At 55.7% G+C, this 69990-nt stretch overlaps 1 protein-coding gene across 2 annotated transcripts; it reads left to right on the top strand.

Moving 5' to 3' along the window:
* Positions 1–2405: 2405 nt before the first annotated feature.
* HIVEP3 (HIVEP zinc finger 3) lies at positions 2406–59136 on the top strand (the record flags this gene model as incomplete). 2 transcript variants are annotated; one of them, XM_080802163.1, is made up of 6 exons in its annotated part: positions 2406–7499; positions 11422–11567; positions 44981–45156; positions 51509–51595; positions 56007–56920; positions 57932–59136. In XM_080802163.1, the coding sequence occupies 6 exons, from the start codon at positions 2424–2426 to the stop codon at positions 58742–58744; spliced, it is 7212 nt and encodes a 2403-aa protein (XP_080658289.1). In that variant the 3' UTR covers positions 58745–59136. The 2 variants fall into 2 exon arrangements, with proteins under 2 accessions (XP_080658289.1, XP_080658288.1); XM_080802162.1 differs by having other exon boundaries at positions 2424–7499; positions 57935–59136.
* Between the last annotated feature and the right edge of the window lie 10854 nt (positions 59137–69990).

Raw genomic sequence — 69990 nt, forward strand, 5'->3', positions numbered from 1 at the left:
CACCAGGTGTTCCAGACCACCCCAGAGAATAGTTCTGTCCCTGCACTGCCTCTGCTTTGTCCTACCTTAGCTTAGATAAGCTAGTCCTGGGGTAATGCTATCATCATGACCTCCTCAACCTTAGCTGTGCCCCCCATTTCTCCTGTCCAATAGCTGCAACGAGTGTAGAATATAGGTTGAAAGGCCTCTTTGGCTTTAAGCTTCTAGACACCTTCAGAAGCTCTCCAGGGATACAGCCACAACCATGCCCCTTGGGGCCAAGCCAGTGCTTTCATAACGCATGGAGCCATACACGGATGCCTACTAACTCCTCTGGAAGTCATAGAGGACATTTATTCATTGAGGCAGGGGACAGGCCCTGGCCGGGTATCAGGAGGCACAGGGGGTTCTGATCCCACCACCATTGCTGTGCAAGTTTTAGGGAAAATCATGTCATCCCTCTAGCCTCAGCCTCCTCATCTGTCGAGTGAGGGGTTTAGACTAGGCACCCAATCTCTACAATTCTATTAGGAGGCCCTGGTGTAATTTTGGTCCCCAGAGCAGAAATGAAAATTTGTACCAGACACCCAGAGACAGCACTTGGGCCTGCCTGGGGTCACAAGGTAACTATGGATTGTAAGGAGACCTTTCGTTCCAGCTTGCCTGGGACAGCACTGATTTTGTCCTGTTGTTCCTCCATAATTACTAGTCATGCCTCTTTCACACTCAAAAGTGCCCCACTTTGGATGATGCCATTTTATGTGACCACCCTACTGAGAATAATATGAGAGATGAGATTCCTTGGCCTTCCGCACACTCAGCCTGCTTCGTAAGGATGCCTTCTCTGCCCGAGTTAGAGGAGGCCTTTGAATTGCTCAAAGAAGAGCCTTTGCTGAGTTATAACCTTCTGTTGACAAAAGTCAGTCACTGCCTTTGCTGGAGGGCTGTCATTTGAAGACGTAGGTGACCTCGTGCACCCGTCACTGCCCCTGTCTGAAGTACCACAGGAAAAAGTTCTTTGCAAGCAAAACTTAGCTTCATGCAAAGAACTCAGCTATGTCTCCCTTTTTGGCTACCAGAGCCTGGTAATGGACCCCTTGCCCCTCTCCCCTTTGGCTGCTAGAAAAAGCTGGAGGAACCTGCCAGAATGACCCTCCCAGCTGTTGTTTGGCAGAGTAGCCAAGGCTGTGTTAGACTGTGGGTTTGCACGGACTGAGGCAGTGGGTTTTAGCTTTTCCATGAAACACGGGCTTGGGTTAGCAAGGGCAATAAAATCAGGAATGGTGCCCCTTGTGGATACCTTCAGAGCCCAAGGCCAGAGAAGGAATAATACTAAGCTGAGAATAATCCATTCTCAGATTATTGGGATTATATGGGAAAACTCATCCCTGAATCACACCCCAGCACCTCCTCCTCCACCAGCTGTAGGATCAGCCCACGTTTGTCCAGTGACATCCATATCCGTTATCATGTTGGACCCCACTGCAGCCCCAAGACGCAACTGAGGCAGGACTTGATGTTATCCCATTGTATAGATTGGGAAATGGAGGCTTTGGGAGCTGAACCTGCCTCAGAGCGGAGCCTAGGCCTCCCATCCCTGACTTCCCTGCCATTCCCAGAGCCTGCCCTCCCCCATCTCCCGCTCCTACCACCCCACATAGCCACAGTCCTCAGAACTGCCGGTGGCATTCAGGTCACCCAACGCCTCTGTGAATGCAGGTGAGGGAGGTTCGGGCCGTGCTCAGGTGCACGGAGGTGGGGGCTGTGACTTCTGGTCGAGTCTCTCTGGTTAATCTTCTAGGGATGTCACCGTGTCTCACAGAGTCCATGCTGCATGGGTTGTGGACACATTGCAGTAACTCTCCCTTCTCTTGTGTGTATGTGTATTTCTGTGTGTGTGCTTTCATCACTAGAAGAGCGTGACTTCCCCTCTGTGGCCACGGATCTCCAACACGGACCCCAGGGGAGAAGGGGCTGGACCGAGCTGCCTGAGGCAGCCAGCGTGGCTTCTCCAGCGCCAGGACGAGGGATGAGTGGGATGTGCCTGCAGATGTCTCTAGCCTCCGACCACTCGCATAGCACACAGGGGACTTGTGGGTGGCCACTCGCCACTGCCAACTGAAACAGTATGATGGCAACATTGACATCCTTCATGACGTTTCCACAACAGACATTCAAGCAGAAAGTGCTGGCGCATTTTCTGTCTTCAAAGTAGAGGGCCATGCCTCACCCATGTGAATAGTTTCGGCCCCAATGACCTGCTCTGAGTCCACTCGCAGCCAGTGACACTTGCAAAAAACTCCCAAAGCCCATCTTGGGTTTGGCTTCCGCAGCTCTTGACCAATGTGGCCAAAGCCAGACGCCTCCTTGGGACACTTGGATTATTCATAAATGCAGCCTACCCCAGCCCTCCCTGAATAGCATCTGAAGTCTCTGGGGAGGTCATGGATCCTGAACAAAGTGTCAAGGGCACCAAGAAGGCTGAGGGAAGTCCCCGGAAGCGGCTGACCAAAGGAGAGGCCGTGCAGGCCAGTGTTTCGTCTGGCGCCCCGTACCCAGGCAGCAGCACAGCTGTCCCCCAAGAGGGCCCTCTCCAGGAGCTCCTAGCCCCGCAGCCCTTCTCAGGCCCCCCATCAGTTCTTAGGGAAGGCTCTCAGGAGAAAACAGGCCAGCAGCAGAAGCCCCCCAAGAGGTCCTCCATCGACACCTCCATCTCCATCTCGCAGCTTCCGCAACACCCTCTGACACCAGCATTCATGTCACCTGGCAAACCAGAGCATCTCCTAGAGGGGTCCACATGGCAGCTGGTCGACCCCATGAGACCTGGACCCTCAAGCTCTTTCGTGACCCCTGGGCTTCATCCGCCAGGCCAGCTCCTCCCTTCCCACGCTTCCATCATCCCTCCTGAGGACCTGCCTGGCCTCCCCAAAGTCTTTGTGCCCCGTCCCTCCCAGGTGTCCTTGAAGCCCCCAGAAGAGGCACATAAGAAGGAGAGGAAACCCCAGAAGCCAGGCAAGTACATATGTCAGTACTGCAGCCGGCCCTGCGCCAAGCCCAGTGTGCTCCAGAAACATATCCGCTCGCACACCGGCGAGAGACCCTACCCCTGTGGCCCCTGCGGCTTCTCGTTCAAGACCAAGAGTAACCTGTATAAGCACAGGAAGTCCCATGCCCACCGCATCAAAGCTGGCCTGGCCTCAGGAGTGGGCGGCGAGATGTATCCCCCGGGACTGGAGATGGAGAGGGTCCCCGGGGAGGAGTTCGAGGAGCCCACTGAGGGGGAAAGCACAGATTCGGAAGAAGAAACGGGCAGCGCATCTGCCCACCCCACAGAGCTCTCCCCCAGGCCTAAGCACCCTCTTCTGTCCAGCGGTCTGTATAGCTCCGGGAGCCAGGGCTCCAGCCACGAGCGCTGTTCCCTGTCCCAGTCCAGCTCAGCCCCATCACTCGAGGACCCCACTCCGTTCACGGAGCCCTCATCAGAACACCCCCTGAGCCAGAAACCCGAAGACACCCACACCATAAAGCAGAAGCTGGCCCTCCGCTTGAGTGAGAGGAAGAAGGTGATGGATGAGCAGGCGTTTCTGAGCCCAGGCAGCAAAGGGAGTACAGAATCTGGGTATTTCTCCCGCTCCGAGAGCGCCGAGCAGCAGGTCAGCCCCCCAAACACCAACGCCAGGTCCTACGCCGAGATCATCTTGGGCAAGTGCGGGCGGATCGGGCAGCGGACCGCCATGCTGACGGCCACCTCCACCCAGCCCCTCCTGCCCCTGGCCACTGAAGACAAGCCCAGCCTGGTGCCTTTGTCTGTGCCTCGGACGCAGGTCATCGAGCACATCACCAAGCTCATCACCATCAACGAGGCCGTGGTGGACACCAGCGAGATCGACAGCGTGAAGCCAAGGAGGAGCTCGCTGTCCAGGCGCAGCAGCATGGAGTCACCCAAATCCAGCCTCTACCGGGAGCCCCTGTCGTCCCACGGCGAGAAAGCCACCAAGCCCGAACAATCACTGCTGAGCCTCCAGCACCCGCCCAGCACCACTCCCCCTGTGCCTCTGCTGAGAAGCCATTCAATGCCTTCTACCACCTGCACCCTCAGCACCCCCCATCACACCTTCCGAGGTAGCTACTCCTTCGACGACCATGTCGCCGACTCGGAAGCCCTGAGCCGCAGCAGTCACGTGTTTACCTCCCACCCCCGGATGCTCAAGCGCCAGCCGGCCATCGAACTACCTTTGGGAGGGGAGTACAGTTCGGAGGAGGCGGGGCCCAGTAGCAAAGACACGGCCTCCAAGCCCGCAGACGAGCCAGAAGCCAAGGAAAGCGATCTCACCAAAAAGACAAAGAAGGGTTTGAAAATGAAAGGGGTGATCTATGAATGTAACATATGTGGTGCTCGGTACAAGAAGAGGGACAACTACGAAGCCCATCGAAAGTACTACTGCTCAGAGCTTCAGATCTCAAAGCCCGTCTCTGCAGGTGGTACTCACGCGTCCCCGGAGGCGGAAAAGAGCCAGGCCGAGCACGAGCCCTGGTCCCAGATGATGCATTACAAACTGGGGACCACCTTGGAACTCACTCCACTGAGGAAGAGGAGGAAAGAGAAGAGCCTTGGGGATGAGGAAGAGCCACCTGCCTTCGAGTCGACAAAAAGTCAGTTCAGCAGCTCTGGCCCATCGGATGCTTCTCGGAACCTTCCCCTGGAGTCCACCAAGTCACCAGCAGAGCCGAGTAAGTCAGTGCCCTCCCTGGAGGGACCCACGGGCTTCCAGCCAAGGACTCCCAAGCCAGGGTCTGGTCTAGAGTCAGGGAAGGAGAGGAGAACAACATCCAAAGAAATCTCTGTCATCCAGCACACCAGCTCCTTCGAGAAGTCCGACTCTCTGGAGCAGCCCAGCGGCTTGGAAGGGGAAGACAAGCCCCCGGTCCCATTCTCCTCCCCGCCCCCTGCCCCGCACGGACGCTCAGCCCACTCCCTGCAGCCCAGGCTGGTCCGCCAGCCCAACATTCAGGTCCCCGAGATCCTGGTGACTGAGGAGCCCGACCGGCCAGACACGGAGCCTGAGCCGCCCCCTAAGGAACCCGAGAAGACGGAGGAATTCCAGTGGCCCCAGCGCAGCCAGACGCTTGCCCAGCTCCCAGCTGAGAAGCTGCCGCCCAAGAAGAAGAGGCTGCGCCTGGCAGAGATGGCCCAGTCATCGGGGGAGTCCAGCTTTGAGTCGTCCGCACCCCTGTCTCGCAGTCCCAGCCAAGAGAGCAGTGTCTCCCTGAGCGGGTCCAGCCGCTCCGCCTCCTTCGAGAGGGATGACCACGGAAAAGCCGAGGCCCCTGGGCTCTCATCCGACCCACGCCCCAAACCCTTGGGCACCCACATGCTGACTGTCCCCAGCCACCACCCACACACCCGAGAGATGCGGAGGTCAGCCTCAGAGCAGAGCCCCAACATCTCCCATCCTGCCCATATGACTGAGACACGCAGCAAATCATTTGACTACGGCAGCTTGTCCTTGACAGGCCCCTCTGTGCTGGCCCCGGCAGCCCCCGCGACCCCCGTGGTCCCGCCAGCCCTGCCAGAGAGAAGGAAATGCTTTTTGGTGAGACAGGCCTCTCTGAGCAGGCCTCCAGACACCGAGCTAGAGGCCACCCCCAAGGGGAGACAGGAGAGTGAGGAACCAAAGCCCTCATGCAGTAAACCTTCCACCAAAAGCTCACTGCTCCAGAGTTCCTCAGCGGCCTCCTCGCACAGCGGGCACGTGGGAGGCAAGAGCCAGGTACAGGACAGACCCCCGCTGGGGTCCACTCCACCCTACACAGAAGCCCTGCAGGTGTTCCACCACCCCATTGCCCAGCTGCCCCTGCATGAGAAGCCGTACCTGCCCCCGCCCGTCTCCCTTTTCTCCTTCCAGCACCTCTTACAGCATGAGCCGGGACAGTCTTCAGAGTTCTTCTCCTCCCAGGCCATGTCCAGCCTCCTCTCCGCACCATACTCTATGCCCCCTCTTCCTCCCTCCTTATTTCAAGCCCCGCCACTTCCTCTCCAGCCTACTGTTCTGCACCCGGGCCAGCTCCCCCTCCCCCAGCTCCTGCCTCACCCAGCCAGCATCCCCTTCCGGCAGCCCCCTTCGTTTCTCCCTGTGCCCTACCCAGCCTCGTCAGCACTCTCTTCTGGATTCTTCCTGCCTCTGCAATCCCAGTTCTCGCTTCCACTCCCTGGGGATGTGGAAAGCCATCTGCCCCAGATCAAAACCAGCCCGGCCCCACTGGCAACAGGAAGCACGGGCCTTTCCCCCAGCACAGAGTATGGCAGTGATGTCCAGCTGCCCCCCAGGGATCCCCCAGCCAGCTGCTCGGCACCCACATCAGCCCCTCCGCCTACCCTGCCGGCCTGTCCCGACGCCACGGTGTCCCTGGTTGTGCCCGTCCGCATTCAGACCAACATGCCGTCCTATGGGAGTGTCATGTACACCACCCTCTCCCAGCTCCTGGTCACCCAGTCCCAAGGCAGCTCAGCAACTGCGACTCTTCCCAAGTGTGAGGAGCCCCCGTGCAAAGGGACGACAGTGTGTGGGACAGACGTGTACGAGGTCAGGCCTGGCTCGGCTGGGGGAAGTGAAGAGCAGAGCAGAGGCTTCCCGACTCCATACTTGAGAGTGCCTGTGACGTTACCAGAAAGAAAAGGCACTTCCCTGTCATCAGAGACTGTCATGAGCTTGGAGGGGAGTTCTTCCACAGTCGGGGGGAGCAAACGCGTCCTTTCACCGGCTGGCAGCCTGGAACTTACCATGGAAACCCAGCAGCAAAAACGGGTGAAGGAAGAGGAGGCTTCCAAGGCGGATGAAACACTCGAGCTGGTAAAACCATGCAGCGTGGTGCTGACCAGCACAGAGGACAGCAAGAGGCCAGAGAAATCCCACCTGGGAAGCCAGGGACAGGGCAGGAGGGAGCTAGAAACAGCATCCAGCCTATCCTCAGATCCTTCTGACCCAAAGGAAATGACTCCCCCTCCGCACTCCTCATTGCCCCATGCAACAGCCCCAGCCTCAGAGGCATTGAAGGAATATACCCAGCCATCCAGTAAGCCTCACCGAAGAGGGCTGCCCCCACTGAGTGTGAAGAAAGAAGATTCCAAGGAACAACCTGACCTCCCTCCACTGGCACCTTCCAGCTCGCTGCCTCTGTCAGAAACGTCCCCCAGGCCAGCCAAGTCACAAGAAGGTACGGACTCAAAGAAGGTACTGCAGTCCCCCAGCCTCCACACGACCACTAATGTCAGTTGGTGCTATTTAAACTACATTAAGCCAAATCACATCCAGCATGCAGATAGGAGGTCCTCTGTTTACGCTGGTTGGTGCATAAGTTTGTACAACCCCAACCTTCCGGGGGTTTCCACTAAAGCTGCTTTGTCCCTCCTGAGGTCTAAGCAGAAGGTGAGCAAAGAAACATACACCATGGCCACAGCTCCGCATCCTGAGACAGGAAGGCTTGTGCCATCCAGCTCCCGCAAGCCCCGCATGACAGAGGTAAGTCAGCTTTAGAGGTTCTGCTGAGCTTTTAAAGGCACATTCCCCTCAAGTTCTATTTGCATAACTAGAGCCGGGTGAGTGGGCGGGTTTGCCCCCTGTCAGCTGTGACTGGGCATCTTATAAGGAACCATATTTATTGGGTTTCTTTGTCAGTGTGTCTCTCCCATCGCCAGACTAGATACATTCCAGTGAAATGAGCTTTAAAGTTGTCCTGTTTTCCCATTAGCCGCTATTGTCAAATCAAAGACACAGTCAGAGCCAGGGTGAAAAAGTTCTCCAAGAAACCGAGTTGGAAAACTTGGCTGGTGGGAAAGCCTGCTACATTTTCAAAACTTTATGCCACTCCACGTGTTCCTCCGTGATCCTGTTAGCCTTCTCCTGATTTTCTTATTCTCCACACCTGCTATTTCCATTCTCTGGTAGCACTCAAAATCTTCCCACTCCCCAGGTTTCTAGAATGTGACACCAGCAGCTCCTGCTTTCTCTCCCAGGATAGCCAGCAGAGCTTGGCTGCAGTGTTCCTCGTTGCCACTGGGGGCAAGATCACTCACAGCCTGACCCATCTACACCATGTGGCAGCACCCAGCTCTGACCAAGGTTGCAGGTTCTCCTCCAGTGCCTCTGGCCCGAGCCTGCTTCAGGAGCCATACAACGAACTGACCCCTGCCAGTCCAGGGAGTTTGACATTTGATAATTCCCAATTTGCCTCAGATACATGACACCCGCATACCCCGGTAGGGCCAGCCTGAGCACCCAGGCCATGCAAAGCTACACCAACTTGGTGTGTGTGGAATAAGAGTTGGTCTTGTTGATTGAGTCTCCTCGGTGTGCCAGGCGCTGTGCCGAACCCAGTCAGTGCTGTCTCTAGCCGGGAGGCAGCCAGACCACCTCCCAGCTCAGCTATGGATGAGGGACCCAAGGGTCAGAGGGTGAGAGATGTCAAGGTCACATAGCAGGTCTTTGGCACACTCAGAATTTGAACTTGGACCTCTCTGACTCCAGAGAATCAATTTTTTTTCTTTCTATTATTGGAGGAAACAAAACCAGAAAAGTGACTGCAGATTGTTAAATATTCATCAAAGTGTCTTCAGATCAGATGCTTTGATCAAATCAGGCCTAAATCCACTAAACTAAATTCATATCACAGACACACGAACAAAACTGTGTTCAGGAGCTCCTCCTATATTCGTCTCCTCCTCTTTGATCACCCAGTGAATTTCGTGCACCAAATCCGTCCTTAGCTCAGCTGGCTAGTCTTCACAGGATTGTTTCCCAGACCTAATCTCTAAATATCCTTGTCAGTTTACAGACATCCCTAGATGAGATCTCCATGTTTGCCATAAACATTGTGACTGATTTCTCTCCAGCATGTCTTCCCCCCAAGATGCTGTTGTAATTGTATTCATACTTACAACTTCTCATGCCCCTGCGGTGGGCCACGTCGTGTAGAACTTTGCTTTCATCCTCACAACCACCTTGAAAATTAGGGTACTGTATCACCACTTTATAGATTAAATGGCCAGTTCAGAGAAGTTAGGTAAGCTGAAGAGAGCTGCACAATAAATGTCAGCACCGCGATTCAAAACCAGACCTCACTCCAAAGCCCTTTCCAACGATCTGGACTTCCTCTGTTTGAATGACTATACACTAAAAGTCCGTGTAAGAGAAAGGAAGAGTTAACTTAATTGAGTTTGGCCATCTTTGCCTTAAAAGGCAGCTTTCATCAAATGAGCTGAAACCTGCAAATTTTTTTTTTAAATAAAATGCTAGATTCACTGGCGTGTTTCCTACCAGAAGTGCACCCGTATGGTGTATTCATATAGCTGCATGGCCCACCACTTCATGCCTTCCTACAATTACACACCTCTCTCTCTGGCCTCTGTTTGCATAGCTCCAGTGATGGGGAGCTCATCACCTCTTGGTAAAACCCAACCAGTCTTTGGACAGTACTTTAAGAGAGTTCTTTCCTGAGCTGTCATTTGTCTTATAGTTTCCATTCTCTGTTAGTAGCTCTGAAAAGCCCTTTGGACTACTTTAGCATTGTAAAGATCTTCCAAACTGTCCTCATGTAGGTCTAGGCCACACTATCAAATTTCAGTTGGGTCACAGGTATTTTTTCCCCCATATCTAAGCCCTGGAGAAACCCCAGCTTAGACAAAAAAGTCACTTTGCAGCCATGTCCCATTTCCCAGTTTCTCCTGCTTTTTTTTTTTTTTCCCCTTTGGGGGTCACTTTGACAACCACATATTGCAAACAGATTGAAAACAAGGACTCAGTGCCACATTTCCCACTACCTCACATACTAGCTGTGTGACTTGGGCCAGTCGCCTCTTCTGTCTGTGCCTTGGTTTCCTCATCTATAAACTAGAGATGCAAAAAATACTCAGCTCTTAGGGCTGTGGAGGTAAGTGAGTTAAAATATACAAAGTGTGTTCAGAACAGTGCTTGGCACACCAGCACTCAACAATCATTTTTACGATGTAAAGACAATCATATTATTGTCTTTAAAAGCCAATGCGGACTCCTGGTCCCCCTCTCAGTTCCAACAGTGTTTCCTAATAGAATGGCACATTGCCACCAAACCAGTCTCCTCCAGCTCTGCCCAGACATCACAGCTGGTTGCGAGAGGAAAGTCCTCCGTCCGCCTGTGGAAGTCCCCCTTGGTCATTCCACAGATGACGCAGATGGCAGGCCGAGATAGGAGTGAAAGGAGCATGTTCTGGAACTCCACGGGCATGGCTCAGTATCTGCTGCCTTCTGCTAGAGCAGCAGAACGTAGCCTCCCTCGGTTTCCACTCCTCATCTCCAGTGCTGACAAGACAGTTTGGGGGAGGGGGGTCACTGAGTCATAGACATTGGCCCTAGGATGATCTAAATCCCCTTGGAGGTGAACTAAGCCCGAAAAGAAGAGGGCTTAGAGCCACCCAAGCATGGCTCAGCGTGCAATGGAGTCTGTGTGGGATTAACACCCAAGTCCCCTGACTCCCAACCAGCTCCCTTTCTGCTCAGCCCAAGCCCCCCATATAAGGGCAAACAGCACGGCTGGCCCGGGAGCCTGTGGTTTAGACTGTCCTGGCACCAAGAGACATGGGTGCTTCTCCCATGGGCTGTAACCATGACCGTAACTGACAATGGTGTGAAGTAGGAAGAGAGTCTCACTCCGGGCACGGCTGGCCCCAGTCCCCAGCCCAGCACCGCAGCTCCCTATGCAGGGGTGTGCCCACTGCTGCTGCTCTTAGAGGGTCTAGAGGACCTGTTTCCCTCCTGAGCCAGCTCCCACCACTGAGGCCCATAGCTCTGTGGAGAGAATGGGTTCCCTTAGACTACCGGCCAGAGACTGCACACCCCCCTCCAGGTGCATGCCCATCAGTGTGCACACAAAGGCTTGGTCAGGGCCCTCAGAAGACCTGCACTCTGCTCCCCGCAATGCCCTTAACTTGCAGGGTGACCTTCATTTTCTGATTTGTAAAAGAGAATTGGAGCAACTAATCTCGGCGTGGAGCCTTCATTTATTTGCTCCCCCTCCCTCACACATCTTCTCTGAGGCAGGCCTTGTTTTGGGTGCAGGTGTGACCGAGGACACCAAGATAAAGGCCTGTCCCCAGAAGGTTCTAGACTAGTGTGAAAAGAAAAAGCAAACAGGGCTCTCGTGGGAAGGCCTTGGTCTTCCCAGGACAAAGTCCTATTGGGAGTCCCAGTTTGGACACCAACTAACCAGGTGGCCTTGGGAGAAGGGATTTCAGCTCTCTGGGGAGCCAGCTCCTTTCTGCCAACTGGAGCTTCTAGCATATCTTCGCAGGGTGGAGGGAAGAGGAGTGCGGCGCACGCAGGGCCCCCGAAGGCCCCGTTCCACAACTCCCACTCCACACAGTGCTTGTGTCATTGACTTTGTGATTTTGTCATTCCTGTGGTGGGCCAGGTTCACCTCCCTTCGCTGGTTTCCCCGGAAGGCCAGAAAGATCTAGCTAGAGTGCAGAAGGAAGAAGAGAAGCGAGGGAAGCCGGAGGAGGACGCTCCCACCTCCAAACGAGGGGAGCCAGCGAGGATCAAAATCTTCGAAGGAGGGTAAGAATCGTATCTGGTTGGCAGTGTTTGGTTCTGCTTCCTGTGGAGGCAGAGGCGGGACCATCCGTGGTGAGAGGCGGTGAGTGTCTCCCCAGGCCGCGCTGCGCCCATGGGCGCTTTCCAGCAGCCGCCACCTTCGTGGGACTCGCTGGCCGTCTCTGGTCCCCAACGCCGGGCTCTCTGGCGGGGGATGGGAGCCGGCTGTGTGCCGAGGACTGGAGCAATCTGGGTCTTCCTCCAGCCCCTTCTTTCTTCAGATGTCAACTGCGTTTCTAGTCGCTGCACTGGGGCTGACAGCGCGCCGCCTAGGTCCGTGTCCCGACTGCCATCTACCTTGTGCATGTTCCCCCAGATCACTCTGTCCTGTGCAAACAGCCACCTCGGCATGTCCACTGTCCCACAGGGGACTCAGGCTCTGCCCACATGCTGTTCGCCGGGCTGATCACAAAGGCACTGCTCACTCCAACTGTCTACACCGGTCTCCATTCAGACTGGTCGGGGCCCGGGACTCATTGGTTGGTAAATATTTGGAATATCGTCGCTGGTTTTTTTACCCTTGGTGCGTATCTTTGGAAACCCAACGATCTAAGCATCTCACAACTCACACTGTGGGGCCCTCTGGGCTTCGGAAGGGTGCCTTGTTGTGGACTTGCTTTGTGGAAGTTTTGTGCCAGCTGTGTTCTGTGTGACCACGTGTTTGCTCCCAGGGATGTGGTGTCTGTCTCAGGGTCCTGTGTCTGTGTCCCCAGTGTGATCAACGCAGCCCTCGTCCCACCCAGTCCCAAGGGACGATAGCACTACCTGCCAAGGCGGAGAGTCCTCACGAGCGTGAGCACCTACAAACGGGGGGTGTCACTGGGGACCTGCCAATCCCCAGCACCTGCGGGTGCCTAACTCTCCAAATCAAAGTGGGAGGTGCCGGATTCCTCTGTTGGTTGGGGAGAGCAGAGATGGCCAAGCTCCCCAAGGCCACCGGAGGGCATCTTCTGGTGGCAATGAGGAACAGGGGCTGTCGGGAGAGGGGGTGTTTGGAAACAAAATTGGAGGAGTTGGGTTGTCGCAACTGGGGGTCAATGGAAGGGGTCAAGGATGGCCAAAAAAAAAAAAAAAATGCAATGGTAGAGTTTTCTCTCCCTAGAGAGAAACCCGTCTAGAGTTCCAGTAGCGGCTCCATTGAGAAATAGTAGCCCAAAGGGGTGGTTTTTTTTTGTTTGTCTTGGTTTTGTGGGGGGTTGGTACAAAATGGTGGTCTTATTAAAGCATAAAGGACCTGTGGGCAGAAAGAGCAGCTGCCCCGGTTTTGTGAGGTGTGGCTGATTACATATTTGGAAGTTGGGGGAGGTAAAGAAGAAGGAGGTTTCAAAAGGATTTTTATATATTTTTTTAATTTTATTTTATTTTTTCAGTGTTCCAAGATTTCATTGTTTATGCACCACACCCAGTGTTCCATGCAATACTTGCCCACCTTAATACCCACCACCAGGCTCACCCAGCCCCCCACCCCCCTTCCCTCCAAAACCCTCAGTTTGTTTCTCAGAGTCCACAGTCTCTCATGGTTCGTCTCAAATCCAAGAGTTTTTCAAAATACTAAGCCTCTTTCCAACTGAGGGCAGACCGGCTTTGTCCCTGCTATTTGAATAGAGCGCCCTCTTGTGTCTCTGTGTCTCATATCACTGGGTACCGAAGAGGCCCCCTAAGACTTCATTCATCCTAGGACTGATGCATCTGGTCACAATGACTTGCCTTCTCGCCTCTGGCTTCAAGAACTGTCTGTGAGACGCTGAGGGGATGCTGAGGGATAGCTGCTGTGCACCAAGAGGTTTGCTTCTTCCCTGAGAAGCAGCAGCCTCCAGACTGGAGATGGGGGTCCCCAAGGTGGCTCCCTGCTGCCCTCATTTCCCTGGGAAGCCCGAGCTCAGGAAGGGCAGCTGGCAGGAACCTCTCCCCTTTCCAGTCACTTCACCTGGAGTCTCTGCCTTCATCTGAAATGTGAGAGGTTACCCCTGAGTCCCCTTCTCTTCCTACAGCCTGGGCCTTGGGACCCCCCTCCCCCCACTGTCCCATCCAGGGTGCCACTTAGTCCCACCTGCTCTGTTCCAGGATCTCCCTCCCTTTCCAGGCTCACCCTCCCTACCTCTCCCTCTTAGCTTTCTCCTGCTCAAACTAGCCGTCAAGTCTCCAGCTCTGTTTCCTCATCCGTAAGAGGGTAAAGGACATGATTTATGGGTTGAGCAGGAGGTCCTGTGTTCCCCCACGTTAAGGGTCGTGGTTCAGGATACTGACAAATGGGCATCAGAGCATGTTGTCACTGCTGGAGCCACCTCGTGTGTCCCCCTCCCTCTGGGATGACCTGGCTTGGTTCTGCGGACTGTGAGACATGGCTTCCTCATGCTCACTCGCCATGTCCAGCTGGGGCAGTTTGGGGTCACATGGTGTCACCCATCAGATTCTTTTCTCCTGCAGCCCAGCTGTCCCATCGAGGCCCCCACTGTGCCTCCCACCCCCAGCTTCTGGCGATCCCTCTCCATTCATGGTTCTCTGAGGGCTGCTCTCTGCCCCCAGGAATGTTTGGAAATTTGGGGGGCATGTTCTAGATTGCCGTGTAATGGGGGGACACCTCCAGCATTTCATGGATGGGGCCAAGGATGCGACCATCCATTCTACCAGCCATGAGACCCCTTGTCCCCTTCAATCTGCCGAGGGTGTCCCCCCACCCAGAAACTAACTGTATCCTTCAAGTACCTCCATCTGAGGCCACTTGTCTTCGACTGGTTTCTCCCTTTTTTCTTTCTTTTTCTACTTCTTTCCTTTCTTTCTTTTTTTTTTTTTTTTTTTTTTAAACACAGCAAGCATTGCTATTCCTCAAGGACCTGTTTGATAAGGGTCTGTGGTGGGCTTCTGTCCTTAGGGGTCACTCAGAGACCGGGTGATGGAGACTGAGAGAGGAAGGTGAGAAATAGTCAGCTGTGCACTGGCCCTTACAACTTCCCAGAAGCTTCTATTCCCGTGATTGGCCAGGGCGAGCCCCCTGTGGCCTCACCTGCTTCGGGGAGAATGGGGGGAGCACTCCCGTGCACATGGGGGACCCCAGAGATATTCAGTCAACAGTGCTAATGACTTCAGTGGGTCTCACATCTGTCTGCACCTTGTTTTTCCTCCACAGCGTTGTTGAAATGTATCCTTGTTGATTGACGTAGATTGAATTTGTAGCCAAAAGTCGAAAAGCCAGACACAAAGAGGGAATGTCATGAGTCCCATGCTCATGAGTCTTTTTATCACTAGTCAAACTACTCGCTGGTCTCCCTACCCTTTGTCTTTGACCTCCAACCTAGCAATCGATCAATTCATCAGTCCATCCAGGAGGACCGATTTATTCAATGCTTTCTGGGTGCCTGTGCCCGAAGATACCAAGAGCCAAGGGGGTAAACCATGGTTCTGTGCTCCAGGTGCTGGGAGACTGGTTCGGGTGGCAACAAGGGCTGGGTGCTGATGTGTGGACTGCTAATGTCGAGATGCTCCCAGCATGCGGGAACCTCTGGGGCTGGACAGCCAGAAAGGGCTTCCTGGACAGAGTGGAGATAGGCCTGGGAAGGTGGAGGAGATGGGGACGGGTGGAGAGGGAAGGTAGCTGGGTCAGCAGTCTGGGTGTAATGGTGACTCGTGTACCTGGTCAGTTGGACTGATTTCTTTTGACCTTGAGTTTTCTCCCTTGTCAGCATCATCTCTCTCTTCTTCAAACCTTGTCACTGCATGAGCAACACCGAATCTGGGTCTCCAGATAGACCCTCACTCCTGAACTGTATACCCTTGCTTCTGATGCCTCCTGGGCCCCTCAACTTCAGCATGTGCTAACCAGACCACCAAGAGAATCTTCTGCATCCGGATCTCAGATGATGTACCCACACATTGACACTCAAAACCTTAGTATCATCTTGGGCACCTTTTCCCCTGACCGCCCCCCCCCAGACTTCTAGTTAGTCCCCAAATTCTGGTGTCCACATGAAGTGGTTCATAACTCAGCTGTGGTCTCTGGCCCCCCCTCTCTCCAGACTCCCATGTAGGTGCCATTGAGTGTCTGATCAGAGTTCTGCCTATGTCACACTTGGGCCCCGGGGCCTTCTATGGCTGCCTTATCTACAGAGTGGACCCCCAGTCTGACCTGCCCCTGTTGTAGTTCCCCCTCTGGGCCTGCTGAGTTCTGCCCACTGCCAAGTCCTATCCAGCCTCCAGACTACTCAACCCTCTCTTTTAACTAACCTCCCAGGTCCCACCATGGATAAAACTCCGTGGTTCTTTGTGTTACTTCTAGAATAACCATGGCACTGAAATTCATTCCAGGACCCCTCTTCACTTGGGTCCTAGGGCCTTGCTTTGTACACACTATGCATTGGTTCCTATTTGTTGCCTTGATTTCCTGGCACACAGCCCCCTCCCTTCGCTCTGCATCACTTCCACACCCGAACAAAGCTTGCTTTTTCCAGACGGCCTCTGGGAGTGCCCATCAGGAATGTGTTGGCTCTCTCATCCAGCACCTATGCATTTGCCTGGGTTGTTTTAGAAGGCCTCCTTTGTTAGGGAATGTTGTTTTCACTCATACAAAGTTATATTGTTCATTGAGGGTAATGCTTATATTGTCCTAACTCAAGTTCACTCGTTGCAAGGAAAGCTGGGAGCTTAGCCCCAAGGGCTGGTGTGAAAGAAGGAGAGACTGGGATCAGTAAGGACTACCCAGCTGCTGAAGGTGGTCATCCGAGCTTTGAGGGATGGGGAGCTTGGTGCTTCGGTCCAAAGGGAACGATGAATCAGACATAAGAGCCAGAAAGGCCAGGCCCGGCAAGGGTGGGGATGTTCCGAAAGGTGACCACGGCCAGGGAGTAAGGGATTGGGGAGGGACTGGTGTTTAGAGGGCCAGCCCAGCCTCAACTGAAACCCAGGGCAGAGAAGGGAAGCCCCGTTGTGGGTGGGCCAGGGAGGGTGGGTAAGGTGACTCAGGGACACGGGGCTGCCCCGGGGTTGCCCCTGAGCCCTTCAGGCCTTTAGCAGGACTCCATCGCAGACCCTGCCGACTGCATCACCCAGCAGCCCGGCTGAAAGAAGAGCAGCTGGGCCCCCCGTCAGAGGGTGCTGGGTCCCATCTCTTCCCGCCTTCCCTGATATTCCCCAATGTGTCACTGCAGCCATCGCCTCTCTCCTGGCCCATTCAGTTCGGTGTATCCAAACTTGAAGTTTCCTACCTTAAAAGCACACCTTTGATTGAACGGCCTGTATCGCCAGATTTTTCTGATGCCCAGAAGGAGTGAACCATGCTTGCTCCCCTCCGTGTCTTTCCTCCCGTTCTCTCTCAGCCCATTCCAGGTGCGCCTTTGGGCTCATCACCGCCTCAGAACTACTCTCCTGAGGGTCAACCGCACCCTCTACCCCGAGGAATTCTGTGGTCCGTTCTCACTTCTGTTCTTCCCCGACCTGCCAGCAGCATTTGGCACCATTGATCCCTCCTTCTTCCCCCTTCCTTGAAACCCTTCATCCATTGGTTTCCACGGCGCCATATTTCTCGATCTTCTTCCTTTGCCAGTGGCACTTTCTCATCATCTTTGGTGATTTCCCATCATCTCCTGATTTCTAAATATTAGGGTTCCTCGGGCTCAGTCTCCGTTATCCTCCTTTCTACTGTCTAAAAATCCCAAGGTGACTCGCTATGCTGTCTGCAGGCTGATGACTCCCAGACACGTACGTCCAGTCGGACTTCTCCCCAGGGTTTCGTGTCGGGTCTCCAGCCACCTGTGTAACGTCCACTGGCGTGTTCAGTGGACACATCCTCAGAGCAACACACACAAATGCTAAGAACCACAGTGACTCATCAGGTTCTTGGGACAGTCATTAAAGAATTTATTTTAAAAGTTGACTTAATTCAATATTGCCCCATTGGAGGGAGATAGATTTTTAAGAGATGTGCTGTTCTAGCTCATGTCTTTTCATTTCTCCTAGCTGAATTTATTTTATTCAAGCCTAAGAGCTCATGCAGTATTATGGTGCACCTATATTTCCATATTTTTAAAGTGTATGTGTGTGTTTGTGTGTGTTTATACAATAGTCGCTTGAAGAGAATAGTTTTCATTTTTTTTAATTTAAAGGTAATTTTCAGAATTTTCAATAATTTTCAGTAATTTTTCGGAAACCCATTTCTTCTTGGACTTTGAGACCTACTAGTGTATCATTATTTTTCATCCCGAATTTCCAAATTTCTGCTTTGCCTAGCCCCTCCTCCCTGGGAACTCCTGATGAAGGACGATGTTGGATTTTGTCTTTAGTAATATTTGTTTTCTCTGTAATATGTTTTGAGGAGCACATTGATAAAATTACTAATCACGTAGTGGTAAGTTGGAGCTCTGGGGATCGATGTAAGTGATAAACTCATCAGGTCCACCACTCTGAAAATCCATACCAGAACAAAAAAGAAAAAGCCCCTGCTCAGGAGCTGGTAACGTACAGGGTGTGCCGTGTCACACGGGCGGAGAAACGGGGTGCCTCACCACACACTCGCTCAATGTCCTTTTGAACGTCTTGTAAGTGGCCAGAGGGGAAAGAAGCATCCTTTGCAAGAGAGAAACAAAGCCGCTTGTTCACACACTGCACAGGCAGCTTTATTTTTCCAGGTGTTCAGGCCCCAGACTTCTGTGTCTCATGTCCATTCGCAGATTTTGTCAGCTCAACCCTTGAAACCATGCCCAGAAACTGCCTGTTTGTTTCTCACCTCCTGGGGCAAACCACTGCCATCTCTCACAGTGTCTTCCTATAATCTCCTGCATGCCCCCCTTTCCCACCACAGTGTATTCTCAACCTGGCCACCACGGGGATCCTGTTTCGTATCAACAGACCCTGTCACTGCTGTCCTGTACCCTCCACAGCCCTCAAGAGACCTTTGTGTGTGGACTTCAGCTCCTCCCCGGCCACAGGCTGCCACTCTACCCGTGTCCCCTATGCTCCGGCCAGTGGCCTCTTCTTTGTCAAACAAGCTTCTGCCTCAGGGCCTTTGCACTTACTATTCCCTATTCCTGGAGCACTTTCTCCAGGAGTCCCATGGTTCTCTCACTTCTTTTAGTTATTCTTCAGTAAAGCATTCTCAGACTACCTACTTTCCTGTGCCCTTTCCTGACATTTCTTATTCCCCTTCCCTGTTTTATTTTTTTTTCCACGTATCTACTAGATTGCTTCTATTTCCTCCACCAGAATGTAAGCTCTGCATGAAAGCAGGAATTGTCTTTTGGTCATTGTGGTATCCCTGATGCTGAGCAAAGTGTCTGGCACATAGGCAGTGCTAAAGAGTGTTTATTAAATGACCATCCCTCCAGCATGGTCAGGAGACTGTAGGTGAGGGACAAGTCCCTGGACTCAGCAGCTCTTAGAACCTGTGAGCAGGATCGAGGCTCTGGGTCTCACAAAGGAACAAGGACAAGAGCCAGGACTGAACCAGGCTGGACACTTGGAGTCAGGCTTGATCTGGGGAGGGTAAAGTCAGATGGTCTCAGTGATGGGGCTGGCATCTGGGGTTGGCAGCCAAGGTCATTTGCATGTTGACATTTCCTGCAAGTGTTCGTGGTCAAAATGAAACATGTGATGCTGAGAAGGGCTGGCTTGTGGGCTGCCAGCTCCCAGACTGAACCAACCCCTTATGTCCTAGGGGCCAGAGAGAAGTGGTCCCAGGCGCCCTGCTCTGGAAGGAAGGTGACCTGGACTTTGGGAGGGGATAGGGGTGGGGCATGGAAAGGCAGGATGCAGCAGAGTCCACATGCAGTATCCTGTGGCTGAGATGGGGATGTAACTATCGGACTTCCGGTGAATTGAGTGTGGAGGGTGAGAAAGGGAAACTTGGAATCAAGAATGACCGCCCCACTTCAGGCTCAGGTGACAGTGGGTGGGTGACAGTGTCATTTACTGAGCTGCACAGGGAGGGGAGAAAAGAGCCAGAAGGAGGTTTGTGGAAGGGGAAATCCCAACTTGGTGGACATGTTGACTTTGAGATGCTGGGTCGTGACAGGTGAGCCTGGCATTCAGAGGTCAGGTCCGAGCTGGAAATACACCCTGGGATATGTGTTTGTCAATGCTACTTAGGGGATGGGTCTGGAAAGGGTCACCTGGGGAGACAGAATGAGAGAAAAGAAAAGGATATTAGGACCCAGCCCGGGATCCACCAGCAGTTAGAGGCTGGTAGAGACAAAGCTGCAAAGAGTTTGAGAAGGAAAAGCCAGAGGAGTAGGAGGACACCCAGCAGAGTGAGAAGTCCTAGAAGTCAAGGGCAGAGGGCGTTCAGGGAGGGAATGGTCATCTGTGCTGAGTGCTGCTCAGAGGCCCAGGAAGGCGGGGACAGGCAATGTCCATGAGATGTGACCACGAGGGGGTCACTGGTGGCCTGGATGGGAGCTGTTTGGGTCAAGGCAGAATCCCAATGGCATGCGCTGAGATGAGGAGTGGAGGCATCCAAGAGGCTGGCTGTGGAGGGAAGCAGAGAAATGAAGGGAGTGGGGACTGGAGAGAGTGGAAAGTGGAGCACATGGGTGTTTAAACTGAAGGACCCTGGGGCTGCTAGACATGACGTCTAGCAAGGCACAAAGTACAGGAGCAGGACTCTAGAGAAGGTTCGAGGGGCGGGGGCCAAAGCAGAGTTAAGAAGAGAGCACTTCTTCTGGAGCGGCAAGAGGAAAGATGCTGGCTGCCAGGAGAGCAGGTTGATGGTTTGGACTGGGAAGCCGGGAGGGTTCTCTCAGACCCAGTCCAGGTTCTGGGTCTTGGCCAATGATAGATTTGCAAATGGCTATTTTGAAAACTAGGGCAGGACATTTCTGTTCCCAGGAAACCACTTAGATTCTTGGGAAGGTTATCCCTTTGGGAAGGTTATCCGCTCAAATAAGAATACAGGCATACCTCGTTTTACCGGGTTTCGCTCTACTGGGCCTTGCAGATCAGTGCCTTTTTTTTTTTTTTTAAAGATTTTATTTATTTATTTGGCAGACAGAGATCACAAGTAGGCAGAGAGAGGAGGAAGTAGGCTCCCTGCTGAGTGGAGAGCCCGATGCGGGGCTCGATCCCAGGACCTGGGATCATGACCCGAGCTGAAGGCAGAGGCCTTAACCCACTGAGCCACCCAGGCGCCCCCAGATCAGTGCCTTTTGATCAAAGAGAGGTTCGAGACTTTAGTGGAGGAAGTACCCACAGGTGTGGTGGGAGGCGCAGGGGAACCAGACTTCCAGGTGGAACCTGGATCGTTGCCATCTCATGATCAAACCCGAACGGATGAGGAAGTTGCTGCGTTGGGTGAACGGAGAAAGTGGCTCCTTGAGATCAAAATCTCCTGCCGGTGAAGATGCTGTGCAGATTGAGGAAATGATAACAACAGATTTAGGACACTCCATACACCGCAGGGATAAAGCAGCGGTAGAGTCTGAGGGGATCAATTCCAGTTTGGAAAGAAGCTCTCCGGTGGGCAAAATGCTATCCAACGGCGTCACTCGTGCTTCAGGGAGATCATTCATGAAAGGCAGAGTCAACTGATGCAGCAGATTTCATTCTTGTCTTATTTTAAGAAGTTGCCTCAGCCACCCCAGGACCCACCACCCTGATGAGTCAGCAGCCACCAGCAATGGGGCCAGACCCTCCACTGGCGAAAAGATCATGACTCACTGAAAGCTCAGATGAAGGTTAGCATTTCTTTAGCAATAAAATATTTTTAAATTAAGGCATGTGCACCATTTAGACATAATGCTGTTATACACTTATTAGCCTACGTATAGCACCAGATAAACGTGACTCTTGTGTTCACTGGGAAACAAACAAACAACAAAAAAAGGTCCATCCGTCTTGCTTTATTTCGAGGTCTGGAAGTGAACCCGTGGTATTTCCGAGGTGGGCCCGGATCAGATGTCAGTCTAGTGAGGTCGGCTCTCAGTACTGGCCTGACATCCTTCTCCTGAGGACGAAGGACTTCCCAGGGAACGCTCAAGTCCAGGCATGGGAGAGAGCAGATTATGTCACTACGAAACCCAAGTCCCGGACAGCAAAAAAAGACAGCGTGAAAGCAAAATGGAAATGAGGAAAGACGTATTGATCATGGGGCAGACTGAGTGTCTGCGTGGGCTGGGACCAGAGTCCCTGGAGCCCTGAGCACGGTCGGAGAAGACCTAAATGCATCCTATTAAAATTTAAAGGAGAATCCATTTCTCAAGCAGACGCTGCCCCCTGGGTTCCAGTAGGGAATCTAAGGAGGCATGGGGCTCAGCCCGGGTGTAGGGGCTACAGTGCAGGAAGTGGGGTGCTCACCCCAACCCACTGTGGCCCCTGAGTGCTGAGGACTCCATCCGCTTGGGTCTGGACGGTGTGTGTCTGAGTCCTGGACTCTTGCGTCTGGGGGAATCCAGCCCAGCGCCTAGGAGGAGGCCAGCTTCTTCCTCTCTCCTGCGGGAGCAGTGGCCTCTCAGGGATACAGTGACCTGCGCACACTCTCTTTCATTTTTTCTGGTTTTAATTTTATCAAAGTTGCACAGGCATAGAGTTTAAAGAATGAATTATTTTCATAAATTGCATTATGGAAAAGAGCAGTACCCTTCCTCTTTGTTCACCCTTCTGTCTCTAACAAACGGGCCCAAGTTGCTACCACAGTAGCATTTCGGCATTAACTAGCAAACCAAGAGCCTCTCCACATGCCCCCCAATGCCCCCCGTTTCCCCAGCCTCTCACAAGAGTGCCACACACATAATTCACAACCAAGTCATGTAATGACCCATGGCTCCTTTTTCCTTCCTGCACGACTTCTCTGTTTTCTCTTTGGATAAAAGTGGGTGCGTGTGTTCCCTTATTTTTCCATATATTTATTACTAATTCAGCCCTTAAATTCTCACCTCACTGAAACCCCTTCCAGACATTCGGCTGCACAGGCTACTGTGAAAACTCCACGGTACCCACGCGGGCCCTTCCCGTGTCACCCAGCGGCTCCCTCTGCCCCGTACCAGCTGCCACCCCGGGGTCCCCCTTCACGCCCCGCGCCCAGAGAGTCTCTTCCTCCTGTATCAGATCTCCTCTCTCCGCAAACTTACTTTTCCCTTTTCCTCCTCTGCTTCCTCATTTTCACAGAGACCATCCTTCAGCAGGGTCTTCTAGAGAAAGGGTCTCTGATGAGTGGGGTTTTTTGGCACTTGATGGGACTCAGGGTGTTGGAAAGTCTTTATTCTGTTTCTAGGTTGCTCAACGGGTAGAATTTCAGGTTGGAAATAACGTTCCTTCCGAGTTCTAAAGGCGTCGCTGCCCTGTCCTCGAGCCTCTGGTTGCTGGCAAGAGTTCCATATCCCTTCTGGTCCCTGTGCCTTCCCTTCACACTCAGAGCCGGGAAGTGTCGCAGGTGTGGCTCCCAGCATGGGGCCGTCCTCTGAGGTGGTGACTCTTCAGTCTGACAACTCAAGGACTTGGGCTTAACAAAATGGTCCTGTGCTGTTTCCTCGATGACTCCTCCCTTCTCTCTGGATGGGCTGGGATTCAGGGCTGGGACCTCCTGGCTTGTTTCTCCGATTTTCATACTTCTCTGTCAGATTTCCCGTCTTTTCGTATTTTTGCACTACTCTCTGGGTACTTCTCTCCATTTTGCCTTCCAGCCATTTTGTTCCTCTCTGCCGTTGCATCTTTAATTATCAGAAGTTCCTTTTATTCCCTGGAGGTCTCTTTTAAATAGTATCCTTATAGATCCCCATACCTTCTTTTATCTCTCAGAGGCTGTTAATGTTCGTCGTTTTGGGTTTTAGCTTTCTTTTCTACCTGGTTTCTGTCCCCTTCAGGTTCCCTTTGGTCCATATGTTTGTCCCTTTTCTCAGGTGTCCGGTGACCTCTGGCGTCTTTGCTTGTGTAAGAAGGAGGCTCACAGGTGGGCGGCAGCTCTGGGTCTGAGGGGGGCTCATCGACGGCACACATCCTGGTCGCTGCCCATCCAGGCCCTATTGCACAGTGACAGCGCCTTTGGGGCTTTCTGCTTGGAAAGAACCACCATGAAGATTCCAATTTCCTGAATGAAGGTGTAGAGTTTCTATTTTGTGGACCACAAAATGGAAAAAGGTGGGAGGTAGAGAGGAGAGGCGCCCTTTATCCCCTCATTTATTCGTGGTGCCCTTGCCTGTCCTCAGCTGGCCTGATGCCCTCCTCAAAGGCCTCCCATTTCATCCTTTGTAGAGAAACTTCCAGACTTTCTCTGGGTTGGAGGAGAGGTGGTCTCCTGGCTACTGAAGTTGAGAAAGGGATAGGGATCTAAAAGCAATCATCCTGAGGGGCACTTGGCTGGCTCACATGGTGGAACTTGTGACTCTCGATCTCAGGATGTTAAGTTCCAGCCCCACATTGGGTGTAGAGATTACCTTTAAAATTTTAAAAATAAGGGTGCTTGGGTGGCTCAGTCAGTTAAGAATCTGGCCTCAGCTCAGATCATGTTCTTGGGTTCTCTGCTCAGTGGAGGGTCTTCTCCCTCTCCCTCTGCCTCTCACCCCTGCTTGTGCATTCACTCTCTCTCTCTCTCTCTCAAATAAATAAAATCTTTTTAAAAATTAAAAATAAATAAAAAATAAAAGCAGTTACCCTGGGGTGCCTGGCTCTTGATCTCAGGTTTGTGAGTGTCAGTCCTATGTTTGGGATAGAGTTCACTTAAGAATCAATCAGTCATTCATCAGCTTCTGTCACCCTTCATCCTTGTCCCTGCTCTAAAAATAAAACAAATAAGTAAATAAAATCAGCCTCCTTCTCTTGGTTCCCCCCACTCTCGTCTCTAGAGTCCTTGAGAGCGTCTGTGGTATAAGGTGGGATGGTTCCCATATTTCCCTACTGTCAATGCAGGATCCCATTTCCTTGAGGCTGCAAAAGGTCTTTTCCACCCATTCATTTCTTCCCAGCTTCTGTGAGCTTATTGCCAGTGTCCTGCCTTTCTCTTCTCTGTAGGTTTATGATACCAAAGGAAAAGAATAAAAGAGAAAGGGGGGGGGAAAGAGAGGGGGGTAGAGCAAGGGTGGAGAGAGGTAGGGAGGCAGAAAAGCAGAGAGAAGAAGGACCGCTTTCCCCATCATCTTTAATAACAGACTACTAGTAGGGTTGTTTTTAAATTTGTTTTAGCCACGAAAGTCATTCTTCTGAAGAACCCCAGGGAAAGCCACCCTGTCAGGCTCCCCCATAGGCCCTGGGAGCCCCATGGCGCCTCCCTAAACTTCTAGGAGTCAGAGGAGCACAGGGCAAAGTGCCAGTTCCAGAAAGTCCAGAAGGTCTTTGGGCTCTGGACTGAGACGGAATCAGATTCCAGCCCCACCTCCAGCAATTACTGGCCAGTCCCTAAAAATAGGGTCTGAAGTATCTACTTCACAGGCTGCTTGTGAGAAAGGAATGGCGAGATGGTGCGGGCCACGCACTGCTGGCCTGGCATACAGGAAGTGCCCACAAAGGCTCCACTTCCTTCCTTGCTTCCTTCCTTCTTCTTTGTTCTTTCCTTCCTCCTGTCTTCCTCTCTTTCTTCCCACCTTCCCACCCCCAGCGTGACTCTATTCTTCTCCGGGCTAAGGTGTTCTTTTTGCCTGGTCAGGGAAGCTGTCGAGGGCTCTAAGTCAGGGTGTCTCTGTGGGCCCGGCCGCATGAGGACCACACGTGACAAGGGGAGAGTTGGAGGTCAGCTCCAGGTCCGTGACTGGTAGATCCTGGGACAGTGAAAATGACACCTGGGCTGTGGGGCAGAGGGAGTGTATGACACTGGCGTGGAGCAGGCTGGATTTTATTAGCTGCAAATCACAGGAAACGCTGGCCTTTTCCACCTTGGGTGTTGTTGGAAACGAGGCCCCGACAGGGAAGGAGGTAGCATGGTGGGAGCCCAGCCATGGCAAGTTTGAGTAAGTGTGTCCCCTCTCTGGATCTCAGCTCCCTCCTTGGTAATTGGAGGATGTGAGAGAGGGCTCGAGTCTTGGAGTCTGGGCTGGTGTCTGAGTGTGGACGGATGCCGCTGACTCTGAGATCCCGGACGGTGCCCTGTGCTCTCTATGAACCCCGGTTCTTATCCATAGAACGAGTGTTTGCTGCTCGGCCTGGGTGAATGATCTCTGGCGATCATGATGTGACACGTGGGAACTTTCCAGCGCTTGTCAGAGCATGAGCTCATTCGGCTCCGTACTGGATCCTGGGAAGAGCTGTTGCTCAGATACAGTCTTCAGGGAAAAGCCTGGGCGGGGGAGCTCTGCAGGCTATTGTGAGCTCTTGTCCCTCCCTCAGGAGAAGCTGGCCTTTTCTAGCTGTCAGAGAATCGAAGCCAAGCTCATCCGCAGGGTGCCCCTTCTTGGGCAGGAGCCTCTGGCCAAATGCCCCAGCCTGAGATGAGACATCTGTCGGGGAGAATTTCTTTTGGAGCCCAGAGCCGGGTGCTGGGGATCGCTTGCCTGAGCACATATAGGTAAAGGGACAAGGAAGGCAATTGGGAGGCTCAGTCTCTAGGGTTCTCTGGCCCCACCGCTTAGAAAAATGAGAAGGGAGCTGCTCTTTCTTCATGGTGCGGGGTCTCTTGAAGGCAGGGTCCCAGTTACGTGTCTCCCCCTCCTTGCCATCCCCAGAGTGGAGGTCCAGCCCCAGGAGACACCGATGCCTCCCACCATACCTTGCTGCCATGCGTCTGCCCGCCTCACTCTCTGGGGCTCCTGGGGTGTCTTTCTCCACTCTGGAGGTGGAGAGCCCTCTCAGGGCTGTCATAGGCATCCGATACAATCAGACACATGAAACCCCCCACCCCAGCCCATTGCCAAGCAGAGGGAGTGGGGGGCATCCTTCACTCCCTGCATGCCGCGCTGAGCACCCGTCTCGTTCTGGCAGTAGACCACAGTGACGAGAGCATGACTTTGACACCAGCCAGACCTGGGTTCAAATCCTGGCTCTGTCACTGATTAGAAAGGCATCCCCTCTCCCGTGGCTCCGCCCTCTCAGCTGGAAAGTGAGAATCCTAATGGTCCTGATTTATCAAAGTTGTTGAGAATAAAAGGAAACAATGCTTGTAAGTACCTGGCACAGCGCCTGGCACGCAGAAAGTTGACCTCTTATTCTGTCATGAATTATCAATATTTACTTATATGATTGCCTCTTGAAGTAAAGGGTCAATTCCTGGTGTCTCCTGCCTTTTACAAGCACTTTGCGGTAAAGAGGACAGAAGCCAAATGGCCCGCTTGGGAATCCTGGATCTATCAAGGTCCTCTTCTGATGTGAAGCAAGGTAGCTCACGCCTCTGTGCCTCAGTTTCCCCGTCTGTAAGGTGGAAATGGTAACACTAATTCCATCTCAAAGGATTTACGTGGATTAACTAAGATACTCCCTGTGAAGAATGTCCAGTGCTCAGTGCATAATAAGTACTCAGTGAAAGTCTATTATTACTAGTATTACAAAAAGGTCCCCAGAAATCATTTCACCCAAATTCCTCACTTTGCCAATGAGGAAGCTATGGCCCAGGGCGTGTTAATAACAGAAACCCTCTTGCGGACCCCCATTCAAAACATCGCAATGGGAGGAAAGGAGGAAGGATGGTGTGGTACGTGTGTAGGAGGGCAGGAGGGACGCGTGTCATCTTGGTGACAGCAGGGAGACAGCTCTGGTGTGCTACTGAGTTGGAAAACCTCTCAATGCCTTCAGCTTCCATGAAGAGAGATGATCGACCCCAGAGGGTGCCTTTGGTTCTAGAGATAACACAGTGCAGCCGGTTGGGAGGGCCATGACCCCCACAGGTGGAGGAGGGCACTTCCCTCCAGGGGCTGGGCCATGGCTGGAGAGACAGAGCCTGACCTGGCAGGGGTGGCCTGGCATGGCCTTGGATGGAGGAAATATGAATGAAAGAATTCAGGGAGGATGGGATATGGCAACTTGCCCTCCACTGATTCAGGGAGAAAGGGGTTTTATTTTTTTTGTTTTTGTTTTTTCATTTTACTTTTAACTTTTTCGTATGTTTGTCATAGTTTCAAAATAAAAATGTAAAATGAGAAAAGAGAACCAGTTTGGCTCAGAAGAAAGGAGACTGAGGAAGCCGGGAATCAAGGAAAGAGTTGAAAGGGAATGCAGGCTTTCAGGGGCTGTCCGGCAGATTCCCGGACAAGCCAAGGGCATCAGACCAAAGCACAAGGGGGACCTGAACTCCAGGCAGAAGTTTGGGTCCATGCTATGGACAGGTGTCTTCTGTCACCATGGGTGGCCTGCAGACCAAAGAGGGACAGCCCAGCTGGCAGGAGGGTGGAGGGCGGTGTGTCCTGGGGCACAGCAGCCAGCAGAAGACAGATCGGGCCAGAGCGGGGCAGCTGGGTGGGGGGGCATGCCAGGCAGGCAGGCTCCCAGGAACATGGTGGCAACAGACGGAGCAGGACACAGGAGCCAAAACGAGCCTGAGGCAGCCAGGGAGAAGCCAGGCTGTGAGCGAGGCCTTATGACCCGTTGGCAAGTACAACTGGCAGACTGGGGCCAGGCAGGGCTTCCGGGGACAGGAGCCAGGAACAGGGAGGGCATCTCCCCAGGGACAGTGGCAAGGAGTGGAGGCAGCTGGCAGGGTCCAGAGGACCGGGGCGGGGAGGTGGGGGAGGGTTGTTCACAGGCTGTGCTGTTCAGCATGCCAAGGGGTCAGGTAGGAAAGTATGTTTGTGTGATGGGGGCCAGGTTGGATGCAGGCTGATTCAGGGGGAAGGAGAGCCATCCTCCCCCCACCCCGTGGCAAAGAGGAGGAGGCCGGTTCCTGTAGACTTTCAAAACGTCAGCAGATCCAGCAGCTGGGGCACCTCTGATCCGTCTCTCGGAAGTTTCTGGGACTGCTTAGCTTGTGAGCTCAGAAACAGATTCTGGGAACCGTGATTTTCCTGAAGGTTGTAACCCACCGGCGGTGGCACTCTGTGGACTCTGGGTTTCCACCACCGCAGTGAGTGGGGAGCCCTTGCAATGAGGAAGGCAGCTGGGGCCTCGCCTCCCTCCTCTATAATCAACCGTGAGGAGGGAGGAGCCCCTTGGGGCAAGCAGGAGATCCTGGCTGGAATGGGTCTGGAACCAGGGAACCCAGTGTCCCCTAGGGAGCCAGCTGCAAGAGGGGCGGTGACCCAGGAGTTCCCCCCCACCAACCCCGGGGAATGGAAGGAGACAGCCTAGGTGGGACTCAGGCCCAGCTGCAGCCCCTGCCCAGGCCCCAGCAGATGTCTCGGGGTCTGGCTGCAGTAGGAAGAACAGAGCAGTTCCCCGCGGGTGTCCCCACATTGCTCTAGGCTCCCTCCCTCCCCCTTTTTAGGGACCTTCACTGCCCCCCCCCCTACTCTTCTAAAGGGCTTCTGAAGGTCGGCCCTCACCTAGGGCTGGGAGAGGCTGCTGTGACTGTAGGAAGGCTCTCTCTGGGGTCCGGCAGAACAAGGCATGAAGGCTGCTCAAGTCCTCATCAAAGGGGGTGCCCTTGCTCTCAGACAGGACAGCACACTGAAAGCAGCCAGGCTCCCCCAGGCTCCCTGGCACCCCTGGCCCTGGCAGGGGGCGGAGCCTTTCTCTCTAGGACAGGGATGAGATGGGGATCAAGTGCTGGTCTCTGCAGGGAGGCCCAAGGAGGCAGTTGGGGTCCCCACAGGCTCTGTACACAGGCCTGGCTGTCCACCGTGGGGACCCAGGCTGCTCTCCACACCCCAGCTACTGGCTGGACCTAGAGGACATGGTCGCTGTCCTCCTGAAGAATCACGGTGCGGGCGCACCACGCTCAGAACACCGCTTCTAACCTTCCAGGAATTCCTCCCAGGCCATGTCCCCTCCCTGGACTCCTGGGCACTTGGCTCCTGCCAGCTTTGGCCTACCTCATAGCTAGTTCTTCGTGTTCACAGCTCTCTGGGCGAGAGCCTCCCTTGGGCTGTGATGCAAACCATCATGGGGATTTTCGGCCACTTCCGGACAAATGCTCTTTATTTCATCGGCCGTGTTTTATTTTAATGTGTGTTAGAGAGACGACCCACCGTTCCACGACTGTGAGTCCGTAGGGTGAAGCTGTGGCCGGGTAGGCCCTGTAGGCGGTGCTCGGGAGGCCTATCTCTCTGCTTAGAGGCTGGAGAGCCCCAGCTGCGGGGGCCTTAGGACCAGCCCCCAGGAACGTCAAGGTGGGCGTTTACCACACTCACCGTCAAGGTCACTTCCACTGCGTCAGGGCATGGCAGTAAATCGGAGGGAGGCAGCAGGGACTGGAGGGTGGGCCCTCTGCTCTGGGTCCACTTCTACGAGTGCCAGGGAAAATCACTGCGTCTGGAGGGGCTGCACGATTTGGGGCAAGCTGTGAGCCCATCTGTGCCTCGAGATCTGGAGGGTGACAGGCTGTGTCCTGGGCTGAGGTGATCTGGAGGGTGACATGACAGTCTGTGTCCTGGGCTGAGGTGAGGATTAAATACACAGACAATGAGATTAAATAAGGAAACACCCCCGCCCCTCCCCCAAGCTTGGAAGCAGCCTGTTGCCTGGTGGAACAGAGCCTGCTGGGGGGGAGGGGGCAGGGCAGGACAAAGGCAGGATTGGGGAGTCTGGGACCTCAGCCTGGAGCCGGCCCAGCTGGGTTTGAGTCCCCGCTCCGTCCCCTGCTGGCGTGTAACCTCTCTGTGCCTCCCCTTGTCCCCAGCAAAGTGGGAAGAGTCCTAGTGGCGCACTGAGTATCCGCTTGCAGGCCCCTGTCGCTGCATGCCAGCACCTCCAGGATGGCTCGGTACAGGCCGCCATCGAACAGGAGGACAGGGCTGGGCTCTGGAAGCACCTCTGAGGGCTGGCCGAAGTTGACAAAGGCATGGGGGGAGGCGGGGGAGGGAGAACTGTTCCAGATGAAGCAACGGGCAGAGGCCTATGCCTAAGGCTGCAGCAACAGGGGGCCCGGGAGGCCGGAGGGAGGCCGGAAGTGGCAGTGAGCGGGGCTGGTGACCAGAAAGGACAGGATGGGTGGGGAGGGGCCTGGGATCCTGTCACAGGTGTCAGCCATGGGTGGGGAAGATCCTCTGTCCCTTTTCATTCATCACATTTTTGCAGGGGAGAGTGGGGATGAACAAATGGGAATTACTGTAAGTTGTAAACACATCACGTATTCTGAGCTATTTTTAAATCCCCAAAGCTTGGTATTTCTGTGCCTCTACCACACAGTTGGCCCTAAAGCCTGGCTCAGAGTCTTTGCTGGCGCCCCAGTTCCCTCCCAAGCACCACGTCCTCAGTCCCTTCTCCTGGGCCCAGCCGCTGTGCTGCCCATGCTACTCTGCCTCTGTGTCTTTGCTCATGCTGTTCCCTCTGCTTGGAGGGCCCTCTCCCTGTCTTCATCTCCAAATCTTCACAGCTGAGCTGTCCTCCGAGCCCAGGTCAAATACCCCCATTCCAGTCGCCTCCCTGACCTTCCCCAACCCTGCCACTCCCTGCCAGACCCCATCTCTCCTTCCAAACCCCAGGATGTGTTCTCTTACTTTAGCTTGACATTTTTACTTTTGGTTTTCTTCAGACAGACAGATGTTGCCCCTGGTAGACAGCCTTGAAGCCCACAGGCAGGGGCAATCCATTCCATAAAACCCATGTGTGGTTTAAACATGTTAAGTTGAAAAATGTAGGGCCGCCTGGGTGGCTCAGTGGGTTAAGCCTCTGCCTTCAGCTCAGGTCATGATCTCAGGGTCCTGGGATTGAGCCCCGCATTGGGCTCTCTGCTCAACGGGAAGCCTGCTTCCCCCTCTCTGCCTGCCTACCTCTCTGCCTACTTGTGATCTCTCTCTCTGTCAAATAAATAAATACTATATTTAAAAAAAATAAAAGAAAGAAAAATGTAGGCAGTGAGCACAATAAAAATGATCTTTGGGGGGACCCTGTGCCACTTAGGAGCTGTGTGGCTGAGAACACGTCCCTGTGCCTCTCTGAACTCAGTCTCTCCATTTCTGGGACAGGGACAACTACCTGGACTTTCACAGGCCCTTGGGAAACCCGGAGGCTGCTTCAGCCTCTGCCTGCACTCCCAGCGAGTACCCCGTGGGTCTGCAGGAGATGTTAGCGGGGTCTGTTCTCTCTCAGCCGCTTCCAGCTGACTCTGCATCCCCTCTGGGCTTAGTTCAGGCCACAGGGTCACTCGGAAAGGCCCTGCGGGCTGTAAATAGCAGTCGTAAGTGACACTTGGTCCAGGCCGGGCCAGGGCTGCTGGACAGGTGCCCAGGGCTTTCTGGAGACACTGTGTGTTGACTCAGTTCTCTACTGGGCACCGGGCCTAGTGCAGGAAAGTGTGTGGGGAGCGCCGGGTCGCCTGTAATGAGGACACGCCTGGTCACATCAGCCCTGCCGTGGGTCCTGGCTCTGCTGTTGATGTCTGTGCAAGCGACCTTGGGGAAGCCACAGGCCCTCATACACCTGGGGTCAACTTACTTAAAACCTTTCTGAGGGATCTGTTCTCAGAGTGTAGCTAGACCCTCTTGAGGGCTCCTCTTCTGCCTCTGGAACTCTTCTTGGTCAGCACCCGGCCTGCTGAGAAGGTTCCTTGCTCTTCTGCACCCAGGACTGAGCATTCTCCAGCCCTGCGGGGAGCCTCGTTCTCCCACAGCCAGGTGGCACTTTGGCCCCATGCGCCTTCTCCCCGGCAGCCCTCCCTCTGCACGCTTTCGGGTCGGGGGGACCCCAGGTGGCTGACTTCAGCTCTGGGGAACACCTGCTGAGGTGCGGCACACGGTCCCCTGGGCTGAGCCCTGTCCCAACCCCAGTCACCCTCCCGGAGCCCACCCTTCACCATCACCACTTGCAGTAACGACAGCCCAAGTTTGCTGAGGGCCTGTTGTGCCACAGTACAGAATGGAGCACTAAGCTCTCCAAAACTGTCATTCCTGACCCTCGTCACCACCTGCTAAGTCACAGTTACCTATGTAGACACATACACACATGTGTCCAATCTGCAGATGAGAGGCTCAGAGGAGCAAAGGGACTTCTCAACTTAGGTCCTGAGGAGCAGAGCCGGGATTCAAAGCCAGCCCTACCGGCTCCAAATCTGTGTTCTTTCCTCCACACCCCATGCACTAGGGTGCCTGACTCTCGGCCACCTGCATGGCAAGCTCCTGGGGAGACCCTGCGGCTACCCTCACATGTGCCCAGGGTCAGGCCCTGAGTGGACCCCGCCTCAAATGCTTGTGCATGGAGATGCTACTGATGGTGATGCTTCCCCTGGGGCCCATGGTAAGGGCTGGACATCTCCCCCCTTTCCCTCTCTCCTTCCATGCTCTGGAGAACAGTCACCCGATCAGCAGCATCTTCTCCAGCCCTGAGAGCTAGAAGGGTGTGGGGGCCAGAGAGGAGCTTTGGGGATTGGGTGCCCTTCCTCTGCTGCCCACTGGCTGTGTGACCTTGGGCAAGTTACGTTACCTCTCTGATCCTCCACTGCCTTATCTGAAAAGAGGCATGACATTACGCACCTCGCTGATTTCTAGTAAGGGATAGAGGAGCCCCGCAATGACAGTTGTTCAGTCGTTACTATTGTTGCTGTTGTTGTCTCTCCGGAGCAGGAAATGGCTCAATAGTTGTGTTGAGTCCAGTAGCCACAGGCAAAGCTGTCCTCAGCAGCCCCATCAGACTGGAGACTTTCCACTTCACCTTGACCGTAAAGGTGATCTAAGGCTCCCATAGGCAAAGAGGTGCTGCTTCCTACCCCACCGGAAGATAAGTGTCTTCTGAAGCTGTGATCTTTTGAGGGTGAGACTGGGGGTCCCACACTCAGGGTACCTGGCTCCCGGAGAGGAAGGCTGTCAGGCATCTAAGGGCAAGGGATCGAGGCAACTGCCTTGTCTGAGGGACGGTGCTCAGCCAAGTGAGGAACTTTTCCAGGGAGTTAAGAAACTTCTCCATTCCCTTCATTTGCACTCGAGGGTTTCAAAAGAACCAGGTCCCTAGGAGCCTCCACCTCGTTTCATGTGCCGTGGGTCTGCTCTCTCCCGTCCAGCCCCTGGCCACAGTCAGCTTCACCGTGCTGGGGACACACGAAGTGTTCTCTGCTGACTGCCCCACGCACCTTGTCACCTCTGACAATTTCAATTTCATAGAAATGGCATTTCCAGAGGCCGGCTGAGCTGGGGCAGCAGTGCTCGGTGGGATCTTCATGGATGAGCTCTGATCGCCACGGTTCCCACCCTGCCTACCTCTCTGCAGAGTGTCTGTTCTATCTGTCTTGCTAAGAACTGTCCAGAGCGTTGAACTTTTTAACTGAAGGCCAGATGCCATGTGGTCATCAGGCAGGAGGTCGGACTGTCCTTGACCAGGCCATGCCTGCTTCCAGCTGCACTGTGACCCCTCCTTCCCACGCTCCCCTGGCCAGGGCACTAACTGGGCCACCGTGATGGCCTTGGGGTGAAGAGGATGGGCTGGAGAAAGACTCTGTGTCCCCAGTCAAAGCCAGCAAGGTCCCTCCAGCTGGTGGAGTCCTGGTTTGCGGCTTTCAAATGCAAATAACCAAATCCCTTTATTCTTAAACTTGGAATTCCCTTGAAAGCTGTTGCCCACTTTGTGCCCGTATTATCCTGATCGGGTTTCTAACGCTTTGGTTGACTTCACTGAGGCTTCTTCCTCCCCTGCATTTTCTTTCTCCGCACCTCGATCCTTCCGTCCTCCCGATTTCCATTTCGCAAGTAGTCTCACGTGGGTGGACAGCCGGAGTCTAAGACTGGTCGAGGTCCCTGTGGCATGGATCATGTTCATCATAGGGGAAACTGAAGCTGCTTCGGCCGCGTGATCACCATCAAAGTTTGGATGCTGGAATGCTTCACGTCCCAAGTCAGCAGCTCCGTCTTGTTCCTCACCACCATCACCTTGGCTGTGGTCGTGACCGGCTTCCCAGGGCACGGGCATCCCCGTCAGCATGTGTGGGATTGCTTTGCAGACCTGGCCACGGCGAGGGAGGAGGAGATGGCGGAACCTCCATCGTGACTGCCTGCTATTCCATCAGCCGTCCCATGGGTGGCCACAGATGGGTGGCATCACAGCACTGAACCATTGGCCTCCTTTCTGATCGGAAGGGAAGGGGACATCTCCAAGCTTCTCAGTCGATGGACAACTGGGCCATTTGGTTTTCCTTACATTGTTGAAGAATAAATTTAACTGTCATGAGGGCTATCATGGCCAAGTGCTAGAGGGAGAGAGCAAGTACTGACAGAGCCCTCTGTATGTGCTGGGTGCTGTTCTATGCACGTGACTTGGATTAACGAAGTTAACCTCGCAAGGACCCTGTGAGTGTGTACTATTACTTTTCAGCAATTTTTAAAAGGAAATGTATCATACATATAAAAAGCAATCCAAGTCCTAAGTATATAGTCCATGAGCTGAATATGCCCACGTCACTATGCTCTGTTAGTCCCAGCTCAAGAAATAGGACATCATTGCCATTTTACCGATGAAGAAACTGAGGTACAGAGAGGTTATGTAACCTGCCCAAGGTCACACAGCTAATGAGGGGCAGAGCCTGGCTTCAACCTTGGCAGTTCTGGCTCCTAGGCCTGATTCTCTTTACTGCTGCCGTTCTCTGCCCCTGGGAAAGCTGTTACTAGGGGGAGAGGACCAGGCTGAGAACTTGCATTGAGGGCGAGATAGGAATATACATCGCAGCCTTTTCTCACCTGATTTGCATCTCAGTGCATATATGTGTCTGCTCTGGAAACACTGACACTTCACAGATCACGAGCAAGGTGGCACAGTGGTCTTAGCCATTGACTCACAAGCATTAATCAGTCACTTAGTGTATACACGCAGTTCAGCCGCTGCTGCTAGAAGACGGCCTTGGTCAGCGACCCTTCTAGCCGCAGCCCCCGCGTGTGCTTCCAGAACACAGCCCTCACTGAACAGCCCTCCCCAGCCCCCGCCGCCTGCGAGACACAGGCCCAGCCTTTGTGTTGGCATCTGAGACTTTTCAAGCCAGCCTCAACACGACCCTCCCGCCTCAGTTCCTACCACGGGTCCTACAGAATTGTGCCGTGGCTTCCACAGTAGAATTCCTGGGAAAAGTGCCTATCACAGAGCGAGCACTCAACAGACAACAGCCCTCTCCCGTGATAAAAGCTGACCGCTCGAACCCTGGCTGACTTTCTTGTCGCTGCTTTTTCATCAAGAGTAAGGCAGGCATTCAGTCTCCAGGATCTGGTCCTGTCCCCATTCTGGGCTGGCTTCCTGTCTGGGGAACAAGGAAAGGAGGTGGGAAGAACTGAGACTAGAGTCCGGCTTCAGCTGGGCTGGTTCAGCCCCACCCAAGGGCCCTGGGGGTAGCAGCCCTTCCTTCTGACGAAGGACAACACGGAGGGGCCTGGGGCAGTCTGCGGAGGCCTCCAGCATCCATCCTGAGTGGCGTAGCCTGGGGCGATGGAAATGACAGGCCTGCAGGAGAGCAGTCTTGGGTGAACTGGCCCCCTTCGGAGACTGTCACATAGAAGAGGGGCACTAGCCGGAGCTCGGGCTGCAGGTGGGAGCACAGGCTGACCTCTTTAGCTTTAGTAGGAGAAGAGCTGCCCAGAAACCGTGAGACCCCCCAGGTACCCAGGCGTATGCAGCCCTGGGAGAGGGCGGAATGGGATCCTCCTGACCATGACCGCATCAGAGGCTGCACAAGGCCCCTCCTCCACCCTGAAGTCGGAGGTTTTAAGGTCCTTCCAAGCATGGATGTTCTATAAGAGTAATTTTCAATGTTTTGAAACCCACAGAGCTTTTTGCTACAAGGTTCAGTTTGCCTAGATGCCTCCTCTGAAAAACAGCTCAGTGTGGAGGGGGAGGCCTCTGGGAGTCCTGAGCACTGTATGAAAGTCATTGTTCTAGAACCCTGCAGGCCAGGGCCTGCCGAAAGCTGAAGCAGCTCCGTATCTGCGCACATCTAGGGAGTGAGCACCTCTTTGGCAGTTTCACTTCTCCGAACATGAGAGGCCCAGCTTCTGGCTTCCTGCCACTCTCTCCCTAATCTCCCTGTCTGGTCGGAAACAGGGCCTTTGGCCGCATTCTTTTGACCCCAGCTGGCATGGGCCCAGGCGCGGTGCCGGCTTGGTGGCTCTGGGTGTCTGCCCTTGGTCGTTCACTCCACAACATCTCCACGAATCGTACCAATGTCTTTAGAATCAAAGACGCCTCCTGGTCTTAGCTCTGGCCTGGTCAGTCCCCAGAACTGCTGCTGTTGCCCAGAAAGCTGATGCTGTCTGCTGATGTGCCCCCAAGAATGGAAACTCATTACAGTCAAACCAAGGAAATGGCCCAGAGGCACAAAGGCAAGCCTGTGAAATAGACAAGGACTTGCTCCAGTAGTGGAAGTCCTTCTGCAAGATGGAAACGAAGGCTCTTTGACCCGCTTCTCTCCTGCCTCTGTTATGCCAGCCGACCTCCAACCTGTGTCCTCTGTCCTCCCGCCTCTGCCCTGGCTCGGGCTCCCCACAGTTACCAAAGGAAAAGCATCTCTTCTGAGAAAACCACCTAAGACACACCCTGATCATCCAAAGCATTTTGTACATGATCGGAGTTACTGTTCCTCTTTGTTTCATGATCTTGAAGTATCTGTTCTTCACTCTGGAGACCAAGGTCCAAGTTTTATTTAGCTTTGTATTCCTGGCCCTGGTCCAGCCTCAGGCTCAGACCGGGCCTTGGTCACTACCGTTGAGTAAATACACAGAACACTGGCTTAAAATAGACAGCCCGCAGGTGGGCTCTGAGCCTGCGCTCCGGTTACAGACCGGCTATGGAATTCCTGGCCCAGCAGGCCTGTCCCTGGACCGTGCCTTAAGGGCCGCCTCAGCCCCAGATGTTGTGATGGAATGTCATCTCTGCAGAACCCCGAAGAAGGAGAGTCCAGGATGCCCCGAGAACCCGGTGGGCACGTCCCCCCGTGGCCCAGAGCTTGGCCTCCCTGGTTTACTTCTCATGGAGGGATGTGTTCCCTACCTCTTAGCAGCTGAGTATTTGTAACAGATACGCAGCTCAGTGGGCTGGACCACCGGCCCCTTGTTCCTCTTCCCGCATCCCTTCCTTTTGGGCTGCACCACGAGTGCAGCGTGTCTCTGCGGACACACTGATGGGCCCGCTGTGGCGGGACCTTTGGGGACACAGTGACCTCTGGGAACCGACTCTAACCTCACTTCGGGGAACACAGGCTCCCTGCAAAAGTGGGACTCAGAGCGGCAACGGGCACACCTTGCATCACCTCTTCCTCTTGCTTGGCATGATTATATGCAAATTCGGAGGATTGGTGAGGGTTTAATTATAAAATATTAATAATCTATGGAAAAGTCAGTAACAGAGCTGCAGAACAGCCTCAGAGAGCTTGGATTAGGAAGGTAACTTGAAGCCACAGAGTTCACACCCTCATTTAGAAGAAAAATGCAGCTTGGTGGAGAGAAAAGTCGTGGACTTGAAGGTCAGACAGGCCCCCCCCCTAGCTTCGTGACCTTGGGGAAATTACTTAGAACCAGAAGTTTAGCTCTGCGCCGAATCTGCCTCTTCTTCTATTTTATGTGCCTTGAATTGTCTTTTGAAACAGGTGATTTCAAGTGTTAGTCAGCATTGCATAGCAGTTAAGCACCTGAACTTTGTAACGTGTGACCTGGGATCAGATTCTCGCTCTGTTAACTTACTGGCTGTGTGGCCTTGAGCAGGTTACTTAACCTCTCTGTGACTCCAGTTTATCCTGTGTAAATGAGAATGATTAGAGCCCCTGTCTTAATGGGCTGCTATGCAGTTTAAATGAAGTAATGCATATGAAGCATCTAGAATAGTGTTGGGTACCCAGGAAAAGCTATATACGAGTAGACGCATATTATTAAAAATCTGTATTTGTGGTTTTCTTGAAAACCTGGAAGATCTGACAGCATCCTGCAACCCTTGGCTGGAAAGGTGTAACCCCTGTCCCTTTAGAGAGGGACTGTGTCCTGCCTTCCAGCCCACCTCAGCCCTTCCCCCCATGCCTCCTCTGCCCACTCAGTCATGTTGCCAGCCTCCCACCTTGTGCCCTGAGCCTCCCTTTGGTCAGGAATAAATATATTTATGTTTATTGGAATAAATATGAAATACTTAATGGATAACTATGTCCATCTTATAGCGCCATCATAGGAGTAAGCAGGCTTCACGGTGCTGGACGCGGCGTGGGTATGCAGCACCCTTGAACTTCCACCTGCTCCAGGCTCCCTCTGGCCTCTGGGCGAACAGTGCTAGTGACAGGGAGCTCACTCCCGCACAGAGCAGCTTCCTTGCTGAGTCTTCGTCATCAGCAGAGCCAAGCATGGCTCCCCTGTCACCGTGACAGACTCCGGGGTCTGGAGCGGAGGGTGCGCCGTGTACACTGAGCTCGGGGGAGCTTGGCGCAAGCTGCAGGCTTCAGAAAAGCCGCTGAAAAGTCTAGAGCCACAAGCGTTCCCAGTCAGACGGCTCAACATCCCTGGCAGCAGGATTGGAAGAGAAGGCAGGTCGTGCTGTGTCCTCTGTCCTCTGGGGTCAGACCTGGGGTCCAGGCTCTGCCTCACCACTCTGTAGTTGCCTTGTAGCTGTGGCAACACACTTGACCTGTCTGGTTCTGTTTCCTTCTCTATCAGAGGACTATAATAAGACTCCCTGGATCGGGGATTGCTTGAGATTCTCGCTCTTTCCTTTGAGTCCGTGAGTCTGACTGCTGCAGCGTAAGAGCAAAACCAGACCTGGCAGAGTCTGGCACCTCCACGCCCCTCCTGGCAGTCTTGCTCTTTGCTCAACCCAAGGCAGCAGAACCAAGAAGCTGCATCCAGGAGGCAGGGGTCTGGGACCCCCCTCTGGTGCTACCGCCACGGTCCAACCAGCCGTGCTCTGCACAGCTCCTTTGCTGTGTGGCCAGCCTGACTATGGGCCTCTGGTCTCGAGATCCCTCTAACCAAAGCATTCTGGACTCCACAGAAATAGCTATCCGTCTAGGACAAAACTTAACATTTCCGACACTGGCTAACACCTCTGGCTTGTCAGGGGAGCAGAAGACAGGCAGGTGGTAGGGCTCAGAGAAATGACTCCCTATCCCGGGAGCCGTGAGTCTGCTGCAACCACGCTTGTCGGCAGGGACTGTCTGTGGCCTCCAAATTGGTGGAGGGGCAGGGGGGTGTCACTTCCCCCTCTTAGTCAAGGGCAGCCTTGGGGCAATGGGGAGGAGCCAGCAGACCTGGGAGGCAGAACTGTTCCCCTCAGGGCCCCACCACGGTTTTCTGGTTTCCTGCCCTGGCTTTCTGCAAGGCATTTTTCTGTAGCTGTCAACACCTGTGGGTCCCACCCAGAGCTGGCGGCCCTTTCAGGAAGGGCTGGGTAGAGAATGATGCTGTTCTTCTTTGTCTGCCGTGTCGCGGGCCCCTGGGAATCCTGGAGAAGGAAAGTGCTAAGGAAACATCAACATCATCGAAAAGTATTTGTGCAGCACGTCTGTGCGGGGCTGGGGAGCTGGGGGGAGAGCTCACTGACTGGCTGACTCGGCCACGTCACTGAAACTCCTGGGGCCTTGGTTCCCTTTTCCGTAAAATGAGGACAATGGTAAAAGGCTGATGCGAGGACCGGTTGAGGTCAGGCATGTGACAGGGCTTGGCGTATCTTAGGGCAATGAAGATTGACTGTGTCCAAGGAGTAGGACTGATTGATGCAAGGTCACCCAACAAATTTGAACAGCAGCGGGAACTCGGACCCAGGTCTCGTACTGACCTGTGAGCAGAATAGTTCTTACCAGGGACTGGAGAGAGTTCGGCCTGTCCATCGTGGCTAGGAGGTACTGACTAGGAGGGACTGGCTAGGTGCCATGCCTGTGGAGAGGCCACTGCATTGTGTTGAGCCTACGTTCTAGCCTCATAGAGAGAGGATGTCATGGCTGAGAGTCTGATTAGAGCAGTCCCGGAAAGAAGGCCTTGGTCTGGCTTTCTTATGGGCAGCTGAGGAGTGCTGAGCCCTTGCTGGGGGTCGGGTGCTGTGCTTAGTCCTGGGGATGTACCAACAGCTGGGATAATAGGGACTACACACGTTGAGAAGGCCATCCCAGTGCACGCAGCTTGACCGTGCCGTGAAGGAGGAGCGGGGGGGACCCCCAGGCTCAGAGGTTTAAGAGAGGGCTCCGGAGGAAGGGAGCTTTTGGCAAAGCCCTGAAGGAGCCGAGGAGCTGGGCAGGTGTAGGGGGGTGGTGCTGGGGAGGGCAGAAGGCTGGAGGAAAGGGCCTTTGTGGCTCCCAGTGAGGTTTGGCATGGTTGGTGGGAAGGTGCAGGGGTCAGGGCTCTGGAGAGGTAGCCGGCCTGGTGGCATGCCCGTGCAGGGACAGGGCCTTATCCTGACGGAGGTGGAGGAGCATCTCCCCAGGCTGGGAGGAGCATGACAGAGCATGTCAGGGCCCACTCCCTCCACTGCTCTCGTGTGGAAGAGAGGAAGACTTGGCCACCGGCTTCACTAGCCATACACGTGTGTGTTCTGCTTGTGGAGACCGGTGCCCAGGAGGAGAGGGTGCTGGAGAGGGGATGTGGAAACGTGCTTCTGGGTGTGCAGGGCGGGAGGGGCCTGACCACCACCAGGAGAGAGACTGAGGGGACACCTGGATGCACAGCAGGGAGTCAGACGTGGAGAGCACAGGGAATCCATTGGCGTTCAGGTGGAAAGTCAGGCGTGTGCAGAGGGCGTAACCTGGGAAGGGTGAGGGGAGAAGAGTGAGGGCTGGAGCCTGGGGAGTGGCAGCAAGGGAAAGGGGTAAGGGAGGAGCCTGCAGCTAAGCATCGCCAAGCCAGGCAGGAGCCTCTAGAAAGCGGGCAAAAGGGCAGACAGGAAAAGGCAGCTGTCCTTTGGATTTAGCAACATGTGACCTTGGCAAGGACAGCTGGCCAGGGAAGCAGAATCATGGCGACTCAGGAGTGGGCATGGGGAGGAGGCAGGGAGAGCAGACCTGGGCTGCCCTTCCCTGGTTTGGGCTGAGAAAGGGAGCAGAGGGAGCAGTAATGGAGTAGGTTGGGGTCCAGCAAGGCTTTGAGGTTGGTTGGTGGGTTTGTTGGTTGACTGGTGAGCGTGTGGTTCATGATGGCAGAATGTGCCAGAAGGCAGAGGCTGTGGAGCTGTTGGGGAAGAAGAGGCTGGTCCTGAGCTGGTGGGGAGGATCCGGCCCACACTGGATGGCGGCCCCATGCCTGACCTTGGGCTGGGCCCTTTGGGAACCACAGAGTGTTGAGCTGTACGAATCCCAGTCTCAGCCTTCAAGGAGTAGAGAAGTCATAGGCTCTGGGCCATTCAGCCAGGACCACGCTCTTCAAGTCCTGGGGCCCCTCCTCCTCCTGGGGCCCTTCCTCCTAGGGAACCATCCTTCTCCAGGACATTGGAGCAGGTGGCTGCTGCCGCTTCAGTCCCGTTCTCTTGGCTTCCAAACCTCCTGAGCTCCCAGGAAGTTGCTGCTTGGGGGGTAGGTGTGTTGGGGCTGTGTTTCTGCCCCCCAACATTGGGGAGCCTCCTAGACCCTCACACTACCCTCTTCTCTTTTTCAATCCTCTCCTGAGCCGTCGTCTTCCTCCCTACAAATCCGCACATCCCGTCGTGAGTCCCGAGGATTTCCAGCCATGCCCTGGGCATCTCTTCACGTCTTCCTCATGGGCATCTCACTCTCAGCAAAGGCTTGGGGTCCTGCATCACTCCTCTCCATGCCCACGGGTGGTATCACTTGAGCCAGCCACATTGAATACTTTGATCTTGGTTTCTGCCTCATTGTGACCCTTACCCCATCCGATGGCCCTCTGTCCTAAAACACGCGCTTCTTGTGGGAACTCGAAGTCTCTTCCCCCTCCAGACCATTCCTCTTGGTGCCAGGGAATCATCTTTTCTCTGAGCCTTTATCTTTGATCAAGTCTAAACTTCTTAGCGTGGCGTTCAGGGCTGATGGGGATGGAGATCCTGTCCGTCCTGCCCATCCCACCTTATCTGCTCTCCCCACCAAGTCCATCAGGCCTTTTAACCCCTCTTGCCTTTGTTTCTGGTCCCTGCCTAGAGTTCCCCCTTCCTGCCTCCATCTCTCACAGTCCTCTCTGGGCCCTCCAAGCCCCCTTGTGCTCCCCAACAGGTTATATACACCTTCCATGGCCAAGGCACCCAAATCAAGGCACAACCCTCGAAAGTTCAAACAGAGTTTTTTCTATGTGTATGTGTGTGCACACCTGTGCCTTTCTTCACACATGCAAGCGTGAGCCAGGGAAGACCACTTGTGGTCTAAGCTTGCTGTGGGGAAGAACTAGGGGGTCTGAGAGCAGCCACAGGTCACAGACTCTAGTACTGACACTGAGTTGGCTCGAGCATAGGGCAGGGTCCAGATACAGGAGGATCAGAGTGGCGGTGGGCCTAGCTCATAATGCCCAGCACAGCAGTTGGGGGGAGGGCAGGGGAGCACCGAGGGACGCCTTTGACATTGGATGTTGGAGGGGAGGGGGTGTCATGGACCCGTCAGGCTGGGCCGAGTGGAGGTTAGGATCCAGTTGGCAGAGCCTCCAGTGCCAAGAAGAAACCAATCCATTCTCACTTCTTTCTTCTCCGGCTGGGAAAAGGGAGCCCACTCCGTCTTAGACTGCGTTCCGGGGGGCCATAGAGGGACTCAGGACTTAAAATCAGGGTGTGGTTTGGGTCCCTGGTGGCCCTGAGGCATCCTGCTGCGTGAGGGTGAACCATTGTCTCCGGGGCTTGCCCATAGAGGGTTCTTCATAAGAGTGATAAGAATCATCTCTCCCTGTCACACCCACGGCCCTCCCCTCCTCCCCTTGAACATAAGATGTCACTTTGCCCTGGATCAGGTGAAAGTCGGCCCCTCCGCGGAGAACAGGGTGCCCACCACCAGCTGGTCAGGGCCTCTAAGGAGGGAAGGTGGTTTCAGACAACAGGAGAGGCACTGGTTGGCCAAAAGGAGCTGACAAATACCAGGGCCCTCAGGGACTCGTGGAGAGCAGTGCGTGTGTGAGAGTGTGTGTGTGAGTGTGTGGAGGCGGTAGGTGTGAGTGTGTATGTGCGTATGGCTATGTGTGTGTGTGTGATCACTCCGTCACCGCCTGCTGGCTCCCTCCCATAGAGTCCCCTCTTTCAGGTCATCCTGTGACATCCTCTTAGCCAGAAGCTGATGGTCCCTAGAGAGCAGGACTGAGTCCCAGCTGCTGTCCCCACTGCCTCGCCTTCTCCTAGCCACCTCCCTGCCCCCTGTGCCTGCCCCGAGTTTGAGAGCCAAGACCACTGGGCCAGGACCTATTGTGTAGCCTGAGTGTGGGGCACAGGCAGGCCCCTTGCTGGGTGCTAGGGGGCATGCTCAGGAGGCCGAGAGGCTGCACCTCCCCTAAGGCGCCCATGCCGTCAGACCCCCCCTGCCCCCCGGCCTCATGCATCGGAAGGCTCTTGTCCTGGAATCACACCAGGAACCAGCCTCCCAGTCCCAACAGAGCCTTTCCTGCCTCAGTGGGGAGATGGGCGCCGCTGTAGCATCAGTGACAGCGAGGCATTCTGATGAGGATTGTAGCGTGTGAGCCTCGTGGGCTTCCTTCTTGGTGGAAATAAGACCATTCTGGTTCAGGTCCAAGAGCCCTGGTGGCTCTGAGGCCTGGCAGGCAGGCTGGCTGCCCCAGGAGCTGCCCTAGGAAAGCTTTGGGCCCTGATGCGGTGACCCCGGAGGGTCCCTGGGAGCAAGGTGATTGGAATCTGGGTCCTGAGAGCTTTACAGCTCATGAGGAGATGTGGTCGGGGAGAGTGCGCAGGACTCTTGGTTTCTGACTCTCCAAATAGGGACGCGACAGCGGTCCCGCATACCTCCTGTCACCCCGGTGTCCTGGCGGCTTCCGAATGGGCTGTTTTAGCACTTGTTGCCCCTCCTGGGAGATGGGCAGGCTTTGGAGCAGGCAGGTTCAGATCCTAGGTCCATACCTTTCTGGCTGCGGGACTTTGAGCATTAGGCTCTTAAGAGCTCATGCTCATGGTTGTGATTTAATTTGTGTAAAGTGTGGGCCCAGAGGGAGCCCTCGGCAAATGGTAGCCGCTGGAGCCGCTGGAGTGTGGTTGTCACCTTCCCTCACCCGCGTTGTGACTCTGATGGCCCAGAGGGGCCGTCCTTTGCAGGCAGAGCCTGGGGCCAAGGCTGGCTCTGGGGCAGAGGCGCTCCGTGAACCTGTGGCTTCCCTTCCCGGCAGGAAACACAGGACCTGCTGCCTCTGGAGGGAAGAGAGGGGGCAGCTGTATGCGGCCGAGGCACGGCAGGTGCAAGGGGTCCATGGTGGATCCCCAGGGCGACTCCCTGCCCCCTGCCCCCACACGGTTCTCTCTGGTCTATGTCCTTCTCGCCCAGTATCCGTGAAGGGCTGGAGGTACCTAGGAAGCGTGTGCGTCTTCTGAGGTGGGAACCAGCCTCTTCTCCTCCTTTTTTTTTTCTCCTTTACCATGACGCCTGTTGCTCATAGGTACAAATCAAACGAAGAGTATGTATATGTGCGAGGCCGCGGCCGAGGGAAATATGTTTGTGAGGAGTGTGGAATTCGCTGCAAGAAGCCCAGCATGCTGAAGAAACACATCCGCACCCACACTGACGTCCGGCCCTATGTGTGCAAGCACTGTCACTTTGCTTTTAAAACCAAAGGTAAGAGACAGTCAGCTGGAGCACTGCCCCGGCCCACTGTAGGGAGCTCCCCTCTGGGAGCCCTAGCTCAGAGCTCAGAGGCCCGGACCTGCTCTGCCTGGGGCCTGGGCCCCTCCCTGTCCCCCCACTGCCCGGGCTCCCCAGCGGCCAGCTGTGCAGCCCGCTCCAGACGGGGCCGTGGCAGCTCCCCCCCCAACCCCGCACCCCCCAGATGCCCCAGCCTGTCCTCTTGAATCCCACACAGCCCCTCCGCCTGCCTGCTTCCGTGGCCGCCAGGTGGCGCTCTTGCACACGGTTCCTGGTTTTGATTTTCTCTCCTCACCACCACCCACCCCACCCCCCCACCCCCCCCACCCCCCCACCCCGCCCCGTCCTGCTGCATGTCTCCTTCGCCCTCGATCCACCGAGCCTGTCTCCTTCGCCCTCGATCCACCGAGCAGGCGAGCTCTAGCATCCACACTTGTCACCACCACTTTTGCGTTCGGAACTCCATTCCACTCCGAGCCACATAGAACACTCACATGGTCACTTCTCATGGCAGAGCTCGCCCCTGCCTCCACCCCCCTCACCCCTCAGACCATGTTCACGCCCACCCACCCGGCCCCTCTGCAGCTCTCAGCCCAGGCCCACTCGCCTCCCCCCTGCCCTGGCTGGTGGCCCCGACCTGTGGCCCCAGCCACACCCCAAGGCAGGCTCAGCACGGGCTCTAGCTGTCGCCTGAGAAAGGAAGAAGTGTCCCGCTGCAGCTGCCCGGACCCTGGGGTGAACAAGTGGGGCCTAGTCCCTGGGACTTGGACCAGGCTCCTACCTGCGCCGTTCCCGCAGGCCAGGCAGGGAAGACGCGGTGGCTTGCGCATCGCTTCCTGGTAGCTGAGCAGAGGGACAGAGGGGAAGCCGAGGAAGGGCTGGGGCTCTCAACCCCCCTGATGGCTTCAGCCTCTTGTGCTTTGCAGATTCTTGGGTCAGGATTTGGGCATGAGGGCCCTGCCTCCTCCTTTGAGCAAGTGGGGGGGCCCCTATGCTGGCCCCCACTGGAGCCGTGTGGCGTTTCCGCAGACAGAACCCAAGAGCAGATTCAGCTGTGCCCTGGTCGATCTTTCTTCTGTTGGTCAAGCTGCTCCCAGCCAGAGAGGCCAGACCAAGCCCTGCAGAGTTCACCAGCCTTCCTCCCTTCCTCTTCCTCTTGCTGGCCCCCTTGGCTCTCTCTGGACTGGGTCCGGGGGCAGCTTACCACATCCCCGGGCTCCTGGCCCCTCTCTGCCCGAGCTCCATCTCTGCTCGCCTAACCCCATTCACCGACCCCTGCCCTCCTCTATCCTCTGGCTGTCCTTCTCAGGGGGCCTCAAACTTTCCCACCTACATTTTGGGTGGCATGGAGGCACCCTCTCTCCCACTTTCTTTCTCCAATCTTCTTCTCCCTTGGCGTCTCATAAACAATGTTCCAAAGGGTCCCCAGAGAGGACAGGTAGACCTGGTACCTGGCCACCCACTTCACGGGTGCGTCTAGCCCCAGAGTCCTGCTATGTCCAAGGCAGCACAACCCAGCGTGCCTTGGCCCTGGATGTAAGCTCTGTCCCCGCTGTGTCCCCTACAGCCCCACTCCCTCTGGCCTTAGGCAGCCAGTGGAACTTTATGGAGGAAGAGAGATAGAAATAGTTGACTGATAATTTGGTAACAGAATAAAAAGCCACTTGTCCAAAACACCCTTGAAGAAAGTCAGTCCCCGCAAACCAAGTGACTGCTAACACTAGAGCTGTACTACGAACCCAGGACCCCCACCTCAGGGCATCACCCCCATCATCTTCCTCTCAGTGAGCAGATCCTCCTTCTCTGGAAGGAGTGGCAAACTCGGGCGGCCTATCGGGTGGCCTCCAGAGTGGGTCGCCGCGGCTGCCCCTGTTTCCAGGCTGTTCAGGGACCAGCCCGTTCTGCTCTCAGAGTGAGGACCCCAGTCCTGAGAGTACATCCCAGCGCAGGGTTACCCAGAGTTCACCTGGGCCCAGCACTGAGAGGACCATCTTGGGGAGCCTTCCCCCTGCCATGTGAGACTAGAAAAACCCATCTAGGTTCCCACCCAGAGCACTCTCTCCAAAGACGGTCCCTTCCAGCTTCCCCTGCCTTTTTGGAGAGAAAAGGTTTGGTCCCTGGCACGAACATCTCTTTTCCAGAGCTCTTTTCACTAGAGGCCATGCCAAGCCTGTCCGCAGTCCCTTCCTGGGTCCCTCTGGACTGGCATGGAGCCCCGGAGGGGCCGGAGGGCATAACCTGAGCAGAGGGGCAGCAGACACTCCGCACGCCCCGGGCTGTGGAGTCCTGGGTGTGCAGGCTCGCCCACACTGCCTGCAGGCCAGGCCCAGGAGGGTCAGTTCCCAGCCAGTGATCAGGGAGCGTTCTGAGCTCTCTTCAAATGCTCATAGAGGCTTCTGGAAGACCACACCTTCAGAGCCAAAGCAGGAAGCGGATCTGAAATGGCGGCATCTCTAACTGTGACTGCAGAGAGGGGCCGGTCGGGGGTGGGTGGTGGGCGGCTGCAGCAGAGGAAGCTTGCTCTTGGCTGTCTCTGCGCACAGGGACTGAGGGAAGCCGCGGGACGCTGAGGCTCCTGGTTTTCCAGGGCCCCGTGTCTTCCCGGAGGGGTGGGCCTTCAGCCATCACTCAGGAACCTCCGGCACCTCCTCTAAGGCTCTCGGCTTCCTTCAGGCTGCCGTACCCTCCCTCCCCTCTCACCCTTGGGCTCTGGCTGGGCCCAGTGGTCCTTGGGACGCCCCCCACCACCACCTGGCTGCGCCCAGGCCCAGGGAGCCCTTCCTGTCTGTCTCTGTCTGCCTGTCTGTGTCTCTGTCTCCGTGTCAGACATTGCGGCGGCAGCTTGGACTCCTGGGTGGGAGCAGAGGCGTCTCAGGGGGTCATGTGGGAAAGGCTGCCACGATGTCCCTGTGGAGGTGTGGGCATCCCCTTTCCTCTTCTCAGATGGTTCCCAGACGCCAGCGGGGTGGCAGTGCCATGTACAGGCCCTTGCGCCGGTCGCCGCAGGGGACAGCGATGACAGCTGTGGGCAGGCGTCAGTCTGTCAGGCCCTCAGGGGCCGAAGGAGGGCGAGGGGTCAAAGCTGAATGAGGCAGAGCCCTTGGCCGGTGCCCTCGGCGGGGGTCCCACCTCTCTTCCAGACATGCATCATTTTCCATCCACTTGCCTTTCCTCCTTCATTCCAGGACTGGGGGGTCTTTGGGTGGGGGCTGGGACGACTGTGAGAAGCTGTGGACTCGGCCTGGCAAGCTGAGGCTCTGCCCCTCGACAGAGAAGGGGTGTCCGAGCCGAGAAAAGATGCCTGCCGCCATGGGGTACACCTCCCTGCATTCACAGAAGAGCCCCAGGGAGGGGAGGTCAGGGAGGGCACCAGGTGACACTCAGGGCTGCTCAGTCAGCCTCGTCTCCTGTCACCCACACCACATGGTCTGTCCCGGCAGGGTCCCCTCAGACTCCCCGACTCCTCCCTGCAGCCTCCAGGGGCCACCGGCACCTTCTCCTGGGAGCCCCCGAGCCCAGACCAGAGGGTGAAGCCATTCGCCCCCTGTCCCCCACGACCAGCATGGCCTGTGGCAGAATCCCTGGCACCCAGTCTGGAGGGGTGGTCACGCGGGCAGGGGTGGGTTCTTGGCTCGGGAGGGAAGGGGGTCCCATGAGGTGAGCATCAGCTCCTCCCAGCACCCCCGAGAGGTAGGTGTGACTTCAGAGTTGCCGCAACGGGGAACTCAGAAGGTTAAGAAGCCTGCCCGGGAGCACGCAGCTAGCCAGCAGGGGGGCCCAAACTCAGACCCTGGCTGGCAAGCTCCTGGGCCAGCCTGAGTCGATTCTGCTAGCGTGCGGCGAGCGAGACCCCTGGAGCCCCGGAACCTGCTTCTAGACGGGGTTAGCTCTACTAACCCACCTGCTGGGAGGTCACGGTGCTGGTCCGTGGGAGCCCTCCCGGGGCGTCCCAGCAGCTGAGACAGTCAGTAATCATGTCCAACAGCGTCACTGCCCCGAGTTAGAGCAGAAACAAGAAGCCACCCTCCCCCGCCCGGGGCCGGTGGTGCTTGGGTTACGAGGTCTGGGAGGTTCCTTCCAACCCTTCGCTTCTGTGGTGAGGAGAGCATTGCCCCCGTGTGGTGACTGTGCACCCGTTGTGTGCTCGGTACCTACCTTGGCTGAAAAGAGACCTAAACCTTCCTGATGGAACATGCATGATGAATAGTGTCCTAGCCAGGATGGCAGTGTGCACAGTCCTCTGTGGTCTGGGGACAGTGGGCCAGTCCCAGAACCTCAGGAGACTACGGATATCTTGGGCCCCTGGAAGACCCCAGCTGCCTTCACTAGCCCTCGACATCCTACTCAGGGCTTACTTGCTCATGACAGGGAGGGCAGAGGCCCCCAGTGTTAGATAGGGACCTCTGGAGACCCTCTGGCCCCAGTGTGCCTCTTGAAGTTATGACTCTGCTTTCCCTTTGGCCAGGAGTAAAAGATCCAGGTTTCTGTCTGGTTATAGGAGGAGACTCTGAGTGGGGGAAGGGTACAGTCACAGACTAGGAGTAAGGGAAGAAAGAGGAAAGAAGTTCCCTTCCATTCCCACTGCCCTTGACCTGTGTACCCTAGGGAATCCCGGGTTGAGGTTCCCATTGCCTTCTCAGCAAAACCCTACAGATTCCTTAAAATTCTCGGAATGATTAAGAAGCACCCTTTGGCTCACCCACGGACTCTCTTCTATTTCGCCTACACACCCATCCATCCATCTGTCCTCCTATCCACCCATTTCTGCCATCTCCTAGTTTGTCTTCCTAACCATATAGCTTTCCATTTACTCTCTCATTCTGTCTGTCCCTCCCGTTCTCACATCTGTCATCCCACCAATCCATCCTTCCATCCACCTGCCCAGTCGTTTTTCCTCCTGTCTGCCCCTCCTGCACACAGCCTCTCACCCTTGCAAGCCAACCAGCCACTTTCCCATTCACCCCTGCCTCTCTCTCCTCTCCAGTTCTCCAGCCTCCCACCTGTTTATTAGCCCATTTTCCAACTACCCTTCCATTTATTTTTTTTTTATCTAACCATCCACTCCCTATCTGTCTCTCCATTTGCTCATCTGATCATCCAGTGTCCTGTCCGTCTGTCCACATTCTTCCCCTTCTTCCTTCACCCCATTTTTCGTCTTACCCACTAACCCATCTATCTGTCCATCCATCCATCCACCCACCGGTCTCTCTGCATCTGTTCGAGTGTCCATTCTGTTCTCTTCCAACCATCTATTCAAACTTGCCAATTAATAAGCTCAGTGAGACAGAGCACCTGACTCGGGTCACTAACGATTGTTACGTGAACGATCATGGGCGAATGTAGCAATCTGCCAACTATGGTGAGACCCTCACCATTTAGAGGTGGCTGCTGAGCTCAAAGGAGCATCCTGAGGCTTCTGGCCTGCATCCTTCTGGGGCAGACTGGGGTGCTCTGCCTCTCCTTCCCCGGTGCTCCTGCCCACAGAGGTTTATGGTCTGTGACATGTTGTGCACACCTGGGGGAGAACAGAGGTATCACTAACTTTTCCCCTCTCCCACAGAATTGCTGCCCCTGCCCACAGCTGCGGGGCTGGATGGACCGCTTAGGGCAGAGGCAGGGGTGGAGTGGGCAGAAGCTTTGCCCAGCCCTCCCTGCCTTTGTCTGCATGGCGCAGTGGCCTGAGAGAAAGAGAGGCCCAGGCCATGACTTCTCTAAGGAAGGCTTTGTGCCTCAAGGTCCCTGTCCAGCAGACTTCCCTATACCTTCTGCTCTTTCTCCATTTCTAACAGTAATTTTGTCCTGGTTCTTCTCCCAAACCCTGTGGGCTGCCCCACTCATGGCCTCAGTTGGAAGGACATCCTTAGTACCCACCCAGCACATCGGTTAACAGGGCCCCTCCAGGCATTCCAGCATCTGAGAAGGCCAGAAATCCTGCTCCATGAGAGTCACTAGGTTCTGGGCCCAGAATTAAACCCAAAGCAGGAAAAACCTATTCCACATGAGTTGTCTTTTTAATTTCTGTTTGTTTGTTAACCAGCATCTCACTTCCTCATTACACCCTCTGCCGTCTCCCAGCCCGCTCCCCTGCCTCCCTCCCCCAGCTCCTGAGCACTGTCCTGAACTATGGCTGTGGGACACATCCCAGCCTGAGCACCCGGGCGCAGGGATGTCCTGGCTCCCCTGCCCAGCCCCTGCAGCCGGCGGGGCCCTGACGGGTCTTCGAAGCCACAGCCTGCCCGCCAGGCACTGCATCAGTGAGCCCCCGGCCTTCGCTCTCCCCCTGCCCTGCGGCCAAGAGCCTGAGTCCATTCTCATTTCTTTCCAGGGAATCTGACTAAGCACATGAAGTCGAAGGCCCACAGCAAAAAGTGCCAAGAGACAGGGGTGCTTGAGGAGCTGGAAGCCGAAGAAGGTACCGGACTGCCAACTCCCTCCTCCCCACTGTGCCCTCCTCACCGTCTCCCCTCCTTCCTCTGCCTGCTCCTCCCCTTCCTTCTGTCCTCTCCCTGCTGTCTCCTCTCCCGCTTGCTTTTGGGCCCTCCCCACCAGCCAGGGTTCCCATCTACTGGGAGATAAAGGTCAAATTCAGAGGGACTACCCCCTTCTCTCCATACACTTCAAGTCCACGTGCTGCGTCACACTGAGCATGCATTGTGGTCTAGCAAGGAGGCAGCGTGCCTGATGCCTTGCAGGCAGGTGCTCAGCCAACGTGTGATGCATACACTAGCACATGAGTAATTGTAGTCAACATTGACTGAGCACCTACTATGTGTCTGGCGGGTTGTAAACCCGTGCTGGGGATTATCTCATAAATCCTCATGGTAATGCAGAGGGTGGGGGTACCTATGCTCCACATCCACCCCCCACCTCCACATTCTGGGCCTGAGCCTGACACCTGGGTCTTTTAGAACTTGGGAAGCTATCGAGAGAGCCCAAGCAAGACCTGACAGCACCTTGTCACCTCCCCATCAAATCCCACAGCCCCAGATCCGCACCCTGGCCAAAGTCCTCCATCAGCAAGAGGCACTTTAGAACCTACTTCTGAAAAAAACCCAACAGAGGAGGGCATGGGGGTCAAAGGCCCTGGCCAGCCACGGCATCCAGGGAGGAGGCCAGAAGGACTTTGGCGGGTGGACAGCAGTGTCTCCCCCTCCCCACCCTGACAAAGGGAGTCAGGGAGGCCATGGGCATTCCCCTGTACACAGCAACCCTTTAACCAGATTTCCTAAAATCAGTATCAGGATTTGGAGTGTGACAAAGAGGGTGTGTGTGTGTGTGTGTGTGTGTGCGTGTGTGCGTGCACATGCACGCGTGTCTTTGTTTTTCTGATTTCAAGATCCATTTACAGTCTTTCAGAAGAGGTAAAGCATGTTTCCTTTTAGGTGTACTACATCACCTTTACTGCACTAAACACGGTGAACTTGGGGCTGTTCCCACCAAAATGAGAATGGGGGGGTCACCGTGCTTATCTAGAATGTACATTAGGCCGTTTACACCTGTTGTCTCACTGACTCCTCATAGCGAGTGGTAGGAATTTGTGTGACCCCGTTTTCAGTTGAGGAAATTAAAGCTCAGATAGGTAGAGGCAGCTGCTCAAGGTGACACAAAAATGCTGGCTGTACACCACCTCAGTGCCTGCTGGGCTGGACCTGGGGGAGCCAGAGCCTGAACTCAGAGCCCGCCCAGGGAGAGTCAAGAAGTTGCGACTGGGACGCACCGAGGGTCCACTGAGGGACCCAGGGCTGGTCCCTGCCCCTCTCCCAATCTCAGTTTCCCAATGAGGCAAAAAAGGATAACCATACCCACCTCGTTTGAGGATAAAATCAGCACATTTATTCTAGAAGTAATTACTGAACACCGGCTCTATCCCAGGCCCTATTCAAGCTGCTGGAGATCCCACAGTGAATAAAACTATATGTTTTACTCTGAAAGCTTACATTCTCCAAGGGAGCAGGGCAGCGAGCAAATGCAGAATAGGACAGGGTCAATGAGTAGGAAGCAAAGATGCGCGTGAGGGGCTGGGAGATGTGGGAAGGGTTCGCTCTGGCGTGAGGGGAGTGGTCAGGAAGTCGGCGGGGGGTTGGGGGGGGGGGTCTGGGGAAGGGCTCTCCCCCAAAGGGAACAGAAGGTACAGAGCTCCTGAGGACCCGAGCGGGGGGGCGGGGGATGAACTCAGAGAACAGGGCCATGAAGGTCAAGGGGTGGGCTGGGCTGTGCGGTGGAGTAATGTCCCCGCTCTGTGTGCAGAGGACGGTCAAGACAGGGTGCGGCTGGAGGCAGCTGTCAGGCCGAGCCCGCATTGGCTTGGACTGGACGGAGGTGGGGAGAAGTGGTAGGGTTCTGGAAACATTCCGCAGGTGGAGCCGACAGGTTTTGCTACCACGAGGGGGGATGGTGGTGGCATGAGAGAAAAGGAGCCAGGAATGAGTCCGAGGTTTATGGCTTAAGAAACGGGAAGGACGGAGTCTCCGCTTCCCACGATGATGAGGAAGGTTCTGGGAGGAGCCTCTCTGCAGGATGCCAAGTGGTGCTTGGGAACACAGCTTCCCTGTGGCCAGGTTCCACGCCCCCCCCCACCAAGCCCCGCCCCCAACAGTGAGGAGGTTGGGCACCAGCGCCACCGTGTGGCCAGACTCCCTGGCCACCCTCGCAGGCTTCATTCTGCATTTCCTCCTTGATCCCTGGCCTGAAGCCGGCTGGGTTTTGTGGATGGAGGCTTGCTGGTGATGCCAGCAGTGGACTGGCAGCTCCGTGAGGGCCACTGGGGATGGACCCCCCGGGCAAGGGCATCTTACACAGTCCTTCAGGAGCCCAGATGCAAGGGGTCTGGTGAACCCCATTCTAGACAGGGGACCCTTGGCTTCCATCATTCCTGCCCTAGGTGCCTAGGGCAGGCCACTCTGGGCCTCCACTTCCTCATTCATAAAGATATCTCTGCTGGATATCAGGGGACACTGGTCTTGACTCTCCCTCACAAGTAGAACTACCCTTCTGACCATCAACTGTGAGATGCTTGCAAGGCTGACCATCTGCTTGGCATTTTGGGGTACTTGAGGTATTTGCTAAATTGTATTGGGTACTTACTATATGTCAGACCCTCAGGATCCTCCTACCAGCTTCATCAGGTGACTTTTACTGCTCTTTCCCCCATTTTACAGATGAGGAAACTGAACACGGAGAAAGTCAATTGCACACCACACAACTAGGAAGGGTAAAGCTGGGATCCAAACCCAGACCATTTCCTGCTTCTCGGTGCATAAATATCATTTTATACTGGCAGAGTAATAATGCAAGGGTTGTAAACCTTAGTCCTGACTCAGCCAGTGCTCCCTGGCTGATCTTGGGGAGGAAGCCCTTGCCCCCTCTGGGCCTGGATTTCCCCATATGTAAATGAGGGGTGAGGCGAGGTGAACTGCTGGGTCTGAAATTAGGTCTGAGGCAGGGCCTGGGGCACTGCAACTCTGTGTTTTGCATACCCCCCCCCCCACCACATCCCTCCTGCCTTCCCCTTTGCTCCTGGTGGCCCAGAGACCCTGCCCTTGGTCCCTTGACCCGCCCTTCATCTACCAACCCCAGTTCCACCCCATGGTTTTTGACCCACCAGCATCCACTTCAGGCCTCCTACCGCTGCATGCTGAGCTGTTCACAAGCAGGAACACCAGGCTTTCCAGTTGCAGGGCCGCTGGGGCATGGTGGAGTTTGGAAGCCCGGCCATGGTCAAGTCAGCTTATGTGTCCAGCTCTCTTGGTTGGTGGTGGAATGGGTGCTGACAATGAGCCCAGAGGGGGGCCGGCATGACCCAAACCCTCAGGAGCCTGACAGGTGGGCCAGATGTCAGCAGAGCTCTCCCCAGAGTCCTGACTGGTGCCCATCTCAGGGATGCCCACACTTGACTGGTGTCATGTTAGAAGTGACCTGGCTGGTTGGGGCTGCCCCACCAGCAGCCAGACCTGAAGGTATTCCAGAAGTCTGTTCCCTCCTCACTGGGAGCAGCCGGAGTTCTCCAAGGGCAATGCGTCCTCTGGACAAGAGCGGCTGGGACGGGACCCTGCTGTGCGGTCTGAGGCCAGCTTAGCCACTCCTCCCCCTCCCAGAGGCCAGGACCTGCCACCTGCCCGATGCTACTGGGCCAGCCAGCAGCAGCCTGGCCGGGGTGGCAGGTGTGTGTTTAGACTGACCATGGCCAGTGCTGCTGGACCAGCTTGCCTGGCTGCTGGGTCCCAGAATACTAGATTTCTTCATGAATGTATTGAGTGGCCATAATTATTTGAGCCATTTCTCTGTGCCCCGTGTGGTTATTCCTCCTGGCCAAGCCTGTGAAGGAGGTGAGAGTGTCACATTCGTTTGACAAAAGGGGAGATGACAGTACAGCAAGGTGACTGCACAGGCTCAGAGGGGATCCTATCCTGAAATCCTAGTGAAGAGACAAACCAACAGAAAGGCTTGTCTCGTTGGCTATGGTTCAGTCCCAGCCCTGGGACTTACCTTACTTGAGCAAGCTACTTAATCTTACTTACCTTGGTTCCCTCAACTGTAACATGAAGATAAGAACAGTGGGACCTCTTGGAGCATTTGAGAATTAGATGAATTAACACACGTGAAGGTCTTAGAAGGAACCTGGCCCAGGGTAGTTACAAGTTAACTGTTGTTCGCTGGGATTCTTTATGTAGTGTTCCTATAGGTGTTGTGGCCCCCATTCTCTCCACAAGCTTGGACCATGGCCACAGCTATCAGGCCCGGTTTGCAAACAAGGACAGGGGCATAGAGGGCAGTGGCACGTGGGGCCGGCTGTGACCCTGGGGCCTCCTGTGTCCACCCCTCAGGAACCAGTGATGACCCGTTCCAGGACTCAGAAGGGCGAGAGGGTTCAGAGGCCGTGGCAGAGCACCAGTTTTCAGACCTGGAGGACTCAGACTCGGACTCAGACCTGGACGAAGACGAGGATGAGGATGAAGAGGAGAGCCAGGACGAGCCATCAGGACCAGCCTCGGAGGCACCCCCGCCTGGCCGGCTGGCCCCGCTGCCAGCAGACTCCTCCCCCAGTCCGGGCCCTCAGCCCCCAGATGCCACCTCGGGCAGCCAGGCCACGCGGGGCAGCTCAGGGTTGGAAGCGGAGCTCTTGGCAGCTGGCAGTGGCTCCACGTCCTGCCTCAGCACCCCATGCCTCCCCCGGCTGGGACCGGCCCCTCCAGGCCCAGTGGAGAAGGACACAGGCTCAGCCCTGAGCTCCAAGGCTGCGTCCCCAAGAAGGCCGTGGTCCCCAAGCAAAGACTCAGGCAGCCGCCCACCACTGACCCACAAACACTCACTAACCAAAAGCGACTCGTCTCCCCAGCGACACTCACCGACCCGAGAGCCACAGGCCTCCACCCCAAGCCCGCCTGGCCCCCAGACGGGCCCTCTCCCTTGTGGGTCTCCAAGGCTCGAGCAATCTCCTCTCACCCCCCGCCCCCTGGGAAGGGAACTGCCCTCTCGAGCGCATCCGCCCCCCGAACGCAAGGGGGCCCCGGACCCGGGCCCCCCCAGACACTCACCCACCAGGAGACGGTCCCCGGGCCAGGCCGAGTCACCGCCACGGTCGGCGCTGCCAGGGAAGTGGGCCTTGGCTGGGCCGGGCAGCCCCTCAGGAGGCGAACGCGGCCCAGGCTCGGGGCTGGCCCCGCGGGCTCTCTACCGGCCCGTGCCTCTACCTCACAAGCTTCTTGGCAGAAGCCCCGAGACCTACGCCTCCACGTGGGTGAGTTCTTGCCCCTAAGTGTCTGGGCTGCTCATCCCTGATGGGTGGGGGGATAGGGGGGCACAGTGTACTCCTCCTTGAGGCATCAGACCCGTAGCTAGGTGCGGCCGGCTGGGTGATTGCTAACAGAGCAGAAGTTTGTGGGGTGCCTCCTATGACAGGCACCCCACGGGGACCCCCAGAGCCAGCCAGGGTAGCCTTGGAAGCAGCAGGGCATGGACACGGGGAGTGGTCTTGAATGCAGGCAGAAAGGCTTGTGCCATTCCCCTCCCAGTCCCCCAACCCCACCTCCCCAGCAGCCCTTGTCACCAGCAGCCTCAGGGACACCACAACCAATGCCATTCTTGCCAAACCATCACTGTCCATCAGCACCCTCCCTGTCCCCGCCCCCAGCGCCATCTCCACCATTACTAAGCTAACAAGCGCCGGCCACCGCTGGGTCAGCTCCATCCGCATTCCCACGTCGGCAGCCCAGCACCCTCCCGTCACCTCCAACTCCATCCCTGTCAGCTTACCTTTACCTCCCAGTGCCTCTTCTGTCGCCCTATTGTCATAACCCAATGCCACCCTCCCCTACCAGCAGCATCGACACCATTGCTCAGAGGCTTAGGCTCCTGGAGGAGCACGGGCTGGGAATCTTCCCTTTTGGTGTCACATTATCATTGCTGATGGTGGGAGAGTGTAAAGAACCTGGAGTGGGAGCTCATTTCCAAGGGTAGAGTTGGGTCAAGACCACGCCAGGAGCAGGAGAGGCAGCAGGATCGAGACAGAGGGTCAGGTGTGCTGGCCCGAGGCATGAAGACCGTGGGGACTCGTGTGCTCATGATCACCTCAGGGCTGGGGACAGGGCGGCACCACGGGCCGGGGGTCGGAGCTCAGCTTCTGCCCTAGCTCAGCCAAGACTCCTCTGTCATCTCGGGCGAGCCCCCTGCCCCTCATCTTTAGGCGGCGGGGGTCTCCATGTGCCAGCACCTAGCCCTTGCCTTACCCTGTCTTCTTTTCTGACCCCAGCAGAAGACCGCATCCCGGAGCCCCTCCTGCTCACCAGGCCCTGCTCATCCTCCCTCTTCCCGACCCTTCTCAGCCCCCCATGACTTCCATGGCCACATCCCAGCCCGGACAGAGGAGAACATCTTCAGCCATCTCCCTCTGCACTCCCAGCACTTGACCCGTGCCCCGTGCCCCCTGATTCCCATCGGCGGGATCCAGATGGTGCAGGCCCGGCCGGGGGCCCACCCCACCCTGCTGCCGGGGCCCAATGCCGTCTGGGTCAGTGGCTTCTCAGGAGGTGGCAGTGACCTGACAGGGGCCCGGGAGGCCCAGGAGCGAGGCCGCTGGAGTCCCACCGAGAGCTCGTCAGCCTCCGTGTCCCCTGTGGCTAAGGTATCCAAATTCACACTCTCGTCGGAGCTGGAGGGCAGGGACTACCCCAAGGAGAGGGAGAGGACGAGTGGGGGCCTGGGCAGACCTCCTGACTGGGAGCCCCGAGTGGCTGAGGTGCCCGCAGAGCCTGTGCCCACCCACAGCCCCCACACCCCGCCCGAGGCCTCGCCCCGGCTACCCCAAGGCCGCAGGCCAGAGTCCTGGAGCCCCCGCTTGGAGTCACCACGCACACTGGCCAACCCCGTGGCCTCCGCAGCCTCACCCCTGGACCGCAGCAGTTCCGTGGGCTGCCTGGCAGAGGCCTCCACTCGCTTCCCAGCCCGGAGGAGGAACCTCTCTGGGGAACCCAGGACCAGTCAGGGCTCCCCCGAGCCCTCAGGAAGTGGGGGGCCTGAGGCACTTCCCCACCAGCCCAAGGACAGGGGCCCCCCGAGCACTTAGCCTCTCGCCGACTGCTTCAGCATCTGGCTTCCGGTGTTCAGCAACAGACATTTCCAGCCAACTTCCTCGAATCATCTTGCTCTCACGGGCTCCTTCTCCCATCTGTCCGTCTGTCCAAACAGCTTCTGCTCAGCACCCAACTGTTCTATCTTCCCACGTATGCAGTTTCCTGTGCCTTTTTCTGTACCTTTTGTTGCTTGAAAAGAAACAAACAAAACACACGCACACATAAAAAACAAAAACAAAAACCAACCCACGAGGAGTTTGAGGCTGTGAATATTCTGTGCTTTTTTTGAGCAAGGGTGTAGGTGTGGCCTCAGCCTGGGCCACTGTGGTCTGCAGCCACCCCCCAGGGCTGTCAAGAGGTGGCCACGTGCTGAGGGAGAGGGGATGCACTGAAGGAGAAAGGAAAAAAAGAACAAAAAAACTTTAAAAATATATAATTAAATGTAAAAGCAAGCACTCCTATGTACAGATGTTCATGGTTCCTATTTATTCCCACTTCATTCCACTCCAGCTACCGGCCACCCTCACTGCCAGCAGAAGGTCAGTGGCCCAAGGCAGGGGGACCCCACTCAGCCTCTCAGAAAACTCCAGTTTTCTTTTTCCCGAGGAAAAGAAAATGTTACCTTTCTTAGGATTTCAACACACATGAGAGGAGCAGACAGAAGGTAGGAGCTTTTTGGTTCCGCCAAGGCTCCCTGATACCCAGGTGGCCTGAATTGTGGACCCTTCCTGGCATCCTGACAAATTCCCCCAGGCCCCACCCTCAAACCCTCCCCTCTATCCCCACCCCTAGCCCCTAAGCTGCGAAAGGAGCCCCGACTGTTCATGTCCTGGTTCCTGGGGACCCAAATGGGGCCTTGCTTCAGGCCCCCAGCTACAGACTGCCTCCCTTGTTCTAGAAACTACCCACAAGGCCAAAGTGACAGGGCCCAGACCCTAGGGGTCAAGATCCAAGGTGTATTATTGCCTTGCCTTACCGAGGTCAGGGCTTGGGTTTCGTTGCATGTTTGGTCCCTAGGGCTCAAAGGGCCCTATTTCTTCCATGGCTGAGCTTTTCTAGTACTCAGAACTGGAAGTGTAAGTGTATAGGGACTCGTTTCTGGACTTCTTTTTAAAAGCAGGACTGGGTTCCTCCTCTCATCCCCACCCCACACACTGTCAAGCCTCCACTACCCCCCAGGAAGCACCCAAAACCATGACTGCTGGGAACTGCCCAGGCCTGTTTGTTGGCTTAAATCTCTTTGAAAAATCACACACACACACACACACACACACACACACACACACACACACACACAGGATGGTATTTGGTATCTCTCCCAGCCTCCTCAGATTCTCTTGACCTAGAAGAATTGTCCTAAATCAACTGAATTCTTCTCCAAAGCAATCAGTACTAGGCAGCGTCTCCTCCCTCAGCCTTGTCTCCTCCCTCAAGAAACTGCTCTGTATTTCCTGGGGGCAAAAACCTGCTTTGTAAGAGAAATAATATGACCAGAAATGAGAATCCCAAGGTGAAATAGAGAACTCATGTTTACCCTGCCCTGGGAGAGGCGGGTTCTCTCCCAACCTTCCAGAATTTCTTTTCTTTCATTTCTACAGAGGGGGAGAAACCACAGGGACGATGGCCCCGGCCCACCGGGGCTAGGTGCTGAAACCACCTTACAGAGCAGCCGAGTCCCTGGCCGGTCCCCAGGCCTCAGCCAGGCTGTGCGAACGAACCCTGTGCCTGGGGCTTCCTGAGCGGCTGCAGTTGTACAGACAAGACATGGGTTGAGGCTGTAATTCCCTTCTCTGCCAGTTCAGGGCCTTTCCCTGCCTGGCCTCTGCTGAGTAGACAGGCCAGCCCCAAGTTCCGGACAACGGGGAAGGGCCTCCCTGGGGGTCTGCTGGGCTCCGGGGCGCGAGGGGTGAGGTCAGCTGGCCACGCTCAGCTGCCTGCCCCAGGGTCCGGGGCTCCTGCCACACTGGGAGAAGACCAGCAAGCCCAGCCTTGACTCTACCGGCCCTGTTTTGGCCTCACAGGAAATGGAAGCTGCCCGGCCCTGGTTACAGCCCAGGCTTCCCTCACTTTCCCTCACCCTCACCTCTCAGCCCTACCAGTGGACACTTCTAGCCTTGGGGCCCGGGAGCTAGATAAAGGGCATCACTTCAGCCCAGGTTTGAAACCTTCCTGGGCAAGATCTTCCAGCCCAGACCTACAAAGTAGCAGACAGGGGTTTTTGCTAGCCGAGCCGAACCCCTGACCTTGGGGGTAGTCAGGCCTCTCCCCCCAGGCACACACCCCTGCTCTCCTGGGTGTCATTCCCCTCTTCTTGGACAGCCTGGCCACTGAGATTTCCTCCCTGGGAGATCCAGTCATGGTCAATGTGGTCAAGGGGGGAGAGTCCTCGCAGACACTCAGGCCCACAGGCCCATAAGCAGAGGGGACAGGGAACGGGAGTCACCGGAGATCCATTTCTCAATAACAGGGACACAATGCACAAACAGAATCTGGCTGAAGGGCTGTTGCCCCACACCGATCTCCAGAGGGACGGAATCAGTGCCACCAGCCTGGGACAGACGTCGCTGGGCAAGGGCTAACCCCTCCTGCCATCTTCTGCCCCTGCTCTCCCAAGCGCAGAGGCCCCAGCACACACACACCTCCATAGTTCAGAAAAGGACGCTCACTCCATGCCCTCCCCGAGGGTACCCCGGCCTACTCCCAACCCCTCCCACATTTGCAGTTTTCGTGTCATGCTCCTGTTCCTGTTAAGCGGGGGCAGCACCAAGAGTAGTGCTGATTGGCTGCCACAGACACCTGTTGGTGCTCTGTGGCAATGTGTTGTGTGGCCACGCCTCGCATTAGGCTCACTCTGGTCCTTGGCTCTTGGCCGTGTGGCTGGAACCAAGCTGCTGAGGTCTCCGAGCCAGCCCTCGCCCTCTGTTAGGAATTCCAAGACACTCGGCCCCCAGGCCTACCCTCCAGGATGCCCCCGCACCCTCAGCAAGCTCAGGGCCATGCTGGGTACTAACTGCGTTCTTCTCCGAGGCACCACGCCCAGGCCCACCCACGGCCCCCCTGCCCATGGCTTGTACTCTGGCCCAGCCACAGATCCCCTCCAGGACGCTGACAGCAGCAAGCTGCCTACTCTCCCTTTCCATCACCTCCAGCTTCAAGGCCCAGGAGTCCCTCTGCCTCCCTCTGGGGGGAAAAAGTCTGAAAGAATTAGCTTCCAGATCCCTGGTGCCCCGTTCCATTCTCCACCCTGCCCTTCTGAATAGGAACCAGCAATACATCTGAGCTGAACGGCTCTCCAGTCCTTTCTCCAGGAAAAAAAATCCTCCTTAAAGCAGAAACCCTGCCTCGGAGACAGATCTGCAGCCCTGAGCAGGGGGGAGAAAGTTCCCGAAAGCCAGTCCCGCAAATTCTGCTTCCGTGGTGTGGCTCCGGTCTGCTTTCCATTAGAAAACCGCTTCGGCACTTCTGATCACTTTACTAAACCTAGCGTTTAAACAGAAGAAGGAGAAGAAGAAGAGGAAAAGAAACCGAAAAAAGAAACGTGTAGGCAAATGTAAGATACATGTGCTCTGTAAGATAAATATTTGCCTTTTTTTTTTTCTAAAAGGTGTATGTATTCTGTATGTGAAATTGTCTGTAGAGAGTTTCTATGTTCTTAAATGGCAATACATTCCAAAAATTGTCCTGTAGATATGTACAGCAGCCACACGGGGATGGGGTAGTTTTGCCTGTAATTTTATTTAAACTCCAGTTTCTACACCTGCAACTTGCAATGTCGGTTATGGTATCTATCAGTGCAAAAGAGAAAAAAAAAAAAAACTCAACAAAAAAACCCATGCAGGTCTAAAGCACAGAGTCTGATGTACAAAAGGAAAAAAATGCTCAGTATTGATGTGTGTGACCTTTGTTGTAAATTACATCTGTACTGTGAATGAGAGGTTTTTACAAGTATAATAATTGCCTTTATTACAGCTCCGGCTGAGTGTTCAGCCTGAGGATATTTTTTAAAAAAAAAAACACACAGCACGTTGGAATAAATTTGAAAATCCCAACATAGCCCTGCTCGCCTGGCTCCTGGTTTCTCATGAGGGTTGAAGAAGGTCAGAGTTGGAGGGACGCTTGCTGTCTTGAGCGCTGCTTTACAGGACAGCGATCAGGCCCAGAGGAGGAGGTGAGCAGGCCCCAGACACACAGCCTGGGCCTTGTGGGGCCCCTGGCTTAGAGGCCTGGCGAGCACCGGATACATCACCATTGTGATCTGGGGGTCTTTGTTTCCTGGGGTTGCCCTGGCTAAAAACAACAGGAATCTATTCCCTCAGAGTTTTGGGGACCGAAAGTCTGAAGTCTGGGTGTTGGCAGACTTGGGTGGGCTCCTTCTGGGGGCTCTGAGGGAGGGTCCAATCCACACCTCTCCTGGCTTCTGTGGCCTTGCGCTGAGACTTGGCGGGCGCTGGTGTGTAGCCCTGCCTGCCTCCTGACTTCTCCGTAGGTTCCCTTCCCCTCCCCTTCTCTTCTAAAGACAATGGTCATGGGATTTGGGGCCTACCCTAAACCAAAATGATCTCATCTCCAGATCCCTAACTGAATATATCTACAAAAACCGTTTTTCCAAATTAAGGTCACACTCGCAGGTTCTGGGGACCAGAGCATGGGTTCCACTTTGGAAGGCCATCATCCAACTCCCTGCAGAGTAAGACGGGGAGTCAGACCGTGACCCAGCCCCTTACTGCCTGTGTGACCTTGCGCAAATCACACAACCTCTCCAGGCCTCCGTTGCCCAGCTGTAACGTGGAGGGTGGTGGTGGGGAGTCAGTGAGATGGTCTATACAGGGAGGCTAATGCAGCCTTGAACAGAGAAAGCCTCCAAAAATCTTCTCTGAGCAGCTCTGACATGGGGGCCTGGGGATGCCAGGGAGAAAAGGCCAGCATAGACCCCCCACCTTTTGAATTCTGTAATGATTTGTTGAGTACCAGTGAGGGGCCGATGGCTGGATACAATAGTGAGCAAAACAGTCCCACCCTCAAAGAGCTTACATTCTAACACGTCATTGCATGTATATTACCTCCTGATGATGTCATTAATGACCCAATGGCAGTGGCTGTAATTGCTGTGGTGGGAAAGAACAAAAGCTGTGGTCCAGACTGGGTCTGAGTCGTCCTAAAGCCCTTTCTTGGGAAACACCTAAGGGGCAGAGAAGGAAAGGGAAGCCTTGAGAAGGAGCAGCTGGGAAGTTCAGCCCTGAAAACCTAAGAAGTTCTGTTTCAGCTATGCGGGGATCGCCGCTGACTTCAGGAAAGTCAGGCCTAGCACGGTGCCTGGTGCAGAGGGGGCCTTTCCCAGGTACTGCTGGGTGTCAAATAAAGGGTGGGAAGCGGGGACAACAGATCCAGATGCCTTCCCAGGGGAGAGTGGGGCAGCAGTTGGAAGGAACATGCAGCCCAGGGAAGAAAGACTTGCTGTGCTGCTGGCGGGGGGGATTTGGATGAGAACAGAAGTGACCGTGAGCTGTCTTCGCTCGTTATTTCAGAGGCAAGCCAGGTGTGGCAGAGGATGGTTGGCCTCCGGTGAGGCTGCTGGGGTGCAGGGAGAGAGGAGGCCGCCACCGAGGGACAGGCCGGGGGAACGAGTGACCGGGGGACTGGGGGAACGACTGGTGACTGCAGGGCCTGGGGGGGCACTGGGGCTCTGAGCGAAGGAGTGAGTAGCAGTCAGGAGAAAGGCTGCCTCCCGCAGAGCCAAGCACCCCCAAAACTCCGGGGCTGACTTGGCAGAAGCCTATTTCCCCCCTTGGCCACACTTTCAATGTGGGTCAGCAGGACAGCCCCACGGATCCCAGACACTTAGAGACCCAGACTGATGGAGGCTGCATCTCTGTGCTCCCGTAACCTCAGAAGCAGATGAAAAGAGCGCTGTGCTCCCTTGGCCTGACAGATAAATGCTTCCAGCTGGAAATAAACCTCCCTCCGCTCACATTTCAGCGGCCAACGCAAATCACATAGCCAGGCCTCAGGGAAGAGACCCAGAGTCCCTCCAAGCAGCCCTCACGATAATCATGCAATGCTAGGACTTCCTGAAATCAGAAGTGCCCAGGAAAGGGGCAGAGGTCTGAGGTGGCAGGGGGCGGGGCAGGCCTGATGACATCAGCCTCAGAGGTGTTGGATTTTTCCAGGCGATGAAAGAAACAAAGGTCTGGAGGGGGCCCAGAGAGGGAAGATGGCCTCTGGCATTAGAATTGTGGGGTGCGCAAGGGTGACGAGACACCAAGGGAGTGGCTTCCTCGCCACCCCTGGGTCTCAGTCCAGGCCAGAGGGAAAAGTCCCCAACAGCCCCACAGAAAAAAGAGATTTTGTAGATGCCACGCCCCGTGCCTAGCATTTTACAAACCTTACAACAACCCAGGAAGGTGAGAGCTACGGCCCCCATCTTTAGAGGAGAAAGGACCGCCGCCAGTCACACGTGCGTAGCTGGTCGGGGGCAGCGTGAAGACGGACCTGACGCCAGGGCAGCTCCTCATGGAAGCCCGTGTTCCTTCCTTCTCTCCGACCGGAACTCTGGCCCTCAGGCAGCTCCCCTCCTCTGCCCCGGGAAGCAATGGGACAAGGCAGGCCCAGACTGGGGCCTCTCCCCAGCAGCTGCCTGCTTTCTCTGCAACGCCATCTGGTAGTCAAGTGGCTTCGTCGTGACGAGGCCACAGGCCCAAGGATCAACCAAGGTGCCAAGGTTTGGCTTCCCGGACTCGAGAGTGTGAAGACTGCACGTGAACTCTGCGGGACTCACCACCTGCCCTCGACCACCTGCCTCAGGGCCCAAGGCCTCCCAGTCATTCACACCTCCATCAGGCCTTCCACAGCTGCTCCCTAGAGGTCACGAGCACTTTCCCTTTTTATGTAAGGCAGGATGGGGCACATGCCCCCATTTTTCACAGGAAGGGTCAAGCTCCCAATCACGCCTTGGCCAATGGCAGGGCCAACGACCTAGTAAGACCTGACCCAGAGCCTCAGCAGGGTTTAGGCTGCTGTCCGTGGCCACGGGGGCCTGAGCCAGGCTTTGCCTGGCTCCTCATCCAGGGCTGGGGTGACCCTGCCCTCACCCCAAGGCCTGGATGCTCTCTGGGCTCGGGACCTGGAGACACCGGGAACCAGGCTGCTGCAGGCAGGCCAGCCTGAGATGGGTGTGAGTGGAGGAAAATGGGAAGAAGAAAGGGTCGGGGGAGGACAGGGCAGCTGAGAAAGAGTGGCCTGGGGCTGACTGCAGGGGCCCATCACAGGGCAGGGGGCTTGCAGTCCCATGCTGTTTATAGAGGAGGAAAACTGGGGCTCAGACAGATGCTGCTGCCTCCCAAGGTCATCGTGCTAAGTGGCAGAGCTGGGATTTCAAACCAGGACCTTATATTTGGGACGTGGTTGGCTTCCTATGGAAAGAGAATCTGCCTCTTTGCTACTGAGCAGCCCCGGAATCTGGGTTGGGTTTGGGGGACCCCAGCATACCTTTTCCCTGGTCCCATCAAAGCCTCAGCCACTTTAGGGAGACCGGGCTGCCAAGTGCCCCCTTTTATAGATGAGAAAATGGAGGTCCAGAGCCGAGAAGGGCTTGGCCCAAGGCCAGGGCTAGGATTCCTGAACCCTCAGCACACTCCCCCTGCACACCTGCCCACCCCTCCTCTATCCACCCCAAGCCCAAGTTCACCTGCCTGGCTATCCTGCCCAGCTCTGCCTTTTTAGGAAAGGAAAAGAGCAGCCCCGGTGGCAGGCAGGCTAGTGGGCAGGCGGCCATGCTAATCCACCAGCTCCCGGCAGCTCTGGTTACCGTGGTTTGAGGCCCCAGCAGCCCCGGCTGGGAGTGCCGGCCCAGCCAATGGGTGCTGCCGGCTGAGCTACCCTGCCAGAGCCATACAAGGCCTTGCTGCGGCCCAGTCTCAAGCCAGCACAGGGCAGCCCTAGCACCGGCACCCGCCCCGCCTGGGAGCCTGCCGGCCCAGCACGTCCTCGGACTCTGCCTAATCCAGCCCGGGAGTGGGCAGGGCCGTGGTGCACGTGCACCAGGCCCAGGGCTTCCCAGGGTCAGGAGGGTGGCACCACGAGGGCAGAGGCCAGAACTGGGGCAGGGGCCTAGCTAGCCATGGGGATCCCAGCCAGATAGAGCCCTGGCCGGTCCAGGCTGAGCCGTCTCTCGTCAAGATGCCCTTCTGTTCCCATCACCCCTTTGGCCTGACTGGCCACCTATCCTGCTCTCTGGGAAGGGTCTCAGCAGAGTTAGTATCTGGTTCTTCCTGGGGTCTTCCCAGGGTCCAATCCCTAACTTAGCTAATCCATCCTGAGTGTAAGCTATATGCGCCTTTCAGAATTAGGGGTGTCTGTGAGTGTGTGCATGTTGTGAGAGTCATAGACATATATGTCCCCTGATGGAATTTGTGGGGTTCCTGCTCACTTCTGAGGACCTGGGCCTGGGAGGGTGGGAGCAGGCAGGGACAGGCAGCCCCTTCCCAGCAAGCTCATCCCACCTGTCAGCTCACAGTGCCTTCAAACTAATGCTCACAAGATCCCTGGGAGATAGGAAGGTTTTGCCCCATTTGACAAGCAAGGAAACTGAGTCACAGATTATTTGCTCAAGGTCAGGGTGCCAGGATTCAAACCCAGAGCAGTCTGACTCTGGACCACCGTACATGCAGACTTCCTCCTCTAGGAATTTCAGATCTTGGAGGGACGGGGGCTGCCACTTGGACCTAAGTGCATATGCAGGAAAGAAAATGGCTGCCCGAGGTGAGAGGACCTTTGCTCCTGTGTGGGATGGGCTTTCCCAGACCCCTGACCGCCATTGCCCAGGCCACGGCCATGGCTGCCCGCATGTTCAGAGGCCCGCATGGAGCTTCCCTGACTATCAGATTCATCATGGAAGCCACCGGGTTTGAGTATCATTATGGGTCCTACGTGGACCGAGCTGAGCTTGGAGCCAAGATTGCGGTACTCTCCAGGGCCACCTGGAGGTGAAGGAAACGTGCCGGCATGGGGGGTGGTGGGCCAGGCTGCCACTGGGCCCTGTTGGCTCACCCAAGAAAGGAGATAAATATAGACCCAGGATTACTCAGACACAGCCTGGGAAAACCGGCTCCACGCCTTAACTTCAGCCCTGGACCAGTCTCACCTTTACCTGCCTGCCCACTCTGTGCCCGCTGCCAGGCCCGCCCCGCCTCCTCCCAGGACTCCCCACCTGGGAACTCTGGGACAGCCCTTCCTACCTGCTCTCTGGGGGCGGGACAGAAACCAAGGCCCAAGAGGGAGGAGGGCGCTTGCCTCAAGTCCTCCAGCAGGTCAGGTGCGAACAAAGCCAGGGCGGCACCTGGCCTTAGAGGTCACCTTCTCAGGCCTAGGCCCTCCATCCATCTGGACTCAGTTTCCCCATCTGGGAGAAGGGGGCCTGGCACACCTAGCCCTCCATTGCCTTGGGCCTGGGGCAGGTACCATGGAGCTGGAGACCTCCCAGCAGAAAGGGGATGAGGCTGGGACCTCGTGCACGAGGAGACGCTGGCCCGAGTGGGATGTGTACAGCTCTGCTCTGGCACTCGGACTCTGGAACCAGATCGCATGGGCTCAAATCCCGGCTGTCCCTTTGTCAGCTGTGGGACTTCAAGCAGGTTACTGGATATATTTGTGCCTCAGTTTCCTTGTCTCTAAAATGAGAATAACAATGGTAGTTCTTATTACATGTTATGATATAATATAAATGTTACATGTAATATATATTGCGTACATACAATAACAAGAGCCCATAAGGGCGCCAGCCTCCAAGAGTGCCAGGGAGGTTTAGATGAGTTACTACAGGCCAAGCATTGACACCCGGGCTTGGCACGGAGCAATGGCTCGTGCATGTTTATTGCGATCACCTAGCCCAGCAGATGGGGGCTGTGAGGCCGGGGCCTGGGAGGGCAGCTCTGAGGCTCTCGCCTGCCAAGGGAACAGCCTGGCCCTGGGCCACACCACGTTCAGGTCCCTGCTGTGCTGTGACCTCTGCAGCAGCCCCCCTGCACCCCTTGTGCTCGTGAATGTCCACACGGATGTCTGTGCTCCACCATGAGTACCTGCACACACACACACGTCCGTGAACAAACGGACACCCAGGGCACAGCCATACACACAAATGCACACCCATGTATGGGCACAGAGAGGCGGGTGCCTGCAGGTGTGTCCCCATACACCCTCACCAGCACGCACGGTCTCACACTCAGGGGTGTCCCAGCCGGGCCCGGCCCTGAGGTGACCGTCTTCACAGCAGAGGAATGCAGACAGCTGGGGACACTCTGCCAGCGGACGTGAGGGAGAGGCCCCGGGGAAACCACACAGGCAGACATCCAGGCAGGCATGCCAGGCTGAGGCGGGGCCCTCGGGTGCCAGAAATTGTGCTGGGAGGGGGGGCATGTGCAGATACTTTCGTACTCCCGTCTCTCCCATCACCCAGTGTCCTCAGAGCCTCTGGGACTTCAAGGTCAAAGGGTCTCACAGACCATCGTCCTCCCCCGGAGGTAGCGAGCAGGTTCTGACTGCCCAGCCCTGCTGTGTGGCAGGGCCCTGTCTCTCTCCAGGCTGCAGTGGCTGGTCTGAGCTGTGAGGGTCCACACCAGCTGGTCTTCCTCATGGGGGAACCAAGAGAACCTAGGACCACACAGATCTACAGGAGGACTGCAATCATTGACTCAACTCAAGGGACGGACACGATGTGGAAGTCTCTAGAACTCCTTGGGTACGGCTCATGCTGACCCAACAGCCACTGTGCGCTAAGGTGCTTGCATTTACCAGCTCCCCGGATGCTCACAAAACAGGTCCTACTCTCATTTACAGACATGGAGTCCGAGTCTGTGACCTTCCTGGGTCCCAGAGTTGGCCGACTCCCGAGCCCAGCCTCCACCCAGGGTGCGTGTGTGCGGCCTCTGCCACAGGGCACGTTGCATACAGCAGGTGAAGAGGTCTGCAGGTGAGGCCTACACACAGCAGGCAGCATGAAAAGCATGGTCCCAGAGGCAAGGATCCCTGGCCCCAGGTGGCACCTTGCCACATCTACCCTCTGCAGATCACAGCTGTGCTACGCATGGGTGGGACCACATGGGGGTGGGGTGAGAGGGGTGGGGGGAGGCTGAGAGCCACCTGGGGGCATCGGGCTCTTCTGCCAGCACCCAGCACGGGGGACCAGCTGAGACTGTATGAGAGCCATGTTGGTGTACCAAGAGAGAGCAGGCCCTGAGATGGGAAC

The sequence above is a fragment of the Martes martes genome (assembly GCF_963455335.1).
Source record: "Martes martes genome assembly, chromosome: 4".
NCBI lineage: Eukaryota > Metazoa > Chordata > Mammalia > Carnivora > Mustelidae > Martes > Martes martes.